Below are 72089 nucleotides of genomic sequence, written 5' to 3'. Positions count from 1 at the left end.
CTAGAAGGTGGATAAGGATGATAGTCTTAAGTATAGAACCTATGCACTGTTTGCTGCTATTCTGGTTGACTTTTTATATTCAAGGTAAATCTGATGCAGTTAATGACTCTCTGGATTAATTTGCAATATAGTCCAGGTTGTGTCCCTCTATTTATTTATCTATTTTGTTTTTGTTTGTTTGTTTGCTTGCTTTATGTCCTATGTCATCCAAGGACATTTCTCTGCCCTTAATCATATTTAAGTATGTGAAAATACAGAGTCCTCTGTGTTACAAAATAAAGTGATAAACAGTAAAAGGAGTTGGCGAGGGGCAATTTCATTATACACACTGGAGTCCAACCAATGGGCAAAAATAGCTATTTATATTTAAATCAAATAGTTTTGTTTAGGAACTTAGCTTATACAAACTGAAGGGTGTAGTATTATACTACCATTGTGTTTTTTGTGTGTGTATTTTTGTTTTTCTTTGTTGTAGCTTTCCAGTATGCTCTTCTATTTCCAAAGCTTGTCTGAACTATGTTTTTGGTTAATGAAAAATTAACTAATTTTACCAATTTGATGTTCATTTAATTACTGAGACACCGTCAAAACTGAGGAAATTGCCATGCTAATTTAGAGAACAGCTTCTCCTCAACCCACTGCTGAATGTAAGGAAGCTGTCAAACTATTATCTATACTGCTAAAGAGTACCACTGTTAGCGTCTGGTCTCTATGTTGTATTACAAGTTGAAGTTTGTGAAAGGCCATCAATACTACTAGTTGTTATCTGATACAGAGCTCTTAAAAGTTTAAGGTAGTCATACTGGATTGTACCGGGTTGTTTGTATATTCAGATCTGCAATTTAAAGATTTATATACTGTAACCTATAAATAGACATTAATTATATATATGTCTAATTAAGCAAGTCTTAACTGATGGACTGCAATCAAATGTAAGTTTAAGTTTGTTTACTCAAAATCTGTAGACATCTTTGTTCACCTCAAAAAACTTTATTGCTCTAAAAGGTTTGCAAGATTACCCCTTCTACACAATAACAAAAGTAAGCAGTTTGCCTCTCATTCTGCATAAAATGACTATTCTTCTGTTAGCAGGATTTATAGTCTACAAAAATTGCTGTTCTGTGCAGACAATAAACAGACAGTCAATTTGACTGTCACTAGGTAAGCTGCTACAACCATCTGTATCACTGAGTTTTCAGTTACTGCTACTGCTAAAGATTTATACGTTCCCAGCTGCTAAAGAATTTACTAGAGCATGGCCTACTCTCTCTCTCTAAACATGGCTTTCACCCTTTGATTATTACCACTACAGCTTTTTTCTTCTTCTACAACAGAATAAATCAAGTTATAGATGAAGGTAAACTGGTCTTTCCATATTCCTAGTTCTATCAAAAGCATTATATACAGGCTCCTATACTAAGCAACTACAAACATTACTTTCCCATGGTCTCTCCACCTTTACCTCTACCCTAACATGGTTTAAAAACCTTATCTTAGATGGACCATATTGTGCCAAATGATAGACTTGCTACTCATCCGATGTGCCCATAATCATTGGTGTCCCTCAGGGCTCATTTCTAGTTCCTCTCCTTTTCAATATTTCTATACACAACCTCTGTACTGCAGTGGAGCAAGGCTCTCTAGTTCAGCATACAGATGACTCCTCTTTAATCTGCTCAGTTCTATGCATGCTGTCACTACAACTATCACAAAACAATACTACTCGTCCATTGAATCTTTTCTAAACCAATCTAGCCATCTGTTGAGCCCAAACAAGTCTGATTTTTATCCAAAACAATACACCTATCACATAAATATCTTTACTAAATCATCTGCTCAAAAACATAAACTTGAAGTCACCACACGATCTACCTAAGGATAACAAAGATGATAATCAAAAATCTGACCTACACACCAAAAATGCTAACAAAAAGACCCATATAAAAACAGCTCTCCTCTACAAAGCATCTCTCTCTCTCTCTTTCTACCACACCTTGCAAACTAAAAACATCACTATCATTTCTATTATCAGCTCTCCCTCATGCCTCTTCCCTATTCACAAATGTCAACTTCTCCTTTTGACAAAACTGGAACAATATTATAATAAAATAGCAAAACCTGCAACCCACCTTCCAAGTAAATCCCATCATTGCCTAGAACTCAGCTATCTAGGTTGGTTGGAATTCCCAGCTATGAAAATTCAGTAAACATAAACAGGCCTATAGTATATTTCATCATCCAAATAATTATTACAGTACTGAAGACTGTCATGTTATGGTACTTCTCATCTAGATTTCCCAGGTTTAAGGAGACATATCTTGCCCAGGTTTGTAGATCAAACTCTAAACACAGTGAAGCAATGCATACCTCATATGTATGCAGAAAATGGAATACTCTCCCATAAAACCTAAGATAAATCCAATATACTGCAAAGCAAACCTTATGACATACCTCTGGAATTCCAAACCAGGCTGCTGCCACTCGTCACCTGGATAAATATTCATACAACTCTGTCCATCATTGTTCTGTCTGTAGTGTCCTTTAGGTCTTCTTGATTAATCATAGCTTTTAAGCTTTCATCAGAAGACCCAGCATCTTTATCACAACTAGAAATTCTTACTAAGTGAACTGCTATCAAGTAGCAAAGCCCTGACAGTCTTTTGTATCTCACTATTAACCAAATAGAAGTTCTTAACATTAGTAATACTACTTCATAAAAAATGAAATGTAACACTGTGAACTATGATGATTTTGAGGATCTAACTCTATTCTGTGTTTCTGTTTTCCTTTACATACTAATAGTTGCATCTTGTATGTGATAGTTAACATTTGTTATTTTGCATTGCATTCCATTTTATTGTATTGTGTTGCGTGATACCTTATATGATATGTTGCTCAGTTGGGCATTCTTGGCAAACAAATGCCAACAAAAATAAATAAATAAACGAGCTTGTCTGCAAGGGTGCATTGTAATATTACTCTGTACAGCATGGTTAGATGAGAATCCTAAGGCAGAAAATTCCCTTGTGAAGACTAGCTGTGTGGGAGGAAGAGACTTTGGAAGTACATAAGTTCATGAAGTTGATGTCTGTGTTCTGGTCCACTGGCCAACAATGAACTCAGTTTCCAAAAAATCTTTCAAAGAGGCCATATTTTCTACCCATATATCTAGATTCTTCTTTAAAGATAATATGGAATCCAACTTACATACTTTTAATTTAATTTTCTTTAGTATTACTTTAATCATGTCTTAGGTTTTCTGGATAACCATTTTCAAATACTAAGCTGGGTATTTCAATTTCAACCAAGTACTTTGTGTGGCTGTTATGGTTTGTGAAATAGTCATTACATCCACTGACTATATTAATGGGTTCAGTTAAAAGTTTTCTTTCCATGATTACAGATTTACCTGAAAAAGTATTAGTTTTTGGGAATTTGTATAGTTATAATACTCCTTTTTTATTTTCTAACAAACTAAGCCTTATTTCATTTTTCTTCCTTTCCATTCCTTTATTGTGCTCCTGAAAAAAATAGTGATCTTCTTTAAGTTGCTCTTGTTCCTTCTTGTTGGAAATGTTTTAGACATTTAAAGGCATTTTTGTTTTTTTTCTTAGAAATGATAATGTTCAAATTCTACCATGTTGATAATTTGTTCCTTTTTATAGTCTTTTTGCCAAAGACTACAGTTCTAAACTTTTGTTTGTTAAAATATGTAATTCACTATAAACCATGTACTGTTTCTTTCCTATGACACAAAACACTGAGGACAGTAGACTATAGGATGCCTTAATACAATTGTAGTTAATTTTACCATAATTATATATTTATATGGTGGGTATGCTTTTTAAGGTGTACTATCTTTGTTAGTATAGTATTATGTTCCAACTTCTATAGTGACGCACATGCCTGAATATTCTGTACAAGGTTACCCACATTTGTTGCAACCAGATCTAAGATATTACTACTCCTAGTTTTGATAATAATCAATGGTGTTAAGCCATTGGGTGCTATTGTAGCTAAAAATGTAAACTGTATTTATCTGCCTAAGCCATGTATTTAAGCAATAACTGATGACGTGGTGCCATGGTTGGTGTGGTTTAATCATGAGGGCGAAGCCCTAGTGATTAAATAAAGCCAGCTGTGGGTAAATTTCAATATACCACAACCACGGAATCAGTTATTGCTATTATACAATGACATTATTTAAGACAGAAATACTTACTTTTCTTAAATAATGTCTTTATATAATGGTGCCGTACTGTTCTTCCGTGGCTGGTAGTATTCTGCTGCCTTGTTCTGATGTACTGCACATGCTTATAGGACTTGCTTTCCACACATACCCCGTACATCATTGCTTTGAAAAGGAAGCAACAGAGAAGAAAGTCTCCATTGCTACGTTTTTGTTTTCTTTTTTTTTTTAATTAAAAAAAAAATGTGTAGGCTGCTTTAGGGGTAGGAAAGAGAGACAGAATGGAGGAAATGCAAAGAAAACCAGGTAAGTGTCTTTAGTTTTAAACAATGTACCTGATTTTCTTTGAATTTCCTCCCTGCTGACTCTCTAGTATGTCCAGAATCCGGACTACAAATTTTTAAAAGTTTTTGTTAAAAATATAAATAAAAGTTATGGAATATATGAATGAAAAGAAGTCCGGGTGATCAGACCTTTTTCCATTGGTATGCTTTGGGATTTACAATGGGTACGCTGGTTTGGTTGCCCAATCAGCATGCTCGTTTTCGAATATTAATGGACAGTCATTGTATAATAAAGGTGTGTGCATCAGTGTACATATAATCATTCCATTTTGGAGATGATATAATCTCACCAAAGGCAAAAGATAAATTGGTAGACTCCAAGAACTCAGCCACTGAAAGTAGTTATTTTTTCATATAGATTAAAGTGCAAAGTGTAGCAGCCAATAGTTCAGAAGAAATACTTGGAAAGCATTCAAAGACAATTAAATAAATTGACATATAGCCAACTATTTCTTTTTCTGCCCATCATGTGTGTGTGTGTGTGTGTGTGTGTGTGTGTGTGTGTGTGTGTGTGTGTGTGTGTGTGTGTGTGTGTGTGTGTGTGTGGGTCTATTCATGTGTACTGAAATAGATTACACTCACTGGTGATCTTATACAGGCAGTATGCCTTTTTAATCACTGATGTGAAGAAATGTCATTTGTATTGTCTCTGTTAAAATAAATAAATGTTTTCACTAAACTTAGAAACATGTCATATTTAAGCAATATTAAAACAGAGACGTTGCAAGGCATAACAGAGTAAGAAGAATTATACAGCACTATTGGTTAAAGCTAAAAAAATTAATTTAATTCTTAAAACAAAATGGGTATGGCAGATCACAAGGCAAATAGAAATATGGTCAGCCAGTTAAGGCAATCAGTGCAATGTAAACATAAAACACCAGTACACAACTATAGTTAACAGACATAAGACAGAAGTAACATAATGCAAGAGAAAGTAGCTATTTTTTTTTCCAGTCAGCAATCATTCAAAGAAAGGACTTCTAAATCTCTAACACCAAAAGAGTAAATACAGAAAAGCAGTGTCAAAAGGTCAGATATCAAAAATCCTGCAGCACATGTCTGAAGCATAAAATACTGACTATGTCACTGAAAAACATACATAAATACTAGATCTCAGTAACATCAGTCTGTTATACTACAAAAGCTTAAAACTCGATAATATGAGGTTGTATTCTCCTCCAGCTTCCCCACCCTTTGTCAGGTATAAACTAAACAAGGTTTAAGCTCATCAGGTGTACTTCCTAAATCTACAACTCAGCAGTCAATGATTTCAGCTGAGAATCTCTGCCAGTACAGTTTGTATTAATACTTCAACAGAGATTTAAAGATTGTAGGCTTTTCAATCTTTTCTGAGCTTGTACAATTTGGTAGTTAGTATACATAAATAAGAAAGATTTGCCAGGCAAATCCCCAACACACAGGGCCAGAGGATCTTTCCCACCTTTATTTATTCATTTGTCCTCACCTGCTTATTCTGTCTAGCTGAATCTGTAACTAATATGGACTCATCCACCTGTAGAGGAACCAAATCCTCGAATGCTGAGGACTGTGACAACGGCAAAAACAAACACAGCTGCAGAAGTACAAACACTGCCAACATTTAAAGAAAATGAACTAATCGCTATGCATTTCACTCAGAAAAAAGTCTCAAAAGGAACATTTAAGGGGTTGGATGAGCAAAATAAAGCAATACAAAGAAAGAGCAGCCACCACAAACGCAGAAGAAAGTAAGCTAATTCATGCAACTGCGGAATGGCAGAAAAAAGAAGCAGCAGTGTCTGGCAAATATTATACCTTATACTACATAAAAGGGGTAGGAAGATTAGGAGTTAATGCCTAGAAATTATGATTGAAAATGCACTGGATCTAACTACTGAACTTGCCCTTTCACTGCCAACTAAGAAGTGCAATGCAGAAAGAAAGAGAAAAAAAAACAGACATAAAAATATCTATCCATCTGACAAACATAGGAAGAATGCTCGTTGAGGTCTGGACAGCACCAGTTGAATCACGGAAAACTAATCACTGATGTTAATAAAGATGCCATAACAGCGACAAATGGGACAGCAATTATTGAAGGCCCTTAATTAGTGAATATTGTCACAAGGTCCATCCCATGAATATTGCCAGTTTTGAGCTGCTCTTTGATTTAAAATCCTGTATGTCTAAAATAGTATATTAATGAGGATTTCAGAGAATACTTAAGGCTTAATTATTTATTACCCCCCCACACACACACACACACACACACACACACACACACACACACACACACACACACACACACACACACACACACACACTCAGGCTTGGTCTCCTACACTAAAAAAAAAAGAAAAACGAGCAGCTGCATCTTGAATTCTAATAAAAAAAATCTTATGCCATCTTTCATGCTTTAATATATGCAATGAATGAAAACATCTACTTTTATACAGAAACACATTTTTAGATCTGAATTTACACAGGCATAACATATTTAATATTTTTTGTAGCTTTTGTTTCTTTTAGTCCCTTTCAAACACCCAGAAAATATGATTGATGAATACTGAGTTTATCAGCTTAAAATGCATAATATATATTTTTTTTCAGAAACAAAGCTCAAAACCAGAGCATCCAGCTGTCTACATAGGACTACTCGTGGTACATAATAAAGTGCCATGACTGAGATTCAAAAAGGTTACTGCCAGTGGTAAGCCCATTTTAACTGTGATGATAACCATTTCTGATTTACATACAACCCTACCATAGTGCTTTACCTCAAAGTGGTGCAGCATAGTAATGCACTATCTCTGCAGCCTATTGCAAATGTTATTGAGCCATTCCAGAAGAGTAACCTATGCTAATTTGCCATGGCCAAACCTTCCTTCTTAAAATGCCTGCATTAAGACATTTATGCAACTATGTGTAAGTTATCTTAGCTGCCTGAGTTAATGATCTCACCCAAACGTTTGTATTGGTTTTGCATCTGTGTGTGTGTGTGTGTGTGTGTGTGTGTGTGTGTGTGTGTGTGTGTGTGTGTGTGTGTGTGTGTGTGAGAGACAATTTTTCTGCCTGTGTGGGCACAGCATGGAGGGGGTAGTTAAAGGATAGACTGACTAGGTGCACATTTGTGTGTGTATGAATCCCAAGCTATTTCTCTGTATAAAGTATTATACCAAATGTCTCAGAATAGTATACCATTATAAAAGAGTGTGGACAATCATTCCAGCTGTAACGAGACTTACGCATCGTCATCTTCTTCTGATCTAGTACATGATTATAAACTGGGTGTAGGTGGGTCATAATTCAAATGACAACAAATTTATTCAGGAAATAAATAGGATATTTCCTAATAATATAATGATAACTTAGCAAAGTAATATTTGAAGCTATTATTCCACTCACTATACTGAGCAGATGTTCACCACAGAATCTGCAATAAAAAACAGATATAATGCAAAATGTAGGACTGAGTAAAAGGACATGAACAAAAACACAGGTTCTTTTTTTGACATGCTATATCTCTGACACATTCTGAGATTTCATTACTAACCTTGAAGTTAATAACACTATGATATTCATCTACAATACACACCTAAGTATGCAGTTCCAGTGCAGCTCACCTATAAATTTTACTCCACAAATTTAGCCACTTGAAAGCATGGCATTGTACCAGCAATATCAAATAATTTGAAAAACAAAATCATTCACAGTTGAGAGGTATGTAATTTAATATTATTTACCATGGTTATTTGTTAAAAAAAGTATAATTAAAGATTGTCACACCCCTTCTATTTAGAAAAGTGAGGACCCTCCCCCCAAACAGATAGCTACTTTTGGTGAGCAGTTGCAATAGCTAAATGTGGTAAAAAAACAACAGATTATGAAGCTACAGAGGGTTGAAGGTGTTATTATATGGATCCTCCATGCTCACACAATTTGAATGTCATAAAATGTAACTAAATAACTAACTAACTAACTAACTAACTAACTAACTAACTAACTAACTAACTAACTAACAATCTAACAGCATCAATATATTTACTGTAGGTAATTTCTACTGTTACCAGTGCCCACGGTTCTATCTGATTTTATAGAAATCTAAAATAAAATACATACCTGTAAACAGAGGTGTAAACAAGGATGTTTCACTTAATACTAACACATCCTAAATGTTCCCCACCAATTAAGTATCTGCATAGTTTCTACTGTTTCAACTGTTTGTTGCTGCCTCCAAAACTATCTGCAAAAAATGCTCACACCCATCTGTACCTGCTTCCATTTTTAAAAATTCAGGTAGCCATTTTCTAAACTGCTTGGACACCAGATGCCATACTTGGATAATATATGGCAGTTGTTTGGTTATCTGTATAGATTTATTTCTTCAGCCTGCAAAATATGTGCTAGAAATGGTACTCAACTGCGTTGCTGAGCATGGCTTGTTATTGTCATGCCTGTAAAGAGAAATCCATCTCAGAAGATGTCTGGAGTTCCCAGAGATTGTTGGGAAAGCACTGTGATTGTTTGCAACCAATTTAACTTTCAAAGTAATAGGGCATGGGTTGGTTCTGTATGTCCTACTACTATGATCATGGGATAGAGGTAAAATGGACACAGAAAACAAAGAAAAGAAAAAAAGAGATAGGAAAAAATGTATTCACATACCATGAAAAAGAAGTATTTATATACCCACCAGGGTACAACATTTTACAGCTGGTGAACATGCCTTAGCATGCCCCAGTGTAGGTCTACCCATGCTTTAGGACAACTCATATCATGCATACCATTATTTAGCTGTATATAGAAATGAAAAATCACATATGTTTAAATAAAGCAGACAAAGTGAATATGACTTCTAAACATTAAATGAAACATATATTTTTCATCTTTTTTAAAAGAGGGTCAGTAATTACATACATGACCTTTGTCACTCTAACATCACATGCATATACTGGTGTATACAGAATGTTTACTAAATCACTGTTAAAGCAACGCTGGGTGAACTGATTAGAAACACACATTGAGTATCATAATAGATTCATTATAAAGGCAATGGAATTAACTGTGAGACTACAAAAAAAACAGACATACTTGAATTTTAATATATCTGTTTATGAGGTGTGGTCACTAGGCCCAAGTACTTCTTCTCTTGGAAACCTACAAGCACTTGTCTACTTAACTGCCTTTATCAATCATAGACCCTTGGTAGCAAAGTGGAGATAGAATAATCCAACATAGTAAGGTAGACTAAATCTAGTAGTTAACGCAGAGCAGCAAACTTTAGTTATAAACTCTGAAGAAAATAGAAGTAATGTCAAACTCTTCTACTAAATGAAAAGAACACAAGAATGAAGAAGCATAGATGTGACTGTATCTTTAACTAAAGGCAGGGACAGTAATGGCACAAAATGTGGCCTCCATGGGTAAGGTGGCAGAAATCAAGGATAAGGAAGAGATAAGATAGACAAATAGTATTGACAGCTTTGTTTCTAATGCTTAGGTATGAAACTGTGTTCACTATATCAGTAACAAACGAATAAGGTGTGATGCCCCTACACTGGCCCAGTAATCAAGGAGCCTCAATCCCCATCACTGGAAGCGGTGAGCAACGTACACAATGGGAGGATTACAAGCACACGCACAGTAAAGTACAATTTCCCTTAATTGCACACAGATATCATAGTCAGTCTGGGGATGGTTTCTCCCTCTTTCTCTAGATCCCCAGTAAGACTCCCCACTGGCTCAGCTGTAGAGTTGAGTCCTTAGCCAGGGTTCCAAGCCAACACTCTCTCTGTCCAACCAATGCTTCATGTCCCTGCCCAAGTAGCTGACACACACACACACACACACACACACACACACACACACACACACACACACACACACACACACACACACTTTGAGATTTCATTTATAAACAAACAGACACCTGGGAAAGACTGGCACAGGTTTACTAGCTATGCCTCCTTCTTCCCAGACCATAAGGTAGTTATCACTGCCACCAGAAACCCTTATCAGCTACTTTAAGGCCCTTCCCAAAGGGTGACCAATCATACTGTGTAATGTTAGTATTATTCAAATAGTAAGTGGGACCAGCATCAAGGCTATTTAGGAGTGACTTTTACAGTGTCACCAAATACATATCCTAGTACTCTAAGAGCTTAAATTTGTCTCACAAATATCAGCCACAAAATTGGGTTTAAATATATCTAATAATAAATAATAAAAGAACAAGACAATAATCAATCCAAACAGTTACTTCAGAGTTTAGAATCATTAAAACAACATTGCAGGACAGTCTCAAATAAATAGAGAAAACATCTAAACTAATTTTTACTATATTCCTATCTATATCTAAATGATACTATGCTCTAAATAACTTACTTACAGGACAAGACAAATGCAGATGAGTTGCTGTCCTTGCTAGATCCAAGACAAGATATAAAAAGCAAAGTCTTTCTCTCAGAGAGTTCTTAAATTACTATTAAACATTTCTGCTGGATCAGCTTGGATGACATCACTCTTCATCACCTGCCTTCATTTCCCAGGCTAACAGAAACTAACAGAATTTTAACATTTGTGTGTGAGAAATGCATATCCCTCAGGTCATTGCTCAGAACTGTGTAGCTACTAGGAAGGCATGGGTGTCGTAATCATGGCCAATTGGTTAAGGTGATGGACTTGAAATCCATTGGTTTGAATCCTGTTGATTATGTTGGTGCTTTTTGTATATGACATGGCTTAGTGGTAAACCGCTTTGTTTATGGTGTGCAGGGTCCTGTGTTCAAGACTTGCAGGAGCTGTTTTGTTGGGAGGGGTGGCCTAATGGTTAAGGTGTTTGCCTTACAAACACAAGGTGCAGGGTTTGAATCTCACAGGGGATAATTGGCTAGGCTTAAAATGGCTCACAAGGGCAGTTAGCCTAGTACTAATCTATGAACCTATAAAGCAATCAAACACTTTACATTTTAAACTTAGTAATTACTTTTCTTTTCAGACAATAGTAAAGCCTCCAGCTCTAGACATTGTGTCTGTTTCACTGAAATTGAGTGATACCACAATGATAAAACAATTTCAACTTATTTTCTTGAAGTTTTGTAAGTTAACTCTGTGTGTTCCAGCTTCTACTATTAAAACATACATTTGCTGAGGTATATAGTTTATATACATTTCTGTTCTTCACCAGTAGAGTACACTGTGGACACATCCTTCAAGCTCAGTACTGTACAAACCCTGTTCAACATACACTTCTGCACCAGTAGTTTAATATACATATAACATATAGTTCTCTTACATTTGTAAAACAGGTGTATAAATCATATTAATATTCACAAATGACATAGAATTATTTATAAAATTCCAGATAGCTAGGCTGACATTGTCACATAAGGTATAAAAGTTCTTTGCTGGGATGGTAACTTTGCATTTGTTAAAAAAAGTATGAAATTCACCCTGCTGACCAATAACTACAAAGCAACATCACAGTTTATCTATTTGTGATTTTTGCATTTGTTACTTAATAAAAACATTTCTTAAAAAATTGTTAAACAAAAAAATGTTGCTTTACCCAAAGAAGTAGCTGACAAGACATATCCCTTCTTATCAATCAATCATGTATGAAATATAAGATGAAGACAATATGAACAGAACACAGATATCACATCAGACAATATTCAATGATGGGTAAATATATATTATTGAAGCCCAAATAGGATAATTAAACTGAGAGAGAGGAAAGAGGTTGCTGGTTGCTGCAAAGATCATGTATTTTTTCTTGGCACTTTGATAGGTTGCATAAGTAAAACATGATCAGATTTTTGTTAGCAGACATTCAGAGCTTAAAAAGCATTATTACATATATCTGACCAGGTGAAGACAAGGAAGTACTGTGTTAGCAGTTTATGACAGTGGAAAATGATAACTGCCAAGTTGCACTTGTCTATGGGGTCAAACAGTACATTAGATGGAAAAGTATAAGGTTTTACATTATTTTCTTTAGATTCTGGCATTGTGGCTAATAACTATCAACATTTGAATAAAATTATATTTGTGGAAGTAGAACGGTAGTGTAATATTTTGTGAAATATTCTGGTATAACATATTGGCATACCACTGATGAATGAAGAACTGAAAATAATTTCAGTTGGAGGTGTACTCTGTTATTCAGTCAGAAGAAAAAAAAGTCATATGTTTGTTCCTGAGGAATAAGCTGCAATACATTTGTTCTAAACCCAAGAGAACAGTGACACTGAAACATCTCTTCCACTTTTCCAAATCATATGACTGATTAGGGCCAAGGATGGAGCTAGAGCACACAGTGATAATTTTCTTGTCACAAAATAAGAGAGTAGAGAAAATAATAAACAGTCAAGTCGGAATGTTACTCAGTCTGGAACTCTTCCTGTTACATGTGCTCTGTTGCCTGAAGCTTAATTTATCACTCACAGAAAATAACGTTGTTTACTGTGAGGGAAAAGACTGCTGATGCTTTGACTTGTTTTTGCCAGAGTGCTTAAAAATAACTGCTACTGCTTGATAGAAAATGTTCCATTTACATTTTAACGGTAAATGACTGCCTTGTTTATAACAATTATTTAATTTGCCATGCACTAGTGATGAAATACACAAGATACTTAAAAAAGTGTGTGTGCGTGTGTGTGTTTGTGTGTGTGTGTGTGCGTGTGTGTGTGTGTGTGTGTGTGTGTGTGTGTGTGTGTGTGTGTGTGTGTGTGTGTGTGTGTAGACTGGAGGTGGGATGTGGGATGGTTTCCCTAAATGCTGTAGTCTTGAAGTAATTGGATGTTATACTAACAAATTCAGTAATGTATGCATGTGTCAAGGCATCTGACCTAGACTGTAGAAGTTCCCCTGTCCTGGTATAAATATATGATGACACACTGCAATCTGGAGAAGAGGAAAAGCCTGTTTAGTGTTTATAAATATGATAGAAGGAGTTGTAATTCACAACACTGGAGTAAAGAGTGAGAGTTCTTTAATGTAAAACAAGATGCATTCCTAACTGAGAATTAAAGGCGGTAGAGGGCAGTGGTGCATGCCTAAAGCTTTCTTGCAGTTTGAGTTTGCAAAGGTTAGCATTACTTATGAGAAACTGGAGTACCTCCTGAGGATAAAACAGATGTGCACATTTTAATGCATTTTGAAATATACTATATTCTACTTATTCTGGTATCGCTGCCTCAGTACAGAGGAGCGTGATGGTTGAGAAGAAAAAGATGAAAAGTGTATCTTACTGGGCAGGTTCATAATAAGCATAATTCTCAGTTGCCAGTAATTTCAAAACTGATTGAAATAACTCCTCCTGCATATTGAAATAAGTGTTTGTCCCCAGATGTGGTTAAGAAACCAGTTATTAATGAAATACTTTCTTGGGTTACACTGTAATTAGAAAGCAATAATAAAAGTATAACACATTTCTTTATTGATAGGAATAAAAGTACAAATTATATACTTTGACAATACTGACTAACAGAGGAGAAGGCTCAGCATGAAAATTAAAATAAATAAAACACAGTGTGATCCATGTAGCCAAACAAAGCACTAATAAAACTCCAAAAGGCTCACATCATGTGCATTAAGCAAAGAGTTTACAGCAATGCAGACATCTGAATCTAAAAGTAAAGTTTCCATTCCAGGAAGAAAAAAACATAAGATACGTGAATAGTTATGTAAATTTAATATTAACACAGCAAAAACACAACAAATCTAAAAAAAACAGTCAAGCGCCTTTGTACCTTACAGCTTGGTACTTCTTCAGAACCATTGAGTAAATTTCAAAACAAACATTAAATACAATTAAAACAGTCATATGACTTTAATCAATTAAATAAAATCTATTTAAAAATATTCTGTTTTAAAAATGATGAAACGTTCATTTATAAACACTTAGTGTATATAAAACATTAAAAATGTTTAGTAAAGATAGGCGAATAAAATGTTTTCATACAAAGACAATAATAGTACCAACCAAAGAGTTAAAATGAGCCCTCCGACCCAAAAACAGAATCATGTTTATAACTACTAGGGTGGCCCAAATAAAATTTGTCTAATGGTGTACAAGACCTACCAAACTTAACTATTCCAAGTGTCCTACTAAGTCCTATAACTCCAGAGCATTAAGTTTTATAATAGGTACTACTGTAATGTTCTCATTGAGACCAAGTGTGGCTGTAGCATTTAATACAAGTTGCCAAAGGAGTTGTCTTCTTTCTGTTTCAGTTTCCCACCAACCACCTCTGGCATTTCTTTAAATAATGTCAGTAATACCAAACCTAAATTTAGTGTATTTAGAACAAATCAAATTGTGTTTAAAAAGGGCATTATTCATATTTTTCTAGAAATAGCATTGAGATGTTTATAAATCCATTTCTTTCCTTAACTGTCTTTCTGACTTACCAATGCAAAAAAAAAAAAACTGACATCCTTGGCAAATGGAATGCATATAGACCTGGCAGTGGCACAATTACCTTCATTAAGGTATATGTGAAGAGGTGTATGCCCTACGATAACAATTGTCCTTTCCAAAACAAAACTACATTGTCTGCAAATGCCATAACAGGTGGTACTCTTATTTGTGATGATACTGAGGTATCGCAGGTGTTCAGATAGATATTTCAATTTTTTTCCAGTTTTATATACAAAGTGAGATGTTGTCCCTAGGATCACAATAATCTCTGGATTGCCCTTAAAAATTGCCAAATTCCTCAATAAAACATTCTTGATATTCTTGGAGTGCCCCCTCAAAAGGGAGAACCTTATTGTTGGTATGCAACTTAACAGTACTCTCAGTGGTGACAACAGTTGAATGAAGTATCCCTACTTTATTATCTAGAAGGGGTTTAAATATTGTACCCCACTGTTGGAGAAATTCTTCACTAACTCTTAATAGAAGATCTTGCAGGTAGCTCCTTTCTTGAAACATCTGGACCAATTTGCTCAGTTCTATTTTAAAATTAAGAATATTCTAGCACATTCTCACTGCTCGGACTAATTACCCCTTAAAAATATTCTTTTTGATGTACTTGGGATGGCAGCTGTAAAAATCCAGTTAACTATTAGAAAATGTTGTCTTTCTAATAATTTTCAAGGCAAAACAACCTTTCAAATCATCTTTGTAAAGGGTGCCATCTAAGTAATTAACATTGGTCTCTGCATTTGTGCATGTCAACTTGAAGTAGGGAGAAATGTTGTTGATGAGCACAATAAATTTGTCTCTCCCCTGCCCTTATCATTCAGTAGGATGAATATATGTTCCAGGAGTTTTTTCTTCTTGGAACAGAAACTTTACTTTTAGATTCAGATGTCTGCATTGTTGTAAACTATTTGCTTAGTGCATTCGGCATGAAAAGTGACAAAATGCTGTGCAAGGCAAGCACTCCTTTAAATAGCACAGCCTGTATGTTGTCAAAGGATGTTTCACTGGTTGCAGCACAAACTGATCTGACAGTTTGCTAGTTTAGGTAAATGGGTAGTCCAGAGGCCCCTTTCAGCTTCAATCTAAATGCCCATAATAAAAAAATATAAATTTACAATTTAAATGTTCCAATCAGGGCTATATTCAGGAGATATTGCTGTATAAAAGGGCATAATAATAAAAAAAATCTGATAATACACTTGCAGGTCTATGAGTTTTGACATAAAATTAATCACAATGAGAAAAATATTGTGCTGTGAATGTTACAACTATAACATATTTCTTTCTTTTTTTTCCTTTTTCTTTCTTTTTTTCTTATGGTAAATTATGTTAAGAACCCTGATGACTATTTTTAAGGTCTTTGTCAGGAGCTTTAGTTCTGCTGAGCAAAGTTTTACTCTATTGAGTTGCTTCATAGTTCAACAGAAGACATATTCAGAGAGAGTATTTTATGCTACAAAGTAGCATTATTTATCACTTTGCTTTTAGAGCTGTAGTTGCATTAATAAGCTTAGTACAATATGTCATTGGCAGTCTAGGTTTGCTAAGTACATCAGTTCTGTGCCTGATCACTTGTATGAATTAACAAGAGAACAATATGCACTTATAGGATCATAGAAAATATAAGACAATTGAGTCTTGGATCCATTTATACCTTGCCAGCTCCCAACCTCAGAGCAAAACCCCTCAACCTAGGAGGACCAGGCCAGCCAAGTCAGGGGGTGAATCTGTGAATACCCATCCAATAACCAATTCTTATTTGAATGAAGATAATGTATCACACTGCTTAATTTGCAGTGGGATTCTATTACAGGGGTGGGGAAGGTGCTGTCTGATGACCCTTTGTCTTAACCTTGTTTTATGTATCTGCTGATAAATATTTAGATCCCATGTTCTGATATGTGTATGGCTATTTAATCTGGTCAGATAGTAAAGGTTCAGGACCACTGAGTCCCTGATGTTGCAGTGTAGAAGGCAAGGCACAGATCTTCCCTATGCAGCCTATAAAACACTGAATAATGGAACAGTGCTTCCAATCTTTTCTGGTAATTTATGGCATTTAAGACAGTGATCTTCTTAGTTAGGAACATCTGTGGTCTTTTTATTTATTTAATATGTCTAGTGGGGTATATGCCAAAGGAGATATTGTATTTTATTATTGGCCTAACCAATGCTAAATATAATGGGACAATGACCTCATTATATCGAAAAATATTCCCTTGGTAATCAGATGCATTACATAAAAGGAATTCTTGACTACTGACATTACATGATAATTACAGAAGAGGAAATTATCAGTATTAAGATACCAAGGTTTCTAACAACATCCCTATACTGGAATGGGGAATTTTCTTTGTCATATGCTTGAGGTGGATGGTCGGGGGGGGGGGGTGTTTACAAGTTTTAGTTCTTGTTGCAGGATTTAGCTGTCAGATAATGACTTGGCAATCAATGACTCCCAGTTTACAGTCATCTGTAAATTTTGTTAGCCAGAGGTCTTGAAATATCAGAGATCCTGTCTCCTGAAAGACAACTTGCCATCACCCAGCCTTTGTTCTGCCTAGTGGGAGGAGAATCAATGTGTTTGACTATCAAGTCCCCCATTACTAAAGCATTTTATTTACTGATTGCCCAGTGTACTGCATCTGAGATGATTTAGATCCTGATGACTATTTGTTGAAAGTATGCCAGAAAGTGATGTGGTATTAGACTTTCTCTAAGACTTAATTGTTGTGGATCTAGAAAGTTTTACCAAGAACTTTAGCATGACCACATCTTAAGATATGTTAATGTAGGTTGGAGTAGAGTATTTAGAAACTTGTGATGCTCACAGTTTGTTTCTTTTTATGACAGAGAGGCCTCCATGTTTGTTCAATACCAACATCATTCACAACAAGACTGTCTAGTTCATTATTTGTTAGCATCAAGGAGTTGCTATACTGCCTAATGATACCAAGTGCTATGAGGGTAACAAAAGAAGGTCTACAAGCAGGCTGGCCTTCCATATTAGTGCAGTGATTTAAAGAATTTATTTGAAATACACAGAGTATTGTATTCAGCTAATGAAATAGTTATTGAACTTTACTGAGGAGGCAACAACTAGCTGTGCTAAATGGTTGTTGGACTTTACTGTGGAAGCAATGACTAGTTGTGCTAATTAACTATTCAATCTGCACTATGCAGAACCAGTATGAACTGCTAATAGCAACATGGAGTAACTTTGAGATGATTTTGCTAAAGCAGAACAGGCATGGGCCATTTGATGTGACTCTGCAGACCCTTGTGCAAAGCCTGGGATCAGTGATGTGGAAAATTCATTATATTTTGTAAGAAAGAAGAGATGTGGTTAATTAATTATCCATGTGCTATAACTGGATGTTGTACACTTACATTTTGTGGGATCAATAGAGGGGCTTGTCTGATGAAGTCCATGGTGTGGGATAAAAGCACATACTTTGCTGGTTACTTGAATCCATTTCATGTTTTTTTTTTTCACTTTTAGGTTTACTGTGTTTTTATATATCAGTCAAACTAAGATGGAACAGAGATTATCATCATATAAATTGTAAGAATCAAAGTGCAGTGACAGTTCTTGCAGCTTTTCTGATAGGATATCAGGTCTATATCACATCATCAAACTGTCACTTCAACAAACATTTCATCATAAAATGCCATTCATCAAATCCCCCTCATGTGGGGGTCTGCGCCCCCAACACCTCCCATTAATTGTATATACCAACTCCAAGATTGCACTACAGTGGGGAGAGGGCAAATTTCCTGATCCTCAATGTACCTCAATCTCAATATTAACAGTTCGATGAACGACATGTTCAATGTAAGTGCACTGAAAATTACATTCGCTGAACAGACAGGGACCCAGGATATCAACTTGCTGTTCTCTGATCTCAGCTATTTAGACTGTAGTTCTTCTTTAGTTTACTATTAAATTAAGGATTAATCTATCATTACTTTCAGATTTCAAGCTACAGATTGCTTAATAGTTCAAGTCAGATGGCATTATAGGACATTTAAGCAATTTTTTTTGCATTTTAACAATCCCCAATCTGCTTTGATAGCTAAGATCAAAACTACATGAGAAGTTCCTCATTTTCTATTATATATGCATTGTTTTGGGATTCCACCATAGAAGATTATTATGCAATTTCTCATGCACAGATTTCTTGTAGATATATGGACACAAATTTGGTAGTTCAGAATATCACTAATGGCACTAGCTCTATTTTACACTGATTTATTTGTGTCATTGGGGATTTTATATTTGTTTATTTTTTAAGTCATTTTGAGTCCCTCACACCTGTCACTTCACAACTGAAATCCTGGCAGCAATCAGGAAATTTTGTGATCAAAGTCTATTTTTCATACAATTTTATTTAAGGTCTCATATTATGTAATGTAACTATTAAATAATGAAAAATTTCCAGCCATTTCTGTGGCACACAGGGATAAGACCCATATCTTTCCTGCAGGGAGCACATAGTTTTAGCAGGCCAAAGGCATATAAAGAAGTATGAATGCTGAAAGGGGAACACCGTGGAGATTTTTATGTCCTGGCTGTCATGAGGATGGTGCAGTGTGGATAATAGAAAAACAAAAACAGCTGCCTGGACATTTTCATCCCATGACTGGATCTTTCCCATAGGAGATAAATATGCCTGTTCAGTCACGACAGGTTTGTTGGCTAACAGGTAGAGGGAAGAAAGACACACTGTAAAAAAAATGAAGATTTACTCTCCATCGAACCTGGATTTACTCTTAGGCTTCAGATGAAGGTATGAAGTTCAATGTTAATTACATTAGGAAAGACTGTGAACATGAAAAATAAATACCTACATATACACATGCATAAATAAATAAATAAATAAATTTTAACTTTATAATTACAATAATTTGTATAGATTTCTGTAATATACTTGTCTAAATATATTTAGAAATATAGGCATTTCTTTCTTACGAATATGAGCTTTTTTTTCCCTTCGGGCCTCCATTGAAAATGTGCACATTTTGGCCCAGAGGACTTCCCTGGTAAACATATTTCAGCAAATAAATAAATAAATGCATAAATAAACAAATAAGTTCAACATCTAGCATTTCACGATCATGTGTTGGACCTCATACTATTTTTTAATAATGTTGTCTGACACAGCTGATTAGTGTTCAGTCTTTTAATGTGGTAGTATGTTGCTCATTCATTCTGTGTTTTAGAAGTTAAAATTCACTGTGACAATATCAAATTCAGTGACTTTTGAATCCTGGAGTTTATTCAGGAAATCTTCATGCTCTGAAATACATACTGAAAGAATAGTGTAAAATGGTAAATCATTTTCAGAATTATAGCTCTCAATTTTCATTCCCCAAAATGTGAAACGTTAGATCTCTGATATAGGAAATGCAGAGGGTCCTTAAATGTGTTACTTTATACTTCAGAAATCTTCTTGGTGTCTGTTATTAAATCTGCACTTGAGAGCTTCTTTTGCTGTTCTTTTACATTCATAAATTCTGGGATCATCCATTTTGTGACAGAACGTGTTTAACTAATCTCTTTGAGGTGGGAAGCACACCAGGGAGCTCAGTTTGTGGTTGATTATTGACTAGAGAGCATAGGCACCAGCTTTCAATCTGTTTTTCAATATTACAACTCAGACAGGTTTGCAAGGCTCTTTGTTCATTTGCAGAGGACTCTGTGATACTTTTCAGGTGTTTCAACTGTACAGAGCCATCCAAGATAGGGAAATCTTTTTGATTTATCACACTTGCACTTATTTTATACAGTGTTCATGACTGCTTTTGAGCATTTTTAAAGTATTTATTTTATTTTCTGGCAAAAAATAGTCATTCTCAGTTTGTTGGCTTTCCTTGTTCCATTTGCCTCCTAATTGCCTTGCAGAAGGAAGAATTAGCCAGTGACATAGTTGTTTGTAGTTTAAAATGCACTGCTTTTACTGTGCTTTTACATTAAGAAATTCCAGGATCATTTATTTTTGTGGCAGAAGGTATTTACCTGGTCTCCCTGAATCGGGGAATACAGCATGAGGCTCAAAGTGTGGTTGTTTAGTGGTTAGAGGACACAAGAGTCAGCTTTCCAACTTTTTTCTCTAGTAGGCAATGTAGCAAATGACTAATATTCTGAGACAACTGGTTAATTATTAAAGAAAATAACATGACATGCGACAGAAGCAAATACACAACTTCCATGAAGGAAAAAATGTGCATACTACTGAAGTTGTCATGAATTCCCAAACCTCATCCCTCACACACTTAGCTTACCACACACACACACATTTTCTTATGCTGAGGTGCTTAAAAAATCTTCCTAAATCTCAAAGACCTCTAGAGCCATCCAACGGAACATTGCTGCTCAGTAATCACTTATACACACCAAAAGCAACATCAAAAATTTCACACAAGCTTACACCTTGGCATTGGGGACTCCATTGTGCATTGCAAAGATGCCCCACTCACCAGGTTAGAAAGGAAGAAGATAATAGTTGATTGTATATCTGGAACCAGGATTTGCAATATCATGCACACAATCAAGTCACTGCACCCCAGGTACCAATATGATTCTATCATAGTCCATGTGAGTGTAAATAACCTGAAACATACCTTAATGGACTATAAGATAATGAATCGCTAGGAATATCTGTGACTGATAGGTATGAGCCTTGCATTGAACAACATTCTACTTGCACAAAGGATGATGCCAAAGTATGAACATAAAATATTAACTTTTAATTACTAGCTTGATTTCTGCTGTCACTCCAGTGGAATCTAATATCTGTCAACATGGGAGGATATGGTCAAAAGACCACATTGCTTTGTGAAAGATGAGCTACACCTCTCCCCCCTAGGCTTCCAGATCCACCTCTTAGAGCCCTTTTTAGACAATGCTAAACAGATAAAACTATCAACATAATGAAAAAGTCTGTAATCAACCTTAGGGTGTTACTGCTCAATGTTAGGAGCCTAAACAAAAAACTCCACACCCTTCAGGCCCTGCTCACTCTGGAGAATATAGACATCTGTGCTGTCACTGAGACTTGATTTAAAGACATAAAAAGTACTCCAGCACTGCAAGGCTACAGTGCTTTTCTCACATTTAGACCAACAACACAGACTGGAGTCAAAATATGGAGGTGTCTGTGAGCAACAGACATACCTCCAGGTTGGTTAAACAGGGTGATAACATGGAGCTCATCCATATGTAACTCACCATACATAAGATTCGTCACCATGTCATGGTAAGTTACAAATCACCATCTATGTCCCTAGAGTCTCACAACTCTTATCCAAACTTACTAGAGGTACTCACCATTCAACCAAATACCCTATTCATGGGTGACTTTAACTACCCCTCTATAGAGTGGAAAATGTACACTGCCTCAGACTCACAGGCACAACACTTTGTAGACTATATTAACACAAACACCCTGAAAAATGTAGTGCAAGCTCCAACCAGAAGATGGGGTATAATTTATCTAGTACTCATCATCATGGGGATCATTGCACCCCCCCCCCCATGTCATGACCTTCCTAGTGAGGTCAGATAACAAAGTTGTCTCCTTTGAAGGAAAAAATAACCCAGACAAAAAAACAGATAAACCAGTAAAAGTTAGAAACTTTTCTAAGGAAAAATACATCCTATTGGGACAGTTTTTCAAAATTCAAGGCTCATCTTAACCCAATAGCATGACCTATGCAGAATTATTTACAGAGTCCCTATACAAACGTGTATCGCTGCAGAGTGTCTGCCATACAAACTAGATAAAAACCCAAAACAAACACTAAAACAATACCCCACTGATAGAATCCTCACTTAAATAGGGTATATAATAAAAGAAGAAAACTCTTGTCCAAAATCAGAAAGAGCAACCCCATAAAGATAGATGCTCTCTTATACAACTAAACAAGCAAATGAGAGGTCTAATTAAGTCCTATAAGGCTAAATATGAGGTCAGGATAGCTTTGCAGACTAGGAACAATCACAAGGCCTTTCTCAGCTATGTCAAGTACCTTAAAGGCAACACACGGCAGGGTGCTGAACTGGTGGTGAACAGTACTACCTTCACTGATCACAGTGACATAGCAAATCTTCTGGCTGACAAATTTAGCTCAAACTCCCCCACAGCTCCACCAGGAAAAATCCCTTTAAACTTACTTTCCCCAACTATTAGCAGGGACCAGGTGATGGTGGTACTCACTAAAGTCAAGACCACTGTCTCCATGAGTCCTGACAACATCCCTGGTTGCCTAGTGAACAGTCTAAAACATGAGCTATCAGGACCACCTGAGGCACTCTAACTAAAGCCTTGAAACAGGCTATGTTCCAAGTGAATGGAGGACCAAAACAGTCATTCCCGTCCTTAAGGTGGGTGGACCATTGACCGACCAAGCCAACTCATCAGTCTAACAAATCTAAAATGCAAAGCAATGAAACAAACTGTCATGGAAATGATAAACAAGGACATCGGCAACCTGCAGACAATGAATCGATCCAGTTTGGCTTTGTTAAGGGAAGGTCATGCCTACTTAACTTGGTTAGCTTTTTTGAGAGGGTCACCAATGCAATGGAAGAGGGTAAAACAGTGTATAATACTTATCTTGATCTGTTCAAAGCATTTGATGCAGTACCCTAGTCAGGCATTGTTGACAAGTCCTCTGAGCTAGGTATTAATCCCTACATAACTCACTGGATTTCTGGCTGGCTCACAGACTGGATACAAGAAGTCAGGATTGGTGAGACCACCTCTGCCAAGAAACCAGTCACCGGCAGAGTACCCCAGACCTTCATGCTCAACCCACTCCTGATAGACATCTACTTCTCAGAAGTCAAGGCTAATGTTCAAGGCCTTTGGCTCCCAACAGTGCAGATGACTGTAAATTGGGAATTGGTATAGATCCCCCCAAGATACCACCATCTTGCAAGAGGGTTTAACATAGAGAAATGACTGGTGCCAAAGCCATGGCATAAAACAGAATGCTAACAAATGCATTATAATGTTCTTTGGGAAACTCTCAACCCAAATTAGTTTTTCCATCAATATAACACTCCTAACAGTCAATCCAGCAGTAAGGGATCTGCAAACATATGTATACAGCAATCTAGTCTTTAATTAACTTGTAGCTAAGATAATAAGAAATCATTCTGTGTTGCCTAACTTATAAGTAAGGATATGGCTTCCAGGTCAAAGGAAGTTATAGGACGTCTCAACTCACCCCAGACCTATCACTGAATATAATGCCCCCTTTGATGTGTATCTAATGAGAGGCTTGAGGTTTCTCACTAGGAGAAATCAGGGCATGAATACCCAGTCCTACACTGATCCACTAAAGACAGTGTCACTGTATTCATTCTCCTAGAGGCTGCTGAGAGGGGGTCTTTTTCTGGTTTTCAGGGCTTCCTCAGACCCAGCTCTGATGGATCTATTGTACAGGTGCAAAGCAAGCTGTGTCAGAAACACTAAATCCAGGGATTTGAACTTTGCTGTGACATAAACAAAAAATGCTGGAGGGACAGATATATGTCCCAAAGCATCTCCACACTGTGGAATAGGCTCCCATACATGTAAAACATAATTCATCCCTGGCCCTGTTCAAATGCAACCTTGACAATTTGATGGAAAATCATAAATTTACACCCAGTCTGGCTTCCATGTACCTTATGGCCAGAGAATGTCAATAAGAAAAGTTTTATTCTAAATTATAACTTTCCATACAAACCCTTTGTTACCTAGCTACTAACATAAGTCAGTATAGATGGCCATGATACTCAAGTAACCAAATGGTTTTGGGTGCATGGTTTAGCTTGTATGGGCTATAGTAGTCATTAGCCTAGTAACAACTTATGAATATATGAGTGACTTAAGGTGATTCAGTATCATACCTCTCAACCTCTTAGAGCATGAAATCTGTACAAAGCCATAAATAATGAAGGAACAAAGAACCAAAAATAGGGACACTTTTTAATTATTGCTCTTATACACTTAGAAAGTACATAGAATAACAGGTTTTGCATTAGCATGAATTTTCTGAAGGGTATGAAGTCTGAAACTCATATGCCTATCATTATTTTCTGACTTCAACCCTCAATGATTTGCCAGAAAAAACACACTTTTATGAGAAACAGAAGAAAAATATGACACAAAAATCTGGGCAGTCTGCGAAAATCTGGACAGTTGAGAGGTATGTGAATTATTTGTCATGTGTATTGGTTAAACAAAAACGTAATGCTGACTGTGTGACTGATCCTTTCAGTGTTGAACAGGATGGGACATGAACTGTTGCGTCAATGACTATTCCTTATAATGAGGTATGCTTGGGAGGAATGCTGACAATCACTCATACAGTACTTATTCAGTTTCTGTACTTCTTGTTGAATAAAAAGCAGCCTCAATTCCGACAGGCTGGTAGGCTGACATAGTTGACGTCATCATGAGCATGATTGCCTCAGCTCAAAAAGCGAAAAAAAAAATTTTCAAAAAATGCTGGGAAAAAGTTGGAAATTAATGGCTGCCACTCAAGAATCGCGGCACCCCATTATTTGGACTCCAAAACTCGGTAAAAACTGTGTAATTTGGTACGGTTGGGAGGTATGGCTTAGTTTGATCACCATTACAATACTGTTGCATTCAGTGTGTCAGGGTGTACATACTCTTACATGGGTGTTAGGTCTGTGTTCTTGGGGAGGTGGGGTTTAACTGCATTTGGACTCTCATGCTCAAATGTTAACTGATATAATAATTAACATAGTAGCTACTGTACATGTGATTTATATGGACGTATTACCTTGTTGTGGTGCAGCATGCAGTGGTATTGACATTACCTCTCCCTCTACTTTTCACAGGTCCAACAGGTATCTAACAAGGCCATGCTCCTGCTTCTGGTAAGTATGACACTGTTTTCTTATAAATGTAGGTTTACAGGAATGCAATACCTAAACTGTCATCCCAGGTCTGCTGCCTGGATTGCTGTACTGTTGGCATTACTGCCAACTGCACAGATATTTTATGACTGTGCACATATTACAGTCATGCATAAGTCTTGTAGGTGTCACTGCACTGATAGACGTGACAGTATTGTCAAGACATTACATATTGTCATATGTGTCAACTGTGCAGAGTCTCCACAAATGTCAACAGTGCACCTCATTTTTGCTGATGAAAATGCTGTGTAAACAGATTTTGTTTACAAGTAACTAAAGCTGTTTGTAGGAATAGTAATATCCTCTTGTCCTACTATATGAGGTTGGGGTTTCAACAGTTTTGTAATAGTGCCAATAGTGTATAGAGTTGTCCATTTATTGCAGCATAGTACTGCAGAGCATACTAGTGCAGGTATTAATGTACAGCTTTTTCCTCTCTTATCACAGGTGACCAGGGAAGTTGGTCTCTGCCCCCCACACACAATCTGATGTCACTGTCTCTTCAGACTCTGTTAATAATGGTGGCCACAGTGAGGAACAGTTGGGTTTCAGGGGCTGAATATGTCCCAGAGGTTGACATCAATCTTCTACCCTCACTGTCACCATGCACAGTCAGTATGCCTACACATACCAGTCCCCAGAGGCTACAGATATTGGACACTCAGAGGGTGGAGACTTTGAACAGGAAAGTGTGGCAACTATGGGTCAAGTGAGAGTGGCCACTGGCCATAACTAGACAGCTGGCAAGTTGCCACACAGGTGGATTGATGGGGGGTGCTCATAGGAGGCCTGCTGTCCTTCTATCACCAGTTGTAAGCATCACATCATGGTTCACTTGGCATATGTTTCAGGCCATCATGGAGGCACAGACACAATCTGAAAGCAACTCCAGATGTATGCTCAGGGTTATGGATGCAGCACAGTCTGACATCTGTGACTGCCTCCACTGCATGGGTGACACCCTGGATCGATTCACTGATGCAGTGGACAGAAAGAGGGCCCAGACAGTGTCTGTCTTTGAACACACAGTGTCTGTGCTGGAATGTGTGGTTGGTGTTAAGTGTCAGCCTTATGGACGTAGGTCAAAAACACCATCTGCTGAGAGTCCTCATAGCCATGCACAGTCACACTCCGATAGTGGCAGTACATCCAGCTCTACAGAGGGGAGTGTGCTGTCTACACCAAGACATGGCAGGCCATGGGCTCCTGGCCCTGGGGATTCTTGCGGAGGACATGGTCTTAGCAGACAGCAGTTACCATCAGGTTCTAGCACTGCTTCTGACCTTGGGCATGGAGGTGCCAGTGCAACTCCTGGCAGAGCCAGTTCCTGTGTCCAGGCCCAGAGAAAGTTAACTGTCAGCTGTACCATGCATGGTTCAAAGCTGTACAACATACACACATGTAGGGCTAGTGCTGAGCCTGACTGTGAACATGCACAGAGTCACACACCACTGTCAAATGCAGGTCACCTGCAGACACACATGGCACAATTCCATGGTCCATCTTGTATGCTTCCCTTCCTGACTCACACATATGCCGTCAACCTTTTGGGTTGGCCTTGGCCTCCTGTATCCCCATACAACACCCTCTGCAAGTGATGATACCTGTGCCACATTGCTGTCATCCTCACCACTGATGAAAGGAAATAAACCTATGTGTCTGATGCACACAGTGACTATATAAATTAACATGTACATGTGTAATGCATTGTTTAGCCATGCCACTTGAAGTGGTTACTGACAGATACTGTATGCTGACATTTGTAATGAGTAAGCCACATAATCTCATACCTTATGTTGTATGATGTTTTAATGGTAGTATACTTATACAATGAAAGGTGTGTCAAAGATCTGCTTATGTTTCTGTTTCAGGATTCCATTGGGGACATGTATGGACACATAGCAGCAAGACAGCCATAGACATCACAGCACAGGATAGAATGTCAGCAAAGAAGAAGTATGTCCTCAGCAAGGTACACCACTATAGGTGCATGGCTCCAGATGTCCATATGTGTGTAACAGATTAACAAGGGCAATGGCCTCATTCAGCATACTCATGCATCCCTAATCTGTGCAAAGGTCTGATACCCTTGATAAGTGTCATCAGGGTTTTGGGAGTTAACACATCTACAAGCTGTGGTGCCGAGATGAACCATCTACCAATTTCCTGTGTCCAGTACAGACATTTGTCCGACAACAGCTGTGCATTGTCATGTTATGCATCCCATGGTGTAACCTGAACATGATGTGTGTCACAACAAATGTGTGCTTCACATGCATGGGGGGCCTGTTACATATAGGGTGCACTGTCTGTGTTACAGACCTGTCTCTCCAACATGTAGTATTTATACCATAGTGATGGTGTAGTTGTGTAGGTCAGGTAAGATGTGTTAGTCCTGTCATGGATGTGCTGGAGGCAGAAAGTGGGATCTGACACCTTCCTGTATGTCACATCCTCTATATTGCATTTATGAGACAGCTAAACACATATACAGTCTTGACACAGACTCCATAGGATATGTTATCAACTATGTGTATTGCAGTACCATGGAACCTGTGTGGCTGCTACAGTTGTAAGATATACCTGTGTAGTGACATTGCAAAGGTGCCATTGTACACAATGATAGGTGTGATGAGTGCCACATTCAGTATGGCAATGACAGTCTGGGAGTTACATCACAGATCTGTCTATGTAGGTTATATAACATTGAATGCATCCCCACATCTCATTGACCACTGAAAGTCAAAGGTTACATTTATCCCTGTATCCATACATCCATGAGTAGTGGCTCAACTGTGTGTGGTGTGCAGACACTATGATATTTCCCATGGGTGGATGACTTTCCAATGGATAGTATTGTGCAGTCATTGGCATTTAGTATTTGTCAGTGGCTCAGACAGCAACTGAATGTGTGTAACAGCCCATCCTGGTTAACAGTTGGCTCTGTGTCTGATTCAGTGACATATCCTGATATGCAATAACCTGCTAATATAGCCAGTCAGAGGGCACTGACAGTGGCTGTGACTGCAGAGAAGGAATGGCTAGAAGGGGTATGCCATCAATGATGCTGGAGGAAATCCACTGGTGACTGGCATCATTGCAGCGTAAGTTTCCCAATGCTATCTCCCCAGATTATGACTGTTAGACACTTGCCTACCCACCAGCTAACATAGGTGACCTACACAGTTTCCAGCAAGGTCTGCTGGCCCAATATTGTCAAACACCTTGTCACGCCATGATAGGTAGAGTGAGTAATATTCCTGTCATCCATTGCATAATGTAGCACTCAATGGAGTCCACCAGTTAGAGTCAGTAGGCATGATTTTGCCTTGAGCATAACAAACAGTGTGTGGTCTAGTGTCAGTAGGTGTATGACAGTGTTACTGCTTGTGTCCATGCAAACGCCTTTCATGAAATTTCATGTCACATGATTCAGAGATCTGAGGACACTGTTTGGCACTACATGTTAGCTGTCCTTCGTATAACTAAGTATTGCAGTTGCTTCCAGCATGTTCCAAGAAGAGAGTCATCCAAGGTGTGTGTACAGAGCATAGAAAAACACATTAGGGAAGTGTAATATGTATACACTTTGAAGGTAAGGTGGGGAGGTTTACACAGGTCTTCTGCAGTTGGACACTACCCAAGTGGTGTGTACTGGAAGGACACAATTACCTTGTGAAGACTGTGGAAAGTAGGGTAATCCACAGAATTGCCAGTGCCTGGCAACTACTAATGTTGGTCTCACCAAAACCACTCTCATGCAGGATACCCTACTCTGATACATTTTCTGTCATCACTCACAAAATGGTACTATGAAGCACATGATGACAAGTAGGACACATGGTGTTTGTTCATTCACATAACTATCCCACATCATGAAAGGTTCCGTAGGCTTCACATACCCTTTTCCAAGTAGATGCCTTGATTAGCAACCTGGCAATCAGTTGGCCTTTGCATGTGTTATCCCATCTGTTCTAGGGTTATTGGTATGTCACTAGGGGACTGACAAGAGGGGGATTAGTAGTACTGCTGTAGTGCTACAATGTAATGTACAATGTCCCTTGACATAGGTGTCCAGTCTTGCTGTAACAATCAGCACACTGGCAGTGAGTCATTGTAGGTGTCACTTTCACAGCACTTCATGCATCCTGCCCTTCAACACATTACTGGTGCATATCTGCATGACATGGCTGTGAGGTCTACTGCAATGGACTGGCCACCTTTGGCCAATGTGTGTCCACCTGCCACATGTCCTAGGCATGTCATACTGTTCAGTTATGTACCCAGCACACATGTCTGTGTTCTCACATCATATCACACAACAACCAGTGTGCTGTCTAGTTGCTTGACAGGCATCATACATTTGTGAAGCCAACATAATGTCAGTAAAGTTGAAAAAGTCTGCTGTGCATGCACAGGCATCCACATCTTCACTGCAAGGTGTGCCTACAAAGTCTGTATATCAGGCTGTCAACCTCAAGGGTATGGTAGCATGACCCTACCTTTGCAGGTCTTGTTGCTGAGGTATTGAGAGTGCCACCACCCCTCTACTCCTATGACACACAAACTGGTGTAACAGATGTGACTGAATTTCAAACCTTGCTGCCATGGTGTCTCCAACAGCAGTCATTACATATGGTAATGAGCATTATGTCAACATGCACAGCTCACATCCTATACCACCTACACCCACATCACACACACCTGCCAGACACCTCAGAGCATCCTGCCTCTGGAGTGCACAGTACACATAATACTGCATGCACAACTCTCTCATCTATCAAACACCTGAGGCAAAATACATAATCACACCTCATAGTCAGAGGGGATTACATTCTGTGACACATTGATGTCTGTGTCAAGTGGCTATATATGTGACAAGTCACAGTTAGCTGTCTGTAGGTTGACACAATAGGCCTTACCACACTGCCACGAATCAAGGGATATCAGTTAACATAATGTTGACTTCATAGTTCCTGCAGGTGTATATGACTAGGGACACATGTCACTTGCCTGTTTGCAGACACATAACTGCCCTTAGCCATTATGTGTCTCTTGCAGGTATATGCATACCTTTTGACTGCAGTTGACACTCACTTGGGATGATGGCTCCATACGCACAGAAATTGATGGAAGTCAATAATTGCCTTAGCATGTGCTGTCATTGTCAGGGGATATACTACATGTCTGCCTGGGATGCCTTGCTCAACAGACATCAATGCTTCACAGTGATGGTATTCTTCTCTCACCCCTGAGATTAGGAGTAAGGGCCATGGCTACTGACACCACCACAATGCATCTTAGATGCACTGTTCAGGGAAAAATTGGCAATGAGAACACCATCTTTATACATCATGGTTATGCTGCTACATGGTGAGTAAGACAACACTAAACCCCACTCTGTGGAATGTCTCCCCACCCTGGATTACACAGACAGGTGTGCTAACAAGGACATCTGGTTCAAGGCTGTAACAGTACCACAGCCATACCAGACCTCATGTCCATCTACATCTTCACACCTCAATATGACAGTCTTCAAGGTAATGTAGGTGGTGTATACATGCTCATTAAGGATACATACACATCCAGATTTTATGAAACACTGTGATTTCCCAAGGACAATGCAGGTGCCATTCAGTGCTGAAAGGGCACATAATCAAGCAATAGCTGGCTACAGAAGCAGTTCCATGTATCCAGACACCCACTAAGCGTATTTGTATGTACGTGTGTCTACCAAGATATATCATTACACCATGTTGTGGGGTGGCATTTACGGACCGCCATCTGTGTTGCTTTCATCGTGCTGCAGTTCTCTTTCCAAAACGTTAGTCTACGTCATTAACTACAATGTCCTGGTGCAGTGCTGTGACATACCCCCAAGGGGAACCAAATAGTGGGGTAAAGGGAAGATGTCCCTTACTGCACTGTAGTGCAGTCTCGTAGTTGGTATATTTAAAGACTGGGGGGGGGTGCAGGGTTGCTTGCCCCCTACCTACAGCCATTAGTTTTGTTTTTTTTTGTTTTTTTTATTATATGTTCGATGTTTGAGACTTCGAACATTTAAATTTGATTATTTAACGTTTAAAGTTTTCAAACTTTGAACATATAATATAGACCCCACTTAAGCACCCATGGTATTATCATTGCAGGGTTCACTTAGTGACCCTTTGATGGCACACATACTCAACATAGGAACATCTGCCTCCAATAACTCATCTGTAAGCAGCACTGTGCCTGCAATGTGTGAGCACTCATGGAATCTGTGAGTTATGACAATAGCCTACAAGAGGCTAGTGATGAACAAATGCCTATTGACATAGTAATGGCCATAAACTGCATGTAAATATATCTGTAGTATCATTTCCATCACTAACACTTATGCACCTGGTAAGTAGCACATCAGTCACAACAAGTGATGTACATACTCAGGGGTGTGCAATGGCCATTTGATAAAGGAACTTTCCAAGAAGTACTGGCACATGCACACAATAGTATAGTCCCTCACAAGGGAACTTCATATCTTCAGCATGTGTTCAATGGGGATTGTCTGAAATGAGTGTCATTGTAGCCTGTGGCATATAGACTACTCAGAGGTAATCTCTGCCTTGCATATGGTGCAATGTGTGGCTGCTTGATTGTAACTGCTGCATACTTATAAGTGGCATAGTACATGGATTAATCACTGTAAAGACATTAACCTTGTATGTGACATTAATAATACATGTTGATGGGTGAGATTTGTCTAGCAGACTTTAACCCACGTCTGAAACAGAACCCTGGGTAATGGCAAACAGAGCACCTCAGTGCACCTCAGCACATGGTATCTTCATGACTGGCTGGGCAACCATCATTTCACCACAGGGCTTCTGCCTGTGCCCCTCTTGGGTTTGGGCAATATGTGCTGATCATGTAAACAAGGGTATACAGTTGTCTACGATTGTGATGGCTGTATAGCCATTATGCTAGTGAGGTTCAAATGTCCTGTGGTTCCATAAGCTGATGTGAATTGCTCTAACAGCCACACACACAAACATGGCTACATTGACCATAGCACCACTTCCAGTTACTGCTTACAGGACATGGCACAGCGCAAACATAGTGCAAGTTTGCTATATGTAAATTATAAAACTTACCTACGTAATGGTACACGCTACAGCTCACAGTATGATGCATGCAACACACCTCATATCTGATAGTACTGTTGGTTTAGAACATATTATGCTTAATGCCATTAGCAGCCCAAGTTGTGGTCAGGCATTTTGAAGGCCACATCACCAGCTATAACTACAATTCTGCAAACCCTACCTCTTTGTAAGTTACTGAGGTGATCATATTTATGCCATACAGACATAGGCACATGCACTAAGTGGCATGAAGTGAGATTAGAACCCCTACCTATCTAGTCTTACAAACTATAGATTGCAGTCCTTATCCCATGTGCCACAGCTCAAGTCGGATGCTACAATGCCAGCTGGTAGTCTGAAGGTAGATGACATCATCAGGCCTTGTAGAATAGGACACTTTGGAAGCCAGCAGCAACTTAAAGGGCCAAACAGTGCATAACTTTTGCAGTTTGATAACCTATGAGATCTTCTCCTTTGTTTGGCAGGAGAATACACACACATACAAAACATGGCCTGGAATGAGATTAGATCCCCTATCTATCTAGTCTTACATATTGCACCCACCATGGTTGATGTCTGTTTTATATGTGTTTGCAGGCAAACCTATTTGTGGATTACACAAACTATGTTTGTGTTGAACAGTATCTGTGGCCTGCAGAGTGATATTGCTGCATACTATTATCTGCATCTAGTATCCTAGCAGTGAGATAACTGTTATTATCCTAGCCATGTGTCTACAGCTACCAGTATGGCCATATGTAGCTGTTTGCACTTGGATGAGCAAGCCTATAACCGGGGACAATGTGCTCTGTCCATGATTGTGTAGACAACATTATCCATAACATCACCTGCTCACCTGTTGCTGTCTATGTGGTGACACCCAACAGGCACAGGGGTCTGTAGGTAAGTGCATTATATATGGTGAGCCCATAATTTGGATCCATTGAGCATTATTATAGATGTATGATAGAGCAGCATTACTCACCAGTATTCAGGTATATCGGACAATACAGACATCCACACACACATTTCTATGTATAACAGGGATTTATATATAAATGTAGCTGTCTGTGTGTGTGTATGATATATATACATGTATATATATGCGTGTGTGTGTGTGTGTGTGTGTGTATGTGTTATGCACATATATGGGAAGAGATTGAGATGTATTTATATATATATATATATATATATATATATATATATATATGTGTGTGTGTATATACAGCTATATATATATATATATATATATATATATATATATATATATATATATATATATATATATATGTGTCAAAATACATAAAGATACATATACATACCTCTCAACCTGGAAACATCAAAAATCTGGACAAGGGCCATGAAAAATAGGTACAAATCTGTATGCTGATTAACATCTAATTTGCATACATAATTATGTGACCCCACCCACTCCAATGGAATTGTGGGTTACCAACTTTCGAACACAAACTGAAGAACAGACAACCAATATATGGCACCAGAGTCCCCCTGCAGCCATTCCAACGTCCCATTACCTGGCAATTTTGCCCCATTTACCATAAACACTAATGTGTGCATACTGCTTTACTTCTACAATGATTATTTGGATTTTATTTTTACATTTTGCAGCACATCAATGCACAGACACTAACAGACATCTGATAAACAAAGTAATACTGTCTCACAATAAAAATAGACTTGGCATTAAAATTTCTCTGCCCTTGAAACTCACATTAATTGAAACATCACTGAAACCTGCACCACATCCAAAGAAAATGCGTCTGACCAGTGATGGATAAAGATTACCTCTGGGCTGTTTTCAAATCATTGGCCCCTTGCACACAAAACAAGAAACATACATGTGTTCTTTTCTTTGATACACCTTCCTGACTTTATTAAGTTATATTCCTTGTATAATGCAGCACACTTGTTAGACAGAGCACATTTTAAATTTATTGTTTGAATGAACATTTTTCCAGTAGGCTATACTGTTGGCAATGAAATAAAATGCATGAACCAATAATTACAAATCTGCCCAATTCAGAACATTTCCATCATAAAAGTCTACTTCCACACCCAAACTATAAACAGAATGACAGCATTGTAAGCCACAGGCATCTTGCACAGCGTCTCGCACTTATTTTCAATTTCAGGATTTTTGGGGAGGCAAAAGGTTAAAAACCAAGGACATGTTTTAAACATTGCTTGTATAATTTTGGAAAGTTGCTAAAATAAAATTCTGTGTTACCACCATGCATGTTACTAATAAAAAAAGAGAAGGTACAGGCGTCCAACTGGTGGGAGACCAAAAATTGGTGAAAGACCAAGAATTATAGCAGATACACTTCCACTTTTCCACTTAACGCAAATTTATTATATAAAGGTACAGCGTTTTCACTACTGGAAACACAGTAGCTTCTTCAGAGTATACAGAATAGCACCAAAAAGCAAATTTAAATAAAATGATGTTACATAACAGTCACGTCACTTCCCACATTCATTTAAAAGGGAAACTAGACAATCTGTCTTACATATTTTAAACCCTAATAAAATCTAGAACTACATATCCCAGAATCACTCCAGTGATTTAAAAAGAAGTTCTAAATTCTCTAATAAATATCCTAAACATGTACATATACGTATATAAAACCAGTTGTGATAACAATTTCACATCGTTATCAAATAGCCAGATTCCCTAAATAACCACGTAGATAGAAAAACATTTTGAACACTTATCAGTTCAGCCCCTAAGATTTTATTTATAAAAACCTTGCATGCATGTTACTGGCAAGTCCTTAACCCAGAATACTATACACTACAGTCAGTGCAACGTACCACTTGTGATCGCTAATTACTGTTATTGTTGACAGAAAACGAGTAGTATTTCGTGGCACTCTATTAACCTTGGGAAAGCCGCACAGAAAGGATACTGTATTATCCAAGTAATTCTAAAATATTTAAAGGCATAGACAACACAGTACTATTTCATAGAACACGTGTTTTTTAAATATCTCGGGAGTGGGATTATCGAATGTGTACATACCCAAAGTGGAATGCCTGAGTGGTAATGTAATCCTGATACACATATAGCGGTGACTTGTGTAGTCAACCGAATTATGTGGACCTGAGTGACAGTGATAGGCTGCATACGCTGCCCCGGGGTATAGCTAGAAATGTATTTTTATACTGAGAGTTGATGTTGTTGCCCTCTCCATCCAACTGTCATTAAAATATATTTAGCCCTCAAACTGTCCTGTTCAGAAAGGAGGATATTATTGTCAGCTGTTTGCCATTTATAACCCTAAAAGACTGTTTTTAGAGGGCGCATTCCTGTAGCATAGCTTCCGTAGTTTTATAGAGGAAACACTACTTTATACAGTTTTATAATACGTTCTGTATTTTTTGATCCATAATATTTCTGAGAAATGTCAATAATAATGAACTCACCTGAGTACACCCTTGATGATGTATGTCACTTTTGTTTTTAGTAGATTATGACAATTGTTGGTTCACCAAACACAGAGTGTATCCCAGCCTTTAGATGATGTTATAGAATGCATTCACATGCGATTTTTCTTATTTTGTATACGTTTGTTAACCGGGTAAGCCCAGCGAACACAAGTACCGCCAAGGGCAACCTGAGAACACCGGTCAAACAACTTGATCACTTAATCATGCAGTAGGCAAAAGGAAGATCCTTATTTTTGGATAACATGTGGAATTCATTCACATGCAATACCTACAGCTTTATAATCATCGTACAGTTGTTAACTTGGTAAGCATGCTAGACGCAGCCAGCAACAGTTTAATTCCCGCCTGCTCGCAGCCAGCCAGAAATGATGACGTGAGCTCCATGAGCTCATTTCCGACTGGCTGGTAGTGCTGACGAAGCTGACATCATCGCGCACGTGATGATGTCAGCTCTGACAGCGCAAATTTTAAAAAAATAAAAAAACAAACTGCAAAGAAATCGGAAATGAAGGGCTACCACTCGGGAATCGTGGCACCCCTCCATTTGGACCCCAAAACTCGGTAAACACCGAGTAATTCGGGATGGTTGAGAGGTCTGTACATATACTATGTATGTGAGAGAGAGACAGTGACAGACAGATATGTGTACCTATATGTATGTATGTATGTATGTTTGTATGTATAGACGTATCTATACATAACAGGTCATTTTGATCAAGGGTATTCAGAATTGCGCTCAATTTAACTAGGTGCATGAACATGTCCAGTGCGACTGTCAGTACTTATAAAGTGACTCCAGGAACTTGCATTCCAGTCCTGGAATTTTGTGTTACAGACACTGTTATGGACACTGACATCTATCCCTATTTCTGGAGTACTGTACTTCACTCAAAATGTCCATAGCATTTTCCAACTGTCTGATGTAATTAATATGTGGCAGAGGTTCACAATTTTATACCACACACAGACTGACAGTCTGTGACAATACCAACATAATAATACCTCACATGAAAAAGATGTGAATACCTCCAGACTTAAACCATCACCAGCATCACCTGTGTTAACTTCCATAGTCCACTGAGCCACACAAGCTGCCAGCCAGAGAGTAGTCATTAATCACACAATCAACAGCATATATATGTACATTGTTATTCCTGCAGTAAGTAAGACACACCATATGTGCTCAATTTCTATGCTACTGCCCTGAGTTTGTCTGGACTGCTGATATAACATTGATGACGTACTGTTAAAGTTGTTATATGGAAAAACTGCTGTGTTGGGTGTTGGAGAGCAACAGCACATGTTCTGCTGGGATACACAGTAGTCCAACTATCATGTGACCTCGCTGTTTATCATCTCTCTTGACTGATATGCATATTACAACCATGAGGCCTAGTGAATATTAAGGAACACATACTACTGGACTGGGTAACTGTAATCCAGTGCAGATGCTACTTGTGTCCAAATACCCCACTATATTTACTTGCATAAATGCAGCAAATCCATGCATACAACAGTATATTATAATATGCCTTACAAGTAGTGTGTAGGTTAGGGACTTACCTTGCAAATGCAGCAGTTGACAGAGCTGTATTTCAGGGCTGACTCTGTCTGATGCAAGATGTACACCACCAATACATGGATAGGTACAGGTTGTGTAGGTTACCTGGCATCAGTTTTACTATATGTATGTGAATAGGAGTAAGGTGTCAGTCCCTAGGGCCCTAGGTTAGCAGTGAATGTGCTATGTGTTGTCTATTAGCCAAAGCCAGGATGTACTGGGCATGCCTATGTCTTCCTACAGGGACATCATCAGCAGGTTCCTCCTTCAAATCCTCCTGTGACTGTGGCTGTGGTGACCTAGGTAGTGGTGGAGAACTGTGTATCTCTTCCCTTTGCTGATCCTGCTGTATATGTTTCTGCAGGATCATATCGTGCAGCACAGCACATACTGTGAACATATGTGATAATGTGGCTGGAGAGTACAGCAGGGCTCCACCAGATATACTGAGGCACCAAAACTGTCACTTCAGAAGTCCAAACACATGCTCTGTGATGTTCCTAGTTTTGCATGTGTCTCATTATGGTGGTCTTCGATGGGTTTGTGTACATTTCTTATGGGTGTCATCATCCATGGTTCCAGGATGTAGCTAGCATACCTCAGAAAATGGCCATGTGGGGTGTTCTTCCTAGCAAACATCTAGTACAGCTGTGATGCATGCCAGATATGGGAGTCATGATAACTGCCAGGACTGTCAGTACATTCATGATAATCCCCTGGGCATTGCACATGACCTGGCAGGTCATGCAGTGGTACCCCCTGCAGTTGACGTAGATTCTATCCTGGTCACCAGGTGGTACCTCGATGTGTACATGACTGCAATCTACGGCACCCAGTATGTTAGGGCAGTGTGTTGCATGGTTGAAGTGTTACGTATTGCTGGTCCTCACCGCAGCAGTGAGGGAAAAAGAAATGTTCTCACAGGCATGTGGTAGCATGGCATCCAGGAACTAGTGAAGTACCCTGAATGCTGATGCCTGTGTGAACCCCATCATGTCTCTCGTTAGTCTTTGGAAATTATCTGTAGCTAGTATCCTAGGGGCTACACATACCTTTGTTTCCACTGGGATGGGCTTCCCTCTTTTGGGTCTGGGTCTGATTTGAGGGTGGCAGAACTCAGTGAGTTCTTGTAGTATGTCCCTATCCACCATGTAGTGCTCTGCAATCTCCAGCTCGCCTAGATCCTGGAAGGTTACCCTGGGCCTGAACACTCTTCTCCTTTTCTGTCTAGGCCTACTGTCAGCAGCAGCATTGACTTCAGCATCTAGCACATACAGGTGCAGCAGACCTGCAGCGGTCCCTAGCATTCTCTCAGTTAAAATTCCCCAAGTCTGTACTCCAGTGGTGCAGGGTATTGGGGAAAAATCAAAATGTAGGGTGTATGTGTACTTTATAGAGCTCTGCTGTAGGTGCAGAATGCGTGATTGGGTTGGTAACTATGATGCATTCCACCTGCCTACAATATAATTAACATCATTTAATGGCCCTAGTTTTATCTTACACAAGGGTCAAAAGTAATTTAATACATTTTTTTAAAACACACTGAGAGAAGCAGCACACCACACAAACACAGGGGACATGCACAGCCAGGCAGAGCACCATGCAAACATGCGTACCTAAACTGAAATGAGCTTAGAAGTCAGTAGACACCCCCCTTGTGTCAGCTACCTCCTGTGTAAACAGCAAAATGGGTCTACGCATACACGAAGGGGATATGCAGACACTATTACTCCTTTCTACTATTCAGTACCTCCACCTCATTTGCATAGGTATCTGTGCTCACTGCCTGGAAACTACATGCTCCAGAGCCCAACCATGTTAGCAACAGCACCAATGCACCATTGTAGGGACTCGAGGCACAGTCCTGTAATACATTTCTGTCGCAAACTAATTCATTTGCTTTTTCCAGTTTCTTTAAATTTTTCTATTCTGCATATTTGCGCACATTGGCACACTGTGCAAACATGGCCAGATTATTTAAAAAAATAAATTATTAATTTAACTTATTTTCTTTAATTTTTATGACATACAGGATAATAGTTTCGCTCATATGCGTATGTGGTATGACACTTCTGTCCAAATATCTATATTTTTACAACCCCTTTTGTCTGTTTACACTCCTGTACACGTAATTTTTCCTTGTACACTATGTATGCTGACACGGGGTCTGAAGAGATGCCTATCTGCTTGCTGAATTGCTCTACCTGCCTCATTTGCATGACATTCACCTGCTTATGAGGTGATTTGCATGCCACAGAAGTTTTCGTGTTAGCACATGCATGGGCGCAGTGCTTACTGAATCTAAAAATGTTCGTGGCAATGTAAGTACTGAGGCAAGATGCCTACATGGAAAAAAAAAACATGTAGGCTTTATTAAATTCCCCATTATTAATAGAAGAACAGCACGTGTAAAATGCAAAGAAAACAAATAAACAAACAAGTAATAAAAAAGCAAACAAATAAATAAATAAAGGTTGATTGGGATGCTGGCAGACAGATTTTTTTTCTAATTACAATACTCATGATCAAGGTCTGATTACAGTCACAGATTTCAGGAAGCCAGTTGAGAGTGGAGGATGCTCTGTCATCCCATGTGAATAACAGTGTATTTATAAAAGTGGTACTGATATCTGCAGAGGAATGAGCCCTGTGTAACCGTGTCACAGTACTCCTTATACACACACACACACACACACACACACACACACACACACACACACACACACACACACACACACACACACAGACACACACACTGATTTCTGCTTGTCTGCACTTTTCAGGGATAGCAGTAAAACAATTGCAATGTTTACCCCAAGGTGGCTACATTTTAAACATTATTCAACATTTTTTCTACTCCAGGGTGAAATTCCATATGCCTGAAAAGATAGCACATGCTTATGCAGTACATTCCTCAAATAACTTTTTTCGTAGATCAATTAATATGAAAATGTATTAATATAAAAAGGAAGTGTTAGAGCCATGGAACATAAATGAAAATGAGTTAGAATTAAGAAAAAGGAAAGTAGAGAGATATGTGTCAGATAAAATGCCTATAGATCATACTCTGATTATGTCATTCAATATAATCTAAAATAGAGTACTGTGCCTACAGAATGAGAGGACAATTATCATGCAAATAAAAAAGATGATAATAAGACTAAACATAATTATAGGCTAGCAAGCATTTATCAAACATTAGCAAAGTCAGTGAAAACCTTAACTCAGCAAATGCTTACCAAATCAATTGTAAACTGAGTGTTGTCTCAATATATTTATATTAGACTTCACACTACAAGTGCATGTAAATGACATTTTTGTGGGAGTGTAATACAATGTACAGATAAGAGCTTTCAGACCAACGTAACATATTTGAACTTCACCAGTATGTTTAGCAAAGCTCCACTTTATTCAATATTTTCGGCCATTACATCATAAAGAAATAAAGGCTGAGATGGAGAGATGATTAAATGGAAGACAGTGGTTTATCAGATATTGCAGGAGTTTTGTTAAATTGATACACATGATAGAACATGGAGCTCAGGACTCTACATTGTTTCTTTGTGTCTTTTAATTTTTACCAGTGATATGCCCTACAGTATTAAAATAATACATGTTAAGTAGGGCAATAAGAAAAAAAACAAGATTATTATGTCTAAAGCTGAAGCTAAGATACTTCAAGATGAAGATAGTGAAATATCTGATCAAGTAGAAAACAGTCAGCCACTCAAAATAATATCACAAAACCAAATTTGTATCATCAAAAGTAGAAGAAAAAGAACACAATGATTTGTATATTATAGTTTACCTGTTGTGAAGCCAGTTCATAGGAAAAAAGCATGAAAAATGAAATCATGCAATTCATAGATGATGAAGTATCGTTTGTACAGCCTATTTCTATTGACATAATGAGCAAATAAATAACCCAGCGAGTACAACTATTACAGTTCACAGACAATAGGGATGGAGATGGCATTACCTTGGCAGCATTGTGAGCCTTACATGCCATGCGTAACAGCAATATGTTCTCATTAAATGAATCAGCAGGTGGTTATTATTACCCTCTGAAAGATGTAAATACATTTCAATATCTTCAGACTCTGTCAAAATATTTTACTCAAAAGATACAGCTACTAGAAAGGAAAATCCTTTCTTTGAGAGCAATAAAGATCCTACCATCACAGGATCCCTTTAACTCTAGTACCTCTATATTAAAATGTTAAAAAAAGAAGGAAAAATAACATGGCGTTGCAAGCGTCATTAAACAGTGCTGAGCTTAAATCACTGGTAACTGAAAATTAAGCAGATGTTGAGGTTTGTACCACTCAATCTGTTTTGGTATAGCAAGCAGTTTCTTCTACAGGCCAATAGATCTAGATGGCAGGAAGCAATCACAATGTAACTATCAAACAGCTATTAAAGTATTGTAAGTCAAGACAGAGGGTGACGGGGATTAACAGAAATTTCATTATTTGCACCAAACTGCATTTAAAGAAACAGTGCAAGGAAAGAATGTGGATGAATTTTTTTGAAGTAAACTAAGCGGGCACATTCAAATTGCCTTCAGTTTCAAAAGAGATGGTTTGAAAGTACTCAGGCTGTTTAGTGATACTTCAAGATCACTAAATCAAATAATATTTAAATTGTTGACTTTCAAGATAAAGTCTGAATTCTCAATCCTTTTATTTTGAAATGTTGCTCAATGAAGGGTCTCCAAGATTTTTCCAAAGAGTTTATTAAAAAATGAAAAACTTGACAAGTCAGGCAGTGGTGCTATGGAAACAGTATCTCTGCTATGCTAAAGTTCCTTATTGCCTTGATAGACTGGAAGAAAGACGGGTTGTCTCCTCTGAATCTAAAACCATAATACTAACATTCTATCAAGAGAACTAAAATTGTACATACAATACGCTTTTGAACCATCTTTCAAATTACTATAAATTACCTTTTTCTAACAACCAAAGGAAAGATCCAGACCGTCCTAGTTCATAGCCCCTTGCTAATGATAGCTTTATTATCAAAGGCAATTTATCAGACCACATTGTGACCCCTGACAATCTCTTCCAGAAATGAGCTTAGAGATAGTTTAATCTTGGATTCATGAAGAACCATGCCACCTGTGCTAACTACTGCAGCCAAAATGTGATTTGAATACATGTCTATCCACAGGAAAGAAAGACCTCATTGTTGGCTAATCTGCATGTCTCTGAACCATGTGATATTAATAATACTGCTAATAAGTACTTTCTTACAGTAATCACCACTTGCAGACTATGCACCATGTTAGCACAGGCACCGCCTAATTCATTCCCCCACACAAATGCACACATTCAAACACAGAAACAAAATTAAACTGAGCAGGAAAAAGCTGATTCAATAACAAATTAAAAACAATAAGTAAAACAAAAGAATCATCTAACACAGCACTGTATACAATACTTGTTTAATCCAAAAAATAAAAACAGTAAAAAATATAACAGATGACAGACACTTACACACCAAAGATGCTTTATCAGATCTAAAAATAAACTAACAAACAGTGCTTAAATACAGTCAAGAAGTTCAAAAATCACCTGGTCAAGTCACATGATCTCAGCAAGGGTTTTAAAGGTATATACTCATTTAGTCCTTCCCTTTTGTCAGATTGTAAAATTAACATCCATTTAACATCTAAGCATTCTATTTTTGTGTTGCTATCACCTCCCCTAGCTCCTACATTCAATAATTTCAAAACTAAAAACTTAAAAGAGTGTTCAATACCAGTTTTACAAATATGCTTATATAAAACATTCATATTGTCAAGTCTGTTTATTTCATATAAGTGTTCCCTGATATGATTCTTCAACATTTGATATATTTTACCAACATAGTAACATCCACATTGATCACAAACAGCCGAATAGTCCAGATAGCTATGAGTACTGTCAGCCTTTCTTTAGATCCCCGTCCTGAAGAATTGTCTTTTTGTAATACTATTGCCAGAATGCAGGGATTTTTTCAATGGGAAGACAAGCTATATCTGAATCTCATCAAAGATATTTTGATTTAATACAGGTAGATTTTCCTCAGGCTGCACTGTTTCCTCCTGCTTTGGCATACTGCACTTTTCCTGACATCAGCTACTGAAAAGTCTGAGAAGTTGTATAAAGTCTCCCAGTCCCATACACTTTTTTTTTAACCAAGGGCAACATAAACAATTTGACTGACTAGATGCCTCCTCACAATTTTCACCTTCCCCACACTGGTAATCCCATAAATATATTCATAAGCTTAGGTGTTCCCTTCCCTCTGTGGTATTAGATTACCTCAAAGAGTTGAGGTTTAAAAATCATTCTAAAATGTTACTGCTGGCAGTGAGAATCCTTTGTACTTTTCAAGCAATACCTCCACATCCACCTATCCATGCATTGGCTCTGTACCACTTGAATCACACTGAAATACAGTTCTGTCAACTGCTGCATTCTCTAGGTATGTCTCTAACCTCCACTCTAATTGTAAGGATTACTATAATAAGGTATCATATGTATGGATCTGCTGCTGTTATGCAAGGAAATATAGTGGGCTAGTTGGTCAGCGTTATCATCCACATGAGACAACTAATACCCAGTCCAATAGTACGTGTTCCTTAATTTTCACTAGGCCTTATGGTTGGAATATTTATGACATCAAACAAGGGAGATGTTAAATAGTGGGGACACATAACATTTGGACTACTGTCTACCCAAGCTCATCATGTGCGGTTGTTCCCCCTCCCCAACACAGTAGTGTACCCATGTAACTGCTTTAACAGAAAATACGCTATGGTATAGCAGTAGACCAGGCAATCTCAGGGGGTCTATATTATAACATGGAAGTCTTAAAACTTTGAATGTTATAATATTGACTCCTATTCAGTGAACGCTTGAAATAGCGAACCTGCAGAACACTGAATATTTTCCTAGGGAAAGTATCCAGAGGGCCATTTCTGTGGCTTCGCTATTTCCTCAACTCTGGTGTGAAGGTGACAGACCGGGTTAAGGTAAGTGTGCCACAGTTAGGGACCTTAGTGTTAGGGAGCAGGTAAGGTGAGTGTGTGATAGTTAGGTAACTTAGGGTTAGGGAGCGGGTAAGGTGAGTGTGTGTTAGTTAGGGACAAGAGGGTTAGGGTTAGGTTAAGGTAATTGGATAGCTAGTAGTGTATGCACAGTTTAGTCTAGGATTCTGTGAAGTGTGTATGTGTGGATTATGTATTTTGGTGTGCTTGTGCTGTGTGTGTGTATTCTCGCAACAGCACATTTTTTCCCTTGGAAAAAATTCACGGTTCTGAGCGTTTGAGTATATCACATTTCGAGATTCCAAGGTCGAGCTTATGGTGTTCGACATTTTGGAATTTCGATAATGTGATATAGACCCATCTGAGGGGTGTAACATAGATAGCACTCACACATTGTATATCTCTCTTCATGCAGGATAACAATGTACATATGTATGCTGGGGTCCCCTTTGAAACAGCTAAAACTTATAACATCTAATTCCATAACATTGAGACCAGAACATCTAAAACCCAAAACATCTAAAACCCATAACATTGAATTTCATAACATCTAACAATACAAATCACATGAAAATAACTTCCCCTCCACAAATAATGACATATAATGAGACCAAACTACCAAACACACTTTTTACTATGTTTCTGCAGGGGGGCTTGATACAGTGAAGTTAGGAAATTAACTTTTTCACACTGTAGTGTGATCTTGGAGTTGGTACATTTAATTTATGGGAGGGTGTGGGCGGCGGAAGCCCCCACATGGGGGGGTGCAGGGGGGGGGGCTTGCCCCCTGCAGAAACATAGTAAAAAGTGTGTTTGGTAGTTTGGTGTCGTTATATGTGGAGGGGGTGTTATTTTCTTGTGATTTGTAGTGTTAGATGTTATGAAATTCGATGTTATGGGTTTTAGATATTTTGGGTTTTAGATGTTCTGGTCTCAATGTTATGAAATTAGATGTTATGGGTTTTAGATGCTTCAAAGTAGACCCGTATGCTGCTGATTGTGTAATGGATGACCTCTGCCTGTCTAGCGACCTGTGTGGATCAGTGGATTATTAGCATGGATGATGGTAGTGATGGTTCTAATCTGGAATTACTCACATCTTTTGCATGTGAGGTAGTAGTATGTTGGATTTTTTCACAATATTCTCATACCTTCTAACCTCTTAGAGCAGGAAATCTGGACAAAGCAGGAAAGATTAGGGGAGCAAAGGCTTAAACATAGGAACAGAGTTTAAATATTGGTCCCATAAACCTAGACAGCTGCTGGAAGTAAAGGTATTAAACGTGTGCAGTAGTACATATTTTCTGATGGATATAAAATCCGACACACAATTGTTTGTCTGTAGTTAGCAGAATGTATTGATGTCTACATTCAATTAACCACCAGAAGACCACATGTGTGTGAGGAACAGACCGAACATATGAAGAAGAACTCTGGACAGTCTGTGAAAATCAGGACAGTTGACAGGTATACAGACTGTCAGTCTGTTGGTGGTGTAACATTATCAACCACGAAAACAGATGCCCGTGAAACCCTTGCACGGCCAACCAATAAATGCAAAAAACGAAAAAAGCCAGCAAGTGTTGGCAAATGCCAAAAATAAACCAGATAGTTTATTCACATAGGGAGAACAAATCCCACTATGTCTAGAATGTTTGAAAAAACAATCACAGAGACATCAAACCGGTTTCGGCTCCTCAGAGCCTTCTTCAGTGAAATACAAGCAAAAAGAAGTCAAAGCAACAATACAATAGTATATATAGGATACACCAAACATAAAAGCCAATCAGAAACCTGCATTCAAAATTGGTCATTGAGACCAGGTGAAAACAAAGCTCCAAGTTTGACAATCCATTTTCTTTCCTTGGAGCTAAGTATTTCATGCCAATATTGTTTGTCTTTGCATTTCCCCTTAATACAATCAATAATAACAAATTTGAAAGAAGCTGATGCATGTTTTAAACTGTGTTTATAGAGTGCATTGCTATGACGTTTGTTTTTGATGTCACTCAAATGTTCACAAATTCTAAGGCGAAAAGCCCTGGATGTCTGTCCAACATAAAATGCAGAACAGTTACAGGTCACCAAATAGATGACCCACTCAGTGTTGCAATTAGCCCAAAATTTGATGTCAAAGACCTCTGAGGTATTTTTACTACTAAATTCCCTAGTATTTGAGACCCTAGTACAAAAAGAACAATGTCCACACGGAATGCACCCCACAATGGGTTTGCCTATCAGGGACACCTGAGTGAAAGCATAGGAGTCAAAACCTGCCTTCTTATAATGACTAAATTTGGAACCAATAGTCTGTCCTCTTCTAAATGAAAATGAACATCTATCTGGAAGAAAAGAGTTTAGTTTGTGATCAGCCTTAAGCAAATTCCAATGTCTATGTATAATATTAATGAAGCCCTGTGTATTGCGTCCATAGGTGGTAACCAGACGTAAGGGCTGTGTGTTAGAATTGTTATTCTTGTCCCTGTATGACAATAAGTCCTCTCTATTTGTGTTGGATGCCCATCTTTTGGCTGCATATACAATGCCTGGACGATAGCCCCTCTGGATGAATCTGTGAGTCAGATCTTCACGGGCCTCAAAACATTATCAACCTCAGTCATATATTTACTACAGCAGACAGCTGGGGAATGCTGTGGACATTTTGAGTGAAGGGCAGTACTGCAGAAACAGGGACGGATGTTAATGTTTGTAACATACAAAATCCTGGACTGGAATACAGGTAGTTGTGGCCTGAAGTCACATTATAAGTACTGACAGTCCCACTAGGCATGCCCATACACTTAATAAAAATGAGCGCAATTCTGTTGGCTCTTCATTGAAATTACCTGTTTTGTATAAATGTCTACATATGCAGACATATACATATACATATCTGTCTGGCAGTATTCTCCCTCTTACAAGTAGTGTGAAATAGATATATACTGATATATATATATATATATATATATATATATATATATATATATATATATATATATATATATATTAAAATGATACATAGACTCCCCCCATATTTCTACAGAACACATATATATATATATATATATATATATATATATATATATATATATATATATATCATATACACACAGCTACATTTATATATACATCCCTGTTATATACAGAAATATGTGTGTGGATGTCTGCATTGTCTGACATACCCTAATAATGGTGAGTAAACTGCATTATCACACAGCCATAATGTTGCTCAAAGGATCCAAACTAAGGTTGCAGCAGTACATAATCCACTTACTTACAGACACCTATGCCTGCTGGATGTCACCACATAGATGGACACAGGTGAGCAGGTGGTGTAATGTATAATGGTGTCAACACACGTATAGACAGGGCACATTGTCCATGTCCACAGGATCACCTATCTAACTGCAAACAGTCACACATGGCCATACTGATAACTGTATACACATAGCTAGGATAACATCAGTTATCTCTCTGCTAGGATACTAGCTGTATATAACAATATGAACCAATATCACTTTGCAGGCCACAGATCCTGTTCAGCACAAGCCTAGTTTGTGTAATGCACAAGTACTCTGCATGCAATCATATATACACCACAGACTTAACCTGTGGTGGATGTGATAAGTACTGTGATCTGTACTGTGTAACCCTAGATAGGTAGGAATTCTAATCTCACTGCAGCCCATTTTGTGTGTGCATATATACCCCTGCAAAACCATGTCATATTGGGGTATCCAGCAGCAATGGTTATGTACTTTTTGTGCCAGTAACTTGCTGCTGGCTTCCAAACTGTCCTATTCTACAAGGCCTGATGATGTCAGCCACCTTAAGACTACCAGCTGACAGTGTAGTATTAGTAGTAAGATTTTAGCTGTGTTGTGTGTGATATATATTGTGATTTATAGTGTGTAATAATAGATAGGTAGGGGTTCTAATGTCACTCCAGGCAACTAGGTGTGTGTGTGTGTGTGTGTGTGTGTGTGTGTGTGTGTGTGTGTGTGTGTGTGTGTGTGTGTGTGTGTGTGTGTGTGTGTGTGTGTGTGTGTGTGTGTGTGTGTGTGTGTGTGTGCACCCCTTTAAATCAATTGCCATGCCCTCATTAGCTATTCACCTTCAATGGTTATGTACTTTTTGGCCCTGTGACTTGCTGCTGGCTACCACACTGCCCTATTGTACAAGGCCTGATGGTGTCAGCCACCGTAAGACTACAAGCTGACAGTGTAGTATAAGATGTACATCATGTTGGACACAATGGCACATGAGATAAGTACTGTGACCTACAGTGTATGAGCCTAGATAGGTCGGGCTTCTAATTCACTCTGTTCAACATGGTGCATATGTATATCCATATGGAATAAGTATGATAACCTTTGAAAACTAGACATAGCTAAGGTTTTGCATCATTTTACTTATCTGCCCCCCTAAATTACAGACCGCAACAAGGCTTGCTGTTATCAGCAAGCATTATATGTTCTAAACTGATAGTGCTAGCAGACATAAGTTGTGTTGCATGCATCTGGTACAGTTATCTGTAGTGTGTACCAGTACATAGGTAAGTATTCTAATCTGCATATGACCAACTTGCAGTATGTGTGTGCCTTGGCATGTCCTGTATGTAGTGATTGGTAGTGGTGCTAGCCTGAATTTGGACATGTTTGTGTGTGAGGCTGTTACAGTAGTATACATCATGTTATGGAACAGAGGACATGTGAGCTTAACTAGCATAATGGCCATACAGCCCTCACAATCAGAGACATCTGTATACCTCTCAGTACAGGATGAGCACATATTGCCCCAGTCCAAGAGGGACTCAGGCAAATGCTGTGTGTTGAGATGATGGCCGCCCAGCCAGTCAAACAGATAGCATCTGCTGATGTGCACTGAGATGCTCTGTTTACCATTAAGCAGGGTCTGTTTCAAGCGTGTGCTTATGTTTGCTAGACAAATGACTCCCATAAGCATGTAGTACTAATGTCACATAGTAGGTTAATGTCCTTACAGTGAGTCATCCATCTACTATGCTCCCTACAGATAGGCAACACATGCACTTCAGCAAGGTCACACCGTGCTCTGTAGAAGATCTTATCGCAAATAATGAATGCATGAGTATGCTGACTGCCGCCATTTTCTTTGGTAGACTGTCATACAGATATGAACCTATGGATCCATGCACATATACTGCTGTACCTTGCTGAAGTCATATTTCTGCTGGGCTGCCATGCCATGCTGTGCTGCTTTACTGACACCGTGTGTCCATAGGTTATACCCTCAGACTAGTGGAACAGAAACATATACAGGTTTGTACATACCTGTCATTGTGTAACAATGCCACCAGAACAACATCATTGCAACATAAGGTCCACAAAAGTATGTTGCATACTCATGACACATGCCAGCATACAGTGTATGTTGGTGACCACTAGAAGTGGAATGGCAAAACAATACTGCATTACACAAGTACATGTCAAGTAATATAGTCACCCTGTGCATCAGACAAATAAATTCATTCTCCTGCATCGATGAGAAGAATGACAAGGTTGTGGCACAAGTATCATCACTTGCAAAGGGTTATGTGTGAGGGTGCTGGAGGCCTAAGCTCGCCCAACTGATTCACAGCATGTGTGTGGGTCAGGAAGGGAACCAGGTTAGATGGAGCATGAAGAGGCGCCATGTGTGTCTGTAGGTGACCTGCATGTGACAGTGGTGTGTGAGTGCATGCGTATACACAGTCAGGCTCAGTGTTAGCCCTGCACATGTGTATGTTGAACAGCTGTGGGCCATACATGGTAGAGTTGACAGTTCACTGTCTTCTGCCATGAGCAGGGAAACTGGCTCTGCTGTGAGTTGCACTGGCACCACCATGCCCAAGGTCAGACAGGGTGCTAGTACCTGATGGTGCCTGCTGTCTTCTGGGAAAGTGTCCCTCATGGGGCCACCGAAGACCACATGCTCATGGCCTGCCACATTGTGGTGTGTCAGCTCACTCTTGTCTGTAGCACTGGAGGTACTGCCATTACGGGAGTGTAACTGTGCACAGCCATGTGGACAATCATCAGATGGAGTTTCTGATCTATGTCCATGGGTCTGACACCCAACTTCAACCACACGTTACAGCACAGACAATGTGCGGTCCAAGACAGACACTGTCTCAGCCTACCTTCTGTCCACTGCATCAGTGAACTGATCCATGCTGTCCCCAATGTGGTGGAGGCAGTCATGGATGTCAGACTGTGCTGCATCCATAACCCTAAGCATACATGTGGTGTTCTATTTAGAATGTGCCTGTGCCTACATGATGGCCAGAAATATACACCGAGTGACCGTGATGTGACACCTGCAACAGGTGGTGGCAAGACAGCAGTACTCCTATGAGCACACCTGTCAATCCACCTGTGTGTGATCTTGCCACCTCTCTGTCTATGGCTAGTGTCTGCACTCACCAAAGCCATAGGTGCCACACAGGCCTGTTCAATGTCTCCACCCTCTGACTGTCCCATATTTGGGGCCTGTGGGGTCTGGGTATGTGTGGGCTTACTGACTGTGTGTGCTGACAATGGGGGCAGAAGAGGGATGTCAACCTCTGAGACAGATTCAGCCCCTGACTACCCCACCTGTGCCTCACTGTGGAAACCATCATTTTATTTTATTTATTTCCAGTTTGATTACCTGGGAGGTCCACTGGGCTCAGGGACCCCATTTTCAGTGAAGGCCCAGTGAGAAAAGCTCCATATTACATACTAGTAAACAAAAGTAAAATTATACATAGTAATGTAGTAAAGTACAATTGCAAAATAGAAGAAAATTCTTAACATATTTACATAGTTGATTGGAGAACCAATTGTACAACATTTAAGTTGGTAGAGGGAAAATATGATGTTTACATAGTTATAAGCATTTACAATGGTAGATAACCTGCATATAGTTGTAAACTCGTCTGAAGAAGTCCCACTATTTAGTGGGATGAAAAGTGCTTTACAAGTGTTGTGTTTCGTTAAATAAATTTCCTTTGCTTCAAGAACAGCATTTACATTTCTTGCATTCATGTGTTGGAGTATCCTGGTGCAATTCTCAGCACTTTTTATATTTTTCCTGGTTTGTTTTTCGTCTGAGGAGAAAATTCTTAACATATTTACATAGTTGATTGGAGAACGAATTGTACAACATTTAAGTTGGTAGAGGCAAAAGACACAATTGTAGATAAACTGTAAATAGTTGTAAACTAATATTTGAAGGTTTGTAGTAAATATAAGTTTAGAAGAACTGGGAGAAATAGAGGAGGAAAGTACACTATTAGTCGCACATACATTAGAGTTTCTGGATTATTCAGAGAAAGAGGTAGTTAAACAGTAGTAAAAGTGGAGTTCAAACATGGCAGATGTGTTTATTGTAATTAAACAGCATCAGCTATTATATGTAGTTAGTAAAGAATATCATTCCCAACTGGAGGAAGGAGATCGAAGGCTAATTACCGTATTTACAATATATACATATAAGGTATTAATGTATTATTATTAATGTAATATTACATTATATTCAAAGGGAGGAAGTTATTTAGGAGAAAAGCCTGGAGTAGAGGAATATGTAGAGAAGATCCAAGTGGAAGTACACGTAGAAGAGTCTTAGCAGGTTAAGTAGGTAGAGTACAATTACATTTCCAATTATGGGAGAGGTAGGAATGAAGCTGGGTTTTAAAGTATTCATAGTTTTCAGAGAGTCTTAGAGAGGATGGGAGAGTGTTCCATTTTTTGGCTAAGGAAGAGGATAGGAGAAGCTGACCAGCAGGACTTTTAGTTTGTATACAGAGAGGAGATTTTGGTGGGCAGATCTTAGGGTTCTGTGAGGGGTGTAAAATGGTAAGATATTTGCTAGAGCAGGCATGAAATTGGTTTGAAAATTAATTTGTGGGCATTAGTGAGTTGGTGGTAGTCAAGGTGGTTGGGAAGTTCTAGCCACTTTAGCAGGTGGAGAGAAGTACAGTGGTGGGAGGAGTAGTTAGATTTAGTGGCGAATTTAGAGATTTTGTTGTAATGTTTCTAGTTTTGAAGAGATGGAGGAAGATAGTTTGTTTAGTAGGGGTGGACCATAGAGTAGTGATGGCAGTAAGTAGGTAGTGGTAAGAGTTTGTCTAGTAGATGGAGAGAGAAAATGAGAGTGTCTATATGGCATGTCAAGTTTCAGGTGTTCATCTATATTAACCCCAAGAAGTTTAGCAGAAGAGTCAATTTGTAGGGAGGAGTTGGTATGGCTGATGATACTGAAAGAATGTTTGTCAAGGTGGAGGGTTTTTGAGGGAGAGAAATTAGGATTTTAGATTTATTAGCATTTAGGGAGAGATGGTTTTAAAGCATCCAGTTTTCAATAGTTGCAAAGGCCAATTGAGTTTTTGCTTGGAGGTCAGGGAGATTAAGAGCAGAGCATACTAATGTTGAGTCATCTGCGTATTGCACTATTTTAGTGTTAGGAATGGCAGCATGGAAATCATTAATACATACATTGAAGAGCACTGGGCCAAGTATAGATCCCTGGGGTACTCAGATAGGGGTGGGTAGGAAGGTTGAGGTGCCAGTTTGCCATGTCACAGATTGGAATCTATTAGAGAGGTAGCTGTTCAACCAGATTAGGGTGTTTTGAAAGAGATTAAAGTTAGAAGGTGGGTATGGGAAACCGTGTTGAATGCTTTGGAAAGGTCTAGAAGGACTGTGGATACAATTTCACCAGATTCACGGGCATGGTTTACTAAATCTAAGAAAGAGAAAAGAGCAGTTATTGTACTATGTCCAGGACAAAAACTGTGTTGTGTCATGGTGAGGAGGTGATCATCGGTAAGGTAAGGCATGAGCTGGAGGTGAATGCATTTCTCAAGAATTTTGTAGACTGGGGAGAGAATGGCTATTGGATGGAAGTTTGAGATGGTATTATTTTTACCTCCTTTATGGAGGGGTAGGATAAAGACTGCTTGCCACGATTTGGGAACATAAGATTCCTGTATGGATCTATTGATGAGAATGCTGATGGGGATGGCAATGCCATCTGCTGCAAGTTTTAGAAAGAGTGAGGGAATATTGTCAGGGGTGGTGGAGCATGGCTTAAGTTTGGAGAGAATTTTTTTATGTAGGATGTGGAGATGGGTTTTAGATGAAATGTGGGGGGTTGTTAGGAATGGAAGGTTGGTAAAGGGTGGGGGAAATGGATTTGAGGAGAGTGGAGGGCGTGTGATTGGGGAAGGTCTTGGTGAGTTCAGCTATAGAGTTGGTAAAGAAGGAGGTGAATAGGGTTTCTATTTCTGTGTCAGTTTTACTGGTGTCAGGACAAGGGTTGCTTTTGGTTCATGGATTCAGTAGAGAGTTGATGGAGGCCCAGAACTGTTTGGGGCTTTTGGAATGGTTGGTCTGGAGTTTAGTGTAGTAAGACTTTTTGTCTCTTATGATTTGTTTTTTGGCTAGGTTGCAAAGTTGCTTATATTTAAGAAGGGTTTCAGGGTGTTTATTTTGGTGATATAGTTTCCAGGTCTTGTCTCTTTGTTGTATAAGTTTTTTAGTATCTTTAGATAGCTAGGGGTGTGGTTGTATTTTATTTGTTTAGTTCTTGGTGGGGCTTGGGAGTTTAGGATGTCTAAGAAGGTTGTGTTGAAGAAGTCTACAGTGTTATCTAGGGGAAGAATTTTTAGATTGTCCCAGTTTGTTAGTTTGAGGGTGTTGGAGAAACATGTAGGGTTAAAGTTTGTGAGGTTGGGGGTATGAATATATTGCTGTGGGTGAGGGGAGGAGTGGGTTGCTTGATGGATAAGGGCAGGGTAGTGGTTATTCATGGTGGCTGGTAGGGTATCTGAATGTAAGATTTTATTTGGGTGGGAGGCTAGGCTCCACTCCAAAGTGGAGCCAGGGAGGTTGTTTTTATTGGGTCTGGTAATACTATTGGTTAGTTGGGTGAAATTACATAGGTTGATATATATGGATGGATTGATGCTATTGATTTTGTTCCAGTCAATGTTCATGTCACCTAATATATATGTCTCAAGCTTAATATTAGTTGAAGCCCATAGAGAGGGATATATATATATATATATATATATATATATATATATATATATATATATATATATATATATATATATACATATAAAGGGCCATAAGACAAATGCTTTTATAGTTATTCATTTTGAGTACCCCTATGACTAGTTCTGCATTGTTGAATTGAGGAATGGGGCTTTGGTAAGGAGTGATGGAGAGTAGGCATGAGTAAATTAAGGCTACTCCTCCAACTTTTTTATTTAGGTGATCACATCTGAGAGCCTGAAAGCCCGGGGGTAGGATTTCAGTGTTGGTAATGTGGGGCTTTAGCCAGGTCTCAGAGACTGCTACTATGTCTGTCAGGGTATGGTATAGATAAGCATGGAAGAAGACTGTTTTTTTTTAAACTCTGGGCATTTATGGTAAGTAGTTTGAGGTATTTTTGGTTAGTACTTTTGGTTGTGATAGGGGGAGTGGGATTAGTACTAGTTGTAGGTCCAGGGTTGGGGTGAAAATCTCCTGCTAGGGAAAGGCAGTCAAAGGAGGGGAATAGTACCTTTGATTTGCACCTAGTGGATTGTGGGATGTATGATAATGATTTGGCTGAGTGATACTTGAGTGAAGAGGATATAAGTTTTAGTTTGAAGTAGTGGAGTGAGTTTGGTTGAACTAGAGAGGAGGATATGTTGTGAAAGTGGGATTTAATAGGGTGGAGATAGGGAAGAGGAGTGGAGGGGGGATAAGAAAGAGGATGGGAGTTTGCAGGAAGAATATGAAGTAGCATGGAATAGAGGAATTAGGAACAATAATCTTAAACAGGGGATGAAAGGGGGTTTCTGATGGAGGTGAAGCCATAGTTAATTGGAGTAAGTTAAGTATGCAGGAAATAGCAGGAAGTGAGGGGGTGTTTGAGAGTGAGAGAGGGAGGTGTATAGCTGTGAGAACAGGAAGTTATGGGGTAGTTTGTGGAGGAATTAGTTAATAGTGGGTAGGGAGGGGTTGTAATTGGAATGGCTGAGATGGAAGGGGAGGAGAAAACAGGTAAGAATAAAAGTAGGAATAGTGGGGGTGGATGGGATATGGGGGCAGGGTAGTGGAGCAGAGTGAGACTGAAGGGTGTACAGAGTGGGTAGAACCAAGAAGGGGAAAGGCCCAGCCTCCAGATCCAGTCAGTGACACAGTAGCTCACTTTCTCTCTGAGCTACTGGGATAGCAGGTGAGTTCCAGCTAGGTGAGTGGCAGCAATCAGGAGCATATAAGAGGGATAAAACAGTCATTAATGGAGGCTTGAGTAAAATGCAGGAAACCAAGAACTAGCTTTACAAAGCACGAAAGCTGTCTGTGTGAAATATGGGGAAATAGGATTATGAGCCTATACCGCCACCTAGTGGCGTTTCCAAGAAAAAGCAGTTGCTTGGTTAAGTAGATGGGAAGGAGCAGGGTTTAAAAAGTATGGCGGGAAGGGCCAGCTGATGTGCACGCCACGAGAAAATGCTATCATACAGTTTAGCTCTAACAAGTCTGTTCCAGTTACACAATAATTAAAAATCACCTACACACTAATGGAAGCAGCTGTACATTAGTTTGTAGTTATAGTGTCCATCCAGGCGATTCCTCCTTAAGGGACAGTGATCACTGAAATGTCAAATGCGGTCTCCAAGAGGTAGGAGGGAGCACCCAAGAGTAATGGGGCTTAATAAGCTGTAATAAAAACACAGAGAAACAGGTTTAGTTAGGGGGTAATAGGACAGCAGAGGGAAGGACAGAGAACAATGTCACAGAGGCATACTACAAAGAAATATAGAAAGAACAGACTATAATAAGTGTAAGGGAGAGAGATAACATAAGAGTTCAGAAAGGGTAAGAAGGTAGTGTAAGAACCAGAAAAATATATCACTCAACAGGGTTCGGAGGTATACTGTATTTACAGGGGTAAGAACATAGACAGAAGGGGAGAGAGGAGGAACAGGAAACAGTGCAGAAGGAGAGCAGGCAAGGAAAAAGCTATGAATGGTACCACACAAGCGAGCACAATGTAAATGTAAAGAGCAATTACGTAACATCAGTACACTACTATTAGCAGCTGGAATCCCTTTACTGAGGTCAGCAATATAACAGTAAATACAGTGATGTGATTCAATGAACCTAGTTGCTGTATTTAGGCAGTTTAGTAGCAGGTTATAGCATCTAAAAAACCAAACAGTCATAGTCAAGTACAAGGCAACAATGTATCAAACTAGCACAGGTGGCTACAGAGCAAGCTCATCCCAAGCAACAGCTGCCATTACTTATTATACAAGTGCTATAAACTGAGCCTAACATCCTATGTAAGCAGGTTGTATATGATGGTTGCCTAAGCAGCAGTTAGACAAAGTGCAGGATGCTAAACAGCAAGCCTACAGTTCTAAAAACCCAGCTGTTTATAACAGTAAATTAAGCAGCTGTTAAATAGTATGACAGTAAATTAAGCAGCAGTTAAATAATATACACACAGAAGAAATGTAACACTAATGATCCTATGAACAATAGTACATTAAGCAGCAGTATGATTTTATACACCAATTAATAAAGAATGCCACGTTCCATGTGAATGCAGGCTGTTGATTCAGTAAGTTAAGCAGCAGTTAAATAGCACAAAAGCAGTACATTAAGCCTACGAATCTATGTATGCAGGCTGTATCAAACAGTGAGTTCAGCAGAGTTAAATAACAGCAGAAGCACTTACCGGCAAGCAGACAAGTGACCTAACTATGGGGTAATGGCCTGCAATAAAGATGGTGCCACATGTAGCACCACCTATTCATAGATTCTAAGGAACAGGATGTGATAAAATGGGGGAGGGGACAGGGGGGACTGCATGGAGGTGAGAAGTAACACCAGTTATGCTGTGGAACCAAGAAGGGGAAAGGCACAGCCTCCAGAACCAATCAGTGACACAGTAGCTTACTTTCACTCTGAGCTACTGGTATAGCTGGTGAGTTTCATCTAGGTGAGTGGCAGCAATCAGGAGCTTATAAGAGGGATAAAACAGTCATTAATGGAGGCATGAGTAAAATGCAGGAAGCCAAGGACTAGCTTTACAAAGCTCGAAAGTTGTTTGTGTGAAATATGGGGAAATAGGTGGGATAATATGAGCCTAACCCACCACCTAGTGGTAGTTCCAAGGAAAAGCAGTTGCTTAGTTAAGTAGATGGGAAGGAACAGGGTTTAAAAAGTATGGCAGGAAGGGCCAGCTGGTGTGCAAGCCACAGGAAAATGCTATCACACAGTTTAGCTCTAACAAGTCCGTTCCAGTTACACAATTAAAAATCACCTACACAGTAATGGAAGAAGCTGTACACTAGTTTGTAGTTATAGTGTCCATCCAGGTGATTCCTCCTTAAGGGACAGTGATCGCTGAAATGGCTAATGCGGTCTCCACAAGGTTGGGGGGAGCACCCGAGAGTGATAGGGCTTAGTAGGACACTAATGGAAGCAGCTGTACACTAGTTTGTAGTTATAGTGTCCATCCAGGCAAGTCCTCCTTAAGGGACAGTGATCGCTGAAATGGCAAATGTGGTCTCCATGAGGTTGGGGGGAGCACCCAAGAGTGATGGCCTTAGTAGGAGGCAAGCACACAAGTGACCTAACTATGGGGCAATGGTCTGCAATCATCAGAGTCTGAAGAGACACTGACATCAGGTTGTGTGTGAGACAGACCCCAACCCCACCCCCGGTCATCTGTTGAAACCAAGACAAAAGCAGAACCTTACTACCTGCTCTATTATGCATGGAAAATCCACAAAGAGTCTTAATAATAAGGATACACAACTACATTACCACTCTCACATTTTCTCATTTCTGCTACCATGCACAACAGACTTCCTCACAACAAAATACACATTCAACTCAAGGCCTTTATAACAAGCACGTCAGGTACATCATGTGACATTTGGTCAGTACAATATACCTTTTATGTATGCAGTATGACACTATACCTGATAAAACAACACATAAAACCCACTACACATATCTTAACAAATATATACAAATACAAGCTTCAACGGCTAAGGTATATGCTATCAACCTTTAGGTATGTACAAGGCATGTCAGATTAATTGCCTCATATACACCAGGAGGCTTATTCACTCTGAACTATAACTATAAAAGTGTTTCTGCTCATTCAACTACACACCTGTGATTACCCACTCTAAGAAACTTAGGTAACTGTTCCAGACTGAAACATACAAACATTCTGCTCTGGTTACATACAGCATTAACTGTATATAGGGAATTATCTTTGCCCTTACCCTTAATAGCATATATATGTTCCATAACAAAACAGTGTCAAGCTTATCAGGAGCATTACCATGGCCTTGGACAACTCCTGATGGACCTGTAAAAAGTGAGAGTGAGGTAATTCCAGTACACCACATGTTGCAGGCAACAAGGAAATACCTGCATATATCTCACATGTACAGTAGCTACTGTTACTTGATCTATTGCCGACATTCTGATTATGAATGTACAATTGAGCTAATCCCCCCTACAGCACATTGACCTGACACCCACATAAAGGTATGTACAGTCTGACAGAATGACTGCTACAGTATTACAATGGTGATCACAGTAAGCTTACCTGCACATTCCTCTGCTGTGGACACTGTGGCACCCACCTCCATGATGTATGGTATAATAGATAGTTTGGAGCTGTCGTGTGTCCCTAGGTTCACCAGGAATTCCTCAGTGGCAATGAGCGGTTCTTCCAATGCAGGCCCTCCACCGATGAGAACATGATCCCTGGCTACATCAGCTGCCCTTCATCATGCAGCATTCACCATGTCTGTAGTGCAGTGTTGAACCTGCTCATATGTCCTGTCCTGGAGGCCAGTCTCATTCACATCCCGGACAAGGTCTGCCCACAATACAGTCTGCTGTTTCCTTTTATGCCTCCCCCTGGATAGGAGGCTGTGATGATGCTGCCGTAGTCCTTGAAGTATTACTTCATTTTCCATATCTGAGAAGGGAACATGCCATCTGCCATACATTGGTCCTGAAACAAACCAGAAGGAAATCACATTACAGGATAAAATACATGGATGTCCACTATGTACAGATACAGCAAGAACAAAATGGCCGGCACTAACCACTTCTTGCTCACACATGTCATACCCCACAGTGTGACAACATACTACGTGTGTGGATACAACTGAGATATTATCATTACCGAGGTAGTTCCCTGTGTGCCATGAGACATTCTGCTGTATGATCATACACCCAGCACTCTGGTCTACTGTGGTATATCTCCTAAGGCCAACCACCCAATAATATGTCATAAGACCAGTGCCAGAGAGATACCAGTGTGCTATTATGACCTCTATATTGGGATAGTCCAACAACACCAGTGTGCCACAATGACAAAAGACAATGCAACCCTGATATATTCTATGTCTCCTGTATGTGTAAGACAGCAGGGTATTAATGAGATGTCATTACCATAGGTCTAAGACAGGCTTACTTGTGTACTCCCTATTCCCCATACCTCTATCCTCCCATCTGCATCCTGTTATCCATGAAAAAGAAGTTAAATACACAACTCTATGTAAACGTGTCTGCTACAGACCTACTCTCTGTGGTGATGTAGTCTCCTCACCCCAGTAATGTCCATCTCAACAGTTATGAAAGGAGCCTTGTTCTACATGAAGGCCTTACATATTGCACAATGGTTTCATGTCAGCTAATTATAGTACAACTCAGCTGTTTGGGCTGCAATTAGCATATCAGAGTCACAAATTCGTACAGTACTCCTCTGCTGAAATGTGCTACTAGTACTGTTTCACAAAGGTTGTGCTCTGAGTGAGGAAAGTCTCATATAGAATGTTGCCTATAGCCAGCTGCTTGCATTTTAACATGCTTCTCATTAGCAGGTAATTGCTTCTAAACGAATTTGGGACTCTGATATGCTAATTGCAGCCCAAACAGCTGAGTTGTACTATAATTAGCTGACATGAAACCATTGTGCAATATGTAAGGCCTTCATGTAGAACAAGGCTCCTTTCATAACTGTTGAGATGGACATTACTGGGGTGAGGAGACTACATCACCACAGAGAGTAGGTCTGTAGCAGACACGTTTACATAGAGTTGTGTGTATCACAGGCTGCAACTGCTGCTGCAGGTAATAGACACAGGGAGTGCTTGTGAACACTTAGGAGGACAACAAGCTGTAGGTGTATCTGTGTCAGCTTTGTTGTAGATGCAGAACCAGGATGAGAGTACCCTTTACACTCCAATTACAGCATGTGTTTATGGTGCGTATGTTAGGCAAGTGTGTCAATATCAGAATACTAGGTGACATATAGTAATGCTACACAGATATGTGACGTGTCCCTACAGACAGGCCTGTGACTTCCAATAGTGAAAAGCAGTTATTTAATTTGCAATGCTTTGTGTGGATAATGAGTGCATGACTCATTCATTAATTGCTTATTTCACAATAATGTAATTGAAATGCAGCACAACACTGGATTTGAACCCAGGACTCTGTGTGGCTGAAGGTACTATATGCAAGGTATTTAACAGACTGAGTTACTGAGTCACTGCTACAGTGGCTATATTTGCACACATATAGGCTGTGACATACATTTTCTATATCCATCAGTATGTGCATGGCTTTACATGGATGTATTTCCACCAGAGTCCCAGTTTAATATGTATTTTGCCATGATACTATAGCTGGTAACTTTCTACATGTTGCTGATAAAAGGGCACATTTACATGGTATCACAGGCCTCTGTTATATCCATTATAATGTCTTTGGCTGTCTAGTGGTGTACTATTGCACCAGAGCCCAAAGTACACTCCCATATTTTCCATTACTTTTTATTCCAGTTTGCAGGGGTGCGGTGCAGCGAGCAACTCCACTGAAACACACCTAATGACTCTAATTGGCAATTACTATGTTTTGTTTAAATCCCTTGTTTAAATTAAGAGTTGCATGGTGTGGTGGGTCATTGTAGTATGTTGCAGGTGTGATGGGTTTGGCTTCTAAACATGGCAAAGGTGTTTATTTTGCACATGTGTCTTACAATGTTAGATACACATATAGTCATTGTAGTGCTATTTAGCTGGGCTTAGCGAAGCTGCACAATGTGGCACATTAATGAGCACTGCAGTAAAAAATATAAAAAAAAGAAAAAAGGGTAGAGAGGAATGTGGTGAAATGGGGCAAGCAGGGGGAAAAACATATTGAAAGGCAGGGAAAGATGTGCAGGAAGAGTGTATGAAAGAACCACAGCTATCCATTTCTTGTACAGCAACAACTGTGCACTTTGACAGATTTGTAGATTAATTTTGATTCTGAAGCCCCAGAAAGAGGAGTGAGGGCAACATAACTGCATTGTCAAGCCAATTGGACTGAATTACATGTGTCCAGTGGACATGTGTGCGAAATGGAGAACTATGTACGGAATGATATATTTTTTGGAACAGGTACCTTTTCTTTTTTTTTTTTTTTTTAAGGTGAGAGTGGAATTTTGGAGAAGGGACATAGGTGCGTGTGGGGGAGGTAAGTTTGGTAGGTGAAGATGCATTTGCAAACTGACAAGACAGACAAGACAGCAAACAGGGGCAGCGAGTGACACATGAGGGGGTGAACACCTTGGATAGGGAGGGTGGTGTGGAATCCAAGTCCCATGTGCCTCTAGACAGCAGCAGTGTGACTCACATCCCCTTCCATTGGACTGTTGACACTGTTCCATCACTGCCTCAAGGGTGGCTTTGCTAGAAGCTGGGCATTAGGGCAAGGATGATCCACCAGGGTGGCCAGCATGTCCTCACTCCTGCACAGGTGATGGTCATAGCCATGGTGGACTATTCTGCACACCAAGACCAGCAGCTCCACATGAGTGATAACACCCCATCCACCACCGCTCCCAGAGGGGGCATGGGCCCCATCCCCTGGGGTGGTACTACCCGACACCACAGGTAGTACAGGGGCAGCAGAGGGTGCACCACCAATCTGGGTCCCAGACATGCTGGGACCCGGTACCATGTCTGGTTGAGGCAAGGTAGGGGGATCATATGGAACCGGCCTACCTTGATGTCCTGTAGTAAATGAGGTATAGCAATAAGTTATGGTTAGTAATAACCAAATCATTGCTAGTATTAAAAGAATTGAACATCATATTTATCCATCCAAATACATATTAATGTATATTATATGCAACACAACATTAAGTACCATAACAGTCTGTATGGTAACATCATTCCAGTACAAAGTAAACCATAGGGCCAAGTAATCAGTTAGTTTAACAAATATGTTAATATTGCATCATAATAAAACATAACAATAATCAACAACATTTTTCCAAAATTTAGTTAGTTTAAAAAATATGTTAATATTAAATCATAATAATAAAGAGCAGTAATAAATAAATGAAGATAAGGGGTGGGGAGAGAAAGAAAAAAAAATTTCATTACTGACGTTGCAGATTATATCCCTGAGAATACTGAAATATATACTCTACAGGTGTGTAATGTCAGGTTTGAGTACTGTGACTACAATTCTCCAATAACTGATATAGCACATGTATACTTCTCAAGCTGTTAGCATGAGTCAGTATGGGCCAAGCAATAACAAATGCAGGTACAACACTACACAGAACAGTTTCACATAATGTGGACTTATATAACTACCCAGGTGTTCTGTAAGCAGATTTGGTAAGTGTCGCTCTCCTACTTTGGACACAATAGAAGAGTCTTTGTGGGTTCTGTTTAAGCAGCTTTATTATAAACAAACACATCACGATAGAAGTTTACTGACTTTAACTTAAATAACTTATATACAAAGTAACTACTGCAATCATACATGCTAACTCTCTGACTGCACTCTCAAAATGGCACTGGGAATAGCACATGCTCAGTATTTATATGTGCCCGTTCAGTCCTTGATATGTTTCTTAAAGATATAGCACATTCACTCTAATCTACATCCTCCCTCTTTGAGAAATAAATCTTGCAATGTTATGAATCTCATTTGGCATGCAGATATTACATATAAATCTTTGTAATGCAATTATGCAGAACTAGGTACATATATACAGTTACATCCATGTTGCTGTGTATTTCACACTGGGCCTGGAAATTAGACCATATCATGTGACATAAAACTGGGAATTTGGTTTAGCAACTGGAGCTGTCTCTCTACAGAATGTTCAGCCTTGGCAGTATTTGGAACATCTTCAGGAATGGAAGTAGAGGTTGAGACACAATCTGGGATGGGAAAAAAGTTTGGTTCGCTTTGAGATCTAGACACTGTATCACAGGAACAATGCTGAAATGATGATTTTGGTACAGGAAGAAGAAGATGTCTGAGATTTCCCCTGTACTCCACACCCTCAGATTCTATAAGGTAGGATCTCGGCTTGGCAAATATACCTGTAACTTGATCAATCCAGTCAAAATCTTTTGCCATTTGTATCCTCACTGTATCTCCTTCCCTCAACAGACAAAGAAATCTGATCTATTTATCATAACTGGACTTCTGGATAGAATGCTTTTTGAAGAATTGAGCCTTTATGGTTCTGCTGTTCTTAGTTTTAGGCCTCAATAAGCTGGAACTAGTAGGCCGTGTCATTCTGGTTTGCCTGGATAAAAGTCTTTCAGTAGGTGATCCAAGTGTATTGTCATGGGGTATGTTTCTGAGATTAAGTAAATTCAAAAAGACATCAGTATTGTCAAGCTTTGAGATTTCAAATAATTGCTTTGCACTCTGCACTGCACGTTCAGGTAGACTATTTGACTGGATATTCAGGACTGCTAGTAACATATGCAATGTCCCATTCTCTTGCAAATTTCTAAAATAACTGACTAGTAAATTGAGTACCATTATCAGAAACAAGTTTGCGTGGACTACCATGGACTGAAAAATGATGTTTCAACTTAATAATAACAGTAGTGCATCTTAAATTAGGTAGTAAGTCAATCTGAAACCAATTCAAATAAGAGTCTACCAATACTAAGTAGTGTTGATTGTTCCACTTGAAGATATCAGTGGCTACTGTTGACCAAGGAAGTTCAGGAACTTGACTTAGCTGAAGTGATTTTCTTTGCAAATGTAGTTTAGTACTGTTGCATACTGAACAAGAAGAAAGTACTTTATCAATGTTTTTCACTTGTGAAGGCCAAAATACTAATTCTCTCATTCTGTTCTTAGTGGATGTGGAACCTGGGTGACCATGATGTCCAATCTGGATATACTCTTGTTGTAAGGAAGCAGGAACAACAATTTTTGGACCTTTGAAAATAATGCCATCTTACATCAACATTTTATCTCTGTAAGGAAAATAGGTTTCCATATCAAGTGGTGCACTAGATTGCTTTGAAGGCCCTCCAACATTAATATAGTGATTGAGCTTTTCTAAAATTGGATCAGTCTCTGTTTGACCTCTCAGCTCATCACATCAAGTGGTTGAGAAATTATGCACTGCCATCATGTCAAAATCAAAATTCTCTGCATCAAGCTGTTCCGTCATATTTGTGGACAATTTGGATAAGGTATCAGCCAGATAAAGTAGGTTGCATTTTGTAAAGACCATTTTGAAGTTGTAGTTTTGCAATTTGAGCATTATTGTTTGTAATCTTGTTGAAAATGAATGCATAGGCTGCTTTAGAATAGGAACTAAAGGTTGGTAATCAGTTTCAGTTTGAATAGCTTGACCATAGATATAATCATGAAACTTGGAACATGCAAATACTATTGCCAAAAGTCATTTCTCAATTTGAGCATATTGCATCTCAGTTTGGGTAAGTGTTCTTGATGCATAGGCTACTGGTCTTCCCTCTTGAAGAATGACTGCACCAAGACCAAATTTTGAAGCATCACCGGAAAGAGTGACTGGTTTATTTACATCATAGTATCTTAATGTAGGTGAGGTGGCAATTTTCTGCTTATGTTTTCAAATGCTTTCTGGTGCTGTTCTAACCATGACCATGTAACATGTTTGCGCATCAGCTCTCTTAAAGGTGCTGTCAACTCATAAAGTCAGGTATAAACTTGTCTAAATAGTTGACCATACCTAGGAAGCACTGTAAAGCTTGAATTCTATCTTGTGCTGACATCTCAAGAATAACTGCTTGCTTGGTCAAGTCTGGTTTCAAGCCAGTACTGGTAAATAAATGAGCAACATATGTAACTTCTGGTGGTCTGAATTTGCACTTCAGAGGATTGAGATTTAAGTTTACTTCACGTACTCTGCGTTAGAACTCTCTTTAGGTTTCCTTCATGCTCTGCTTCACCATTGCTTCCAACCAATAAATCATCGACTATTATGGCAGAAGGATAACCTGAAAAAAATTACTTCATTTCATCTTGGAAGACTTCACTTACAGAATTTATTCTAAATGGCATGTTTAGGAATCTGTATCTGCCAAATGGGGTACCAAAACTGGTTAGTAATGAGGATTTACAATCAAGCATCACTTGCCAAAATGAACTTTTTGCATCCAAGACAGAAAAAACAGTGGCATTCCATATTTAGTCTGCGACTTCTTCGACTGTGCACATTGGATGATGCGGTCTCTTCAATGCTTTGTTCAGATCTCTTAGGTCAATACATATTCTGATTTCATCTGAACCTTTATTGTGAGCTTCTACCATAGATGACACCAATTCAGTTGGTTCTGTAACTGGACAAATTACACCTTGCTGCACCACTCTACATGAGCCTTGACTTTAGCTTGCATAGCTATTGGAGCTTTTCTTGCTGGTCTAACTACTGGAATAACCTCTGGGTCTAACTTCATGGAGTACGCAACTGGAAGTTTGCCCAACTTGTCATCAAAAACATCAGCATACTCTTAGAAAATGTATTCAGAAAAATTGGAACTAGGATATGCACTTATATGATGAACTTCTTTGGTAAAAGAAAGCAGATTCATTCTCAAACTCTTTGAGACCAAATAATGACTGCACTAGTCTTCAGGCTACATAGAATAACAAGCTGTAACAGTTTTCAGCCAAATAACATGAAAGCATTACTGAGCCTTCAGTTTGAATTTATTCACCTCCATGAGCAACAAGTTTAGCACTACTGGCCTCATTGAGTTACTCATTAATTCTCACTTTAACAAATGTATCCGCTGATATAATATTACACTTTGAACCAGTGTCTACTTTAAGCTCTGTGGATTTGCCATTGATCTGGACTGTACAAAACACTTTGCTCTTTGCCAATAAATTCATTACATCAACTCTTTCATCAATTACTGATACACCATCAGCATAAAAAGTTGACTGCTGTGGATCTACTTGATCAACTTGCTTTTTGTGTGACCTTTCTTTACAACTGTATGGGGTTTACTTGATTTGCAAAACTTTTGAAAAATACAAAGAATATAAAATTGAAGGCACATGGGATGAAACTCAGCACAGATAAGGCAGTTGTAGAGACAGCAAATAAGGGCAAGCAGAAGAATCTGAGAACTGAGATACAAGGGAAAATAGTGGAACGGGTTAACAAATTCAAGTATGTGGGAGGGATGGTAGAGGAGAAGAAAAGCCTGAATGAGGAGGTGAAAGCTAGAATCAGAGAGGTTGCAACCAAATGCCAGAATATTGGAGTAGTGTATGACAGAAGAAGGCCAAAGAAACTGAAAAGTAAAGTATACAAAACAGTGGTGCTAATAGTATTACTGTATGGTACAGAAACCTGGTCAGTGAAGGCAGAGCAGTAGAGAAAGCTAGATGTGATGGAGATGAAGTACCTGGCATGGCTGGTAAAATGCATAATGTAGGGCAGACAGAAATGATGACATCAGAGCATAAGCTCAAGTACCTCCAATTGCAGAGAAGGTAAAAAGAACAGATTAAGGTGGTTCAGGTAGATGTACAAGAAAGCAGGAAACAATCTATTGAAGAAGATTTGGTACAGACAGGAAGAAGACAAAAAGGGAAATGAGGGTATCCAGCAAAGAGATGGATGAATTTTGTTAGGAAAAGACTTGCGACAGTCAGGCATGAATCAAGTGAGGTGGCGACATTTGACATGATACCATGACCTCATGTAGAAAATTGGAAAAAATGGGATTAATGATGATGATGATGAAGATGATGTTGATTCTAGATGCAACCTATATGATGGCATTGCTTCTTGAAGACAATGTAGAAGTTACAAGGAACAATTGCTGACATTTTTAAATGAGACTTTGGCATGTGCCACAGAATATCCTATAATTCTGGGGTTTATACTCTCTACAATTCTCAATATTCCCTTGGCCATACTTCACAAATGAAACATTCAATGGTTTATAAAATCATTTTGGATCCAACACCAGTGTACTGTATACTTTTAAATTTCAGTGCTGGAGGTTGTGAAGAGGGATTTAAGTTGGTGGATGAAATAGTTTTCTCTGAACCAAGGTATTTCCTTTTCCCTGTCAGTCCCTACCAACTCTGTAACTGTATTTGTTTTGGATTTTGCTTGAGAGGCTATGTCCAAGGGAGTGAAAGTTTATAGCCTTTGGAACCAACACGGCAGGTTAAATCACATAAATATCAAAAGAAATAATGGCTGTAATAAATGCTCTCAAATTTCAGAACCACCTTTGAACTCCGAGCCTTCAGTTAGTAATCACAGACAACACCACAGTGATGAGGTACATAATCAAAGAAGAACAAACCAGTTTTTACCCTCTTTGCAGACTAGCTATGGAGGTGAGCAATCTAGCAACTCAGATCAATTTGGCCCTTCAGACTCTGTCTGAGCAGACCACTGTGGCAAACAAGCTGAGAAGGACCAAGACCCTCATGAATGAAAGATGCATACTGAGTTTTTTCAGGAACTGATCGATCTGTAGGGAATACCTCAAGTAGATTTGTTTGCCATCAGTCAGAACAGACATCTAAAGAAATTCTGTTGTGGGACTCTTTGCAGGCAAGCCTGAAAGACAGATAACATTCATTCCATTGGATGGGAATTTTCCTATATGCTTTTCTACCCTTTACTTTGATAACCAGCATTCTTTTAAAGATTAAGGAAGATAGATTCTCTAAAAATAATTGTAGTGAATCCTTTTTGGCCCAGGCAATAGTGATCTCCCTTCTCTTGAAAATGGCCAAGAGCAATTATGATGAGCTTCTACACTGAATGAACTTACTCACACAGGACAGGTTGGAGTTTGATACACCTTCTTCTTCTTTCGGCTGCTCCCATTAGGGGTTGCCACAGCAGATGAACTGTTTCCATTTCTTTCTGTCCTCTGCATCTTGCTCTGTCACACTAACCACCTGTATGTCCTCTCTGACCACATCCATAAACCTTATCTTAGGCCTTCCTCTTTTCCTGTTACCTGGCAGCTTCATTCTTAGCATCTTTTCCCCAATATACTCTGCATCCCTCCTCAGCACATGTCCAAACCAACGTAATCTTGCATCTCTGACTTTGTCTCCAAACCTTCCAACCTGGGCTGACCCTCTAATATACTTATTCTTAATTCTGTCCATCCTCTTCACACCTAGTTCAAATCTTAACATCTTCAACTCTGTCACGTCAAGCTCTGACTCGACTGCCTTTTTGTCAGTGCCACTGTCTCCAACCCATATAACATAGCTGGTCTCACTACCCTCTTGTAGACCTTCCCTTTCACTCTTACTGGTATTTGTCTGTCACAAATCACTCCTGACACTCTTCTCCACCCACTCCATCCTGACTGTACTCTCTTCTTCATCTCTCTTCCACACTCACCATTACTCTGAACTGTTGATGCCAAGTATTTAAACTCATCCACCTTCACCACCTCTACTCCCTGCATACTCACCATTCCTCTATCCTCCCTCTCATTCACACACATATATTCTGTCTTAGTCCTGCAGACCTTCATTCCGCTTATACACCTCAGCCTTGAAATTCTTCAACTGATTGCCTTTGTGATAGAATTTCAATACTGTTTAGGCACCGTGATTCTGAGGATGTGCTGCAAGTATTAAAGGAAGCAAAGAAACCCGCTACTGGAAAATCATATATAAGTTAGTGGAAAATATTTTTTTACTTGATGCCAATTTGAAGCGATCAAATGCAAACGTTTTCTCTACCATTGCCTTTTTGCTGTATGTATGTTCTCAGTATGTAAAGTCGGCTTTCTGAGGCTGAAATATGCATTTTTTAGTTAATTTATGGAATGATATTTATTAAATTTAGTAAAGTTGTTAGTATTTTTTGTATGTTGAACAGCTGTCCAGTTATTTCCTGAAACTGTGTCACCTGGTCCTGCCTCCTGATGATGTAATAGTGGGTAGGCACGTTCTTTGTAATCTGCAGCAAATTTCAGTACAGAAGTAACATAGAATGCAGCACAATCAGTTACTTAGATGGCAAATCAGTAAAGAATATTTACACTTTAAACTACTAAATCTCAGAACTTTTTCACCTCTGTCAGCAAAACTCCATAAAGAAAAAAAAAAACTCTTTGTGTAACCTAAAAACCGAGTCACATACAACTCCCACTGTTGCAACTCCTAAAGCTAACCTCCACTGTATTAAACATCTCCCTTTCATTGCTGCCTCACTTTGGTCATTTCTCCCAACACACTTAAAATAATGTTCCTACTACTACAAATTCAGAAGGGAACTGAAAATATAGTCGATAAAACAAGTCCATTGTACCTGCTTATCCAATGGCCATGTCACCTAATCTTTGTGATGTTTTTTCCTCTAGCTGATCTTGATTTACTGACTTTTAAATTATATTGCACTTAATGGAAATACTGGTAATTTTTGATTGAATCATAGTTACAATAGATATATGCTGCAATAAAACATTGTTATATTAACCTCAAAATTATTGTATTGTATTGTATTGTTTTAATCTCTGTACTTATCATAAAAACATTCTAAACTTTTGTATCATCTGTGAAAATATCTTCACCCGTTCAGTGCCTGAAACTGATCAGTACTGATCAATGCACAAACTGGTAGCTAATATAAATAAAATGTAGAGGATTGTGATTGGGTATCTGACCATAACAAACGTATAATGTGTTCAAGACAATGGATGCCAAGACATTCACCTCAAGAATGAAGCTGGAGGGGTGAATCTTTGCATGCATTTCAAGAATAAATAATAAAATACTATGAAAGGTGACCCTGTCATAATTCTTTGTAGTTTACAGAGCTTTATTTGCTCTGTGTACTACTAGATGCAGAGGACAGAAAAGAAACACAGAGAATGACGTGCTTATCCAAATTTGAAAGCTGGTAAAGTACTGAGCACTGTGGAACACACAGTAGCATACCTCCTAATTTATTTGATTAAGAACTCTAAAGAAATTAAAAAATAATGTGGAGGGAGGATGAAATCATGTACAGTTTTAAAGATTACCACAGTTCACTCAAAAGTTAATAGAACAACAAGATATACATAAATATGTATTTTATGGACTGTAAGACATATGAAACTATATTGTCTGACATTATTGACTGATCATAATCCTCGGTGATTTATCAGAAATTCAAAACTTTTATACTGGATAGGGCAAACAAATGAAGCAAAGTTAGTGATTTTATGTAAAATCAGGGACAGATGAGAGGTATGGACAGCAGGAAAAACAAAGTGCTATTGTGTACAATTAACATCTTTAAAAGTTGTTAGACACTTATGTATAATACACTTTATGTCTGTAAGTGTGACAAAATGTAATTGCTTTACATAAAACAGAGCTCCTCAATGACCCTATTCAAATGCAACCTAGATAATTCTATTCTCAAACTTTGTAGGTAAAATGTGGAACTCCCTACCGACCATGCTCACCTCAGAATCTTCACTCCTACAATTAAAAAAAAAGCTTAAACCCCATCTCAATACTCTCTGGCAATGTCCCTGTTCCAAACCTGATTAACCACTATCATTTACCCTTCTCTTACCTCACTATCCTTAACCGCTTTTTAACAAGGCGCCTCGCCTTTGTAACTGACCTATGTTTTTTTTTATATACTGCTGTTATTTTTTTCCCAAGATGTGATGTATC

Source organism: Protopterus annectens, chromosome 2.part0, assembly GCF_019279795.1.
Source record: "Protopterus annectens isolate FY-2018-M chromosome 2.part0, PAN1.0, whole genome shotgun sequence".
Classification (NCBI taxonomy): domain Eukaryota; kingdom Metazoa; phylum Chordata; order Ceratodontiformes; family Protopteridae; genus Protopterus; species Protopterus annectens.
The sequence above is the reverse complement of the archived record's forward strand: the minus strand, read 5'-3'. Positions refer to the sequence as shown.